The sequence below is a fragment of the Cupressus sempervirens genome, chromosome 9 (assembly GCF_028749045.1).
Source record: "Cupressus sempervirens isolate cs-2001-9-10 chromosome 9, ASM2874904v1, whole genome shotgun sequence".
In the NCBI taxonomy this organism is placed as follows: domain Eukaryota; kingdom Viridiplantae; phylum Streptophyta; class Pinopsida; order Cupressales; family Cupressaceae; genus Cupressus; species Cupressus sempervirens.
In genome coordinates this window covers 521,752,808-521,824,896 of record NC_143126.1, presented here as the reverse complement: position 1 = coordinate 521,824,896, position 72,089 = coordinate 521,752,808, and the positions used below count along the sequence as shown (strand labels likewise).

Genomic DNA, 72,089 nt, shown 5'->3' with positions numbered 1-72,089 from the left:
TGTCAAGCAACCAAAGACCATGTTGAGCTCCAAGACCATGCCGAGTCCCATAGACTATGCCGAGCTCCCAGACCATGCCAAGGTCCAAAGACCATGTCAAGTCCCATAGACCATGTTGAGATCCTAGACCATGCTAAGCCCCAAAGCATGTTGAGCTGTAGTCCTTCTCTGACTGAGTACTGGTCCAAGCACCCACCAAAGAAACTACCAAGCCTCCTCTCATGAACTCCAAAGTAGTCGCCAAGAAAACCCAAGATGCTCCTACATCACATATACATATACATATACATATTAGATATTATAGATGAACCCAAAAAAAAAACTATGAAACTACTGTCTAAAACCTTTCTAATTAGATAATGTGTTATGAGCTCTTCATCAGCGGGATAGAACCCAAATTTAGGAGGTAGGTGTGCATCACCCTTATCATGAATGTAACCATAGTTAATAGTTTGCATTATTGATTTCTCTTCCCAATGTTCTCATAGAAACATGAGAAAACAAATGAATTGTTTCAATTATCCTCCATTATATAGGTTAAGGCAGTTGTGTCCAATTTGCCAAATGCCCACTTACCCTTTTCCAAAATCTAATATGTGGGTTATGAGAAGATGTTTTATTTAATTCTTATATGGGTGTTAGGAGAGATGAAAAAATAGGATGGGATGGGATGTGTGTAGATGCAAAAATAAAAGATCAATATGAATGAATCCTATTGCTAGTCTAAAATGGATTCCCTCAGCCTAGTGTGTACATGTGTAAGAAAATAATCACCATAGATAGGATTGCTTGGTATTGGAAGAGTCTTTTTATACATCATTATCATTATAGGAGAGCGAAAGGAGGGGAGATTTTTTGTGTGTGTGTGGGAGGGTGGGGGCGGGGGGGCGGCTATTAAAAGCTCCTCCTATGATGTATCTCAAAATCCTAAGAGAGAGAATGTATGCATGCATAAATATGTGTGCTATCAGTAATGGTAGAAAGTAAGTGAATGAAAAATTAGGTCATAGGGGAATATAAAGGAGTTTGTGGGGCTATAGCTAAGATCAATAAATAATTATTTGGATTGCCTACTATATGTAAAGAGGAGATAGAAGAGCCTGTAATCAAAAACTAGATCAAATTTGTGTACAACAAGGAACTACACTATTAAGTGCCTGGTCATTTATGATAACTTATAACTATTTATATTCTTACCCACCTAGGAAAAATCCCATATATTTCTCATCAAATCCCACCTAGGTTTATAAATGAAAGCCCCACAAACTAGAATTAAAAAAAAACCACAATCAAGGCCAATGCGTGGATATACTAAATGAATATATGAATTCCATGGGAATTGGCATGTTGTATAGTTGGACCAAGGGGTTTCGTTTATGATGCATCTTAGTGTTGAAGGAGGTCATCCTAAAAATATTAGTGCCACAAATTGTGATGCTCAAACATGACAAGGGTTACAAAATTTTGAGGGCATAATAGATGGTATTTTTGCACATGTTTTTGTTGTTCCAAGAAATTTCATTTTAAAATAAAATCAGGTTTGAAGCTAAGAAATTTCATTTGCAAATTATGTAAACTTGAAGTGATACATGTCCTTACCAAGGTAGTGTTACTAGTGGGTTTGTAAAAGTAATACACATCCTTATCTGGGTAGTGTCATTAGTGGGTTTGCAACATTGCAACATGGTACTCACATTTTTGTGCTCAAATGAGAATCTTGCCTTTCACACGTGGTCTTTGGTGAAAATGGTTTGGTGTTTGTCTCTCTTTTAATGATAGCCCATTATTGTTGGAATTACAATGGTTAAAGTAATAAGTAGTCAGACTTCTAATGATGTCAGAGAAATTTTTTTTTTAAAAGGACACCAATTTCAAAAAATCTACCTCTGTGTTGGAAATTAACATCGTAAATTAGGGCCAAATGTATTAGTTATCTAAGTTCATCACACAACCACACACACCTCAAAAGAATTGAGCCAAAGCAAAGAGATTCTTTCAAACCAATCCTGAAGGTGTTTAATCTTGGTTAATGCAATCCAAGGGATAAAGAATCATCAACACAAGACAAGATCTAATGATTATGAAGATAGGTAAAAGAATACACGTTGTCCTTGAGATCTAAATTAATTTTTTCTATATCTATACAAGATATGCAATATAAAGTAAATAAATTTCTTAGATGAAATGATTAATTTTTTAGAAAGGCCAGGATTGTCAACCTATTAATGCCCGATACAACCAATAGTCTTATATAACCACAGGAGGTAGTTAAGCCATGTTGTGAACCCTGTGAAGGATGTTCTCTCACTACCAACAATCCCCCTCCTGGCATCACTCGCTGTGGCTTATGAGATTTGAAACTATGTCCAAACTCTGATACCAATTGTTAGAAAGGCCAAGGTTGCCATTGCACCAAAAGATTGACCTATTAATGCCTAATACAACCAATAGTCTTATAGAAACACAAGAGTTGGTTAAGCCATGTCACAAACCCTGCGAGGGGTGCTAGCCCACTACCAAAAATTCCCCTCTCAACATTACTTGCCATGGCTTAGGAGATTCAAAATTATGACCAAGCTCTGATACCAATTTTTAGAAAGGCCAGGGTCATCATTGCACCAAAAGATTGACCTATTAATGCCCAATACAACCAATAGTCTTATGGAACCATAGGAGGTAGTTAATCCATGTCATGAACCCCATGAGGGACGTTGACCCACTGCCAACAAAATTTTCTAGGAGATAAAAATATACTTATCTTAGAAAATGAAGCCTTGATTTTTGTGCATTGTGTTATTTCTAGAGATGAACATAGCTAGATGTGGGCTTGAATTGTGAGGCAAAAAAAATTAGAAATTATTTGGTGATCTATTAGGGGTGAACTGGTTGATCAAGGCTGACCTAGTCATTGTTGATGCAGCCAGGGGTAGCCAATCAACCTTGATGAAATGTGTGCAATGTTGATTTTGATTTCACAATTATGATAAATGAAGAAAAGGGTACTTTGATTCGTGATTGGTTTTTTCCTTCTGAGATCTTCTAATATCTAAATTTTGGGGTGTTGGGTGTCTATGTAGGGGTTTTTCTTATTTAACCCCTAATTTTGGTGATTTACACATCCATAGATAGTGAATATGTCAAATGCAACGTGTCTAATGCTTATGTAGGAGCTTTAAATGTAAAATTCAAGGATCCAAATCCTTAGATGAAAATCTCTAGCATGAAATATTATACTTGGATATCGATGAAATAAAAATTCATAGATGCAAGGATAACCTAGAAAGCATACTAAGCCCCCAAGGCTAAAGATATCTAAGCCATACTCATGATCCATGTTTTCTACTCCATGATTGTATCTTGAATGCTTGGATGATAGAATGTGACAATGAAGATGAAGAAATCTCTTTCTTCAAAGGATGTTTCCAATCCTCTTTGCTTTCACCTTGCACATGTGCTAAGACAAATTGTGATGTCCACAATGGTTTGTCCACATGAGAAATATTTGCTTGATCTTACTTGAGTGTGTGTATGATTGCTTGGTTTTCATATATTCCAAATGAAGCAACTGAGGGAATCTATAAAGGATTTAGATTAAATTTATCTAGTAGGCTAACCGAGCTCAAAAACCTAACTCCAGACCAAATGTTGAAAAGGAACTAGTAACCAAGACCTAAACTATGACCTGCTCAGGGGTTTACTACAACCCTAAATAGTCCATTAGGGGTGTATTGCACCCCTGATTGGTCAAGGTCACAATTCTCCCCTAATAATTAGGCCCAAAAACCCCTAGGACTATCTCAGGACTCTAAAATAGGTCCCAAAATCCAGAAATTAGGTCAGATTATGAGAAAATCCTATTTTGGTGTAGAAAAAGAGTTATGTTGATTTGAATGGAAGGAAAGGGGAGGAACTAGATAAATATATGCTACCTTGAGTTTTGCATTGTAGAATAGGATTCCCCAAGAGGACTTATTAGGTCCTACCTAGATCCCTTTTAAGAAGAGGATAGGAAAGAGTTATGAATACATCTTAAATGCAAGTTTATAATTAAATTATATTGAATAGGTGCTAAAAGGTCATAAATTGAAGTGCTTCCAATTTAAGACAATAAATTTTGGCCCCCACTTTAGTTGGATATGACACTACGTGGATATACAAGCTAAAGTGAAGGAAACTTTTTAAAGGAAAAAAGGATAGCAAAGTCCAAAAGCCATGATCCTACAAGAAAGTGTTAGTACTTGCATCTTGAAAAACACATGTTTGTAAAATTTCAAAATCTCCTAGAGCTTATTAAGAATGATATTGTGAGGTTCATAGGTGCCTATAGATGACCCTAGGAACAAAAATGAAGATTGATGAAAAAGGTCTTAAAACTTAGTGAGGAAGTTATCAAAAACATATCTCAACCAAATTCAAAGGTAAGATAACTGAATCATGATTCAAATGCCTCTGATAGTGAGAAGATTGAAGTTATCTAGCTCAAGTTATGATAAAAAGAGGGAATGCCTATTGTAAATGCATAGAAATGAAACCTTAAATATGTTGAAAAACACTATAAATAAAGGTTCTTACCATTCATTTGTTACCTTCATAGATTTAATAATTTTAAGGAGTTTCGAAGATGAAGAAGGAGCTAGCGTCAATGTAGATAGAGGTTCTGAGAGTAGTCATTGCAACCAGTGACCCACTACTTGAGGTGAGTGTTGATAGGCCAACACTAGGGAAAATGAATATGAAATATTTTACACTTCAAATGAATTTCATCTTGGTCTATTTGTGTCAATCTAGGGGCATAAGCTTGTGAAAGGTTTTTGCGTAATATTCCATCAAGGGGTGCAAGTTGTGAGTTAAGCGATTATGGATGCAACTAGAACACACTAAAACAAACCTACAACAAACCAAAGTAATTCGAGTGATAGGAAGTGTCACTTCTTGGAAACTAAAACATTAGAAACAAAATAAAAAGAAACATCAATCCATAAAAATAATAACAACAATGATCTATGATAGAAATGATAGTAACATAAATAGTTATAGAAATATTTCATTAAACTCTAAATTAACTAATCTAAAATCACTAAATAGATAAAAACATGAATATCTAATTTAACAAATAGAAAAGAATGAAATAAAAATCTTAAACAATAGGTTAAACAAACACACCAAATGACAATATCATCATTCTTTTCCAAAGAGTGAGCCTTTGCTCCCTGATTTGCATGGTTTAATAAAGAACATACGAAGCCTTTAGATATGTTTATAGTAGTTTCCTTTGTGGAAACGTATATATCCCCAATACTATGTCTCATGCCACTTATATGTATACATCCTTAACAATTTAGTAACTACTTTGATATGTACTCCATATAAAGAGTAGACAAATTATTGGTAAATGGTTGATGTCAGACCAACTATGTTTCCACACGGCCAAGAGAATTGTAACCATTGATTTCCTTGATGTGGCATTCTTTATTCTAGTAGCTTAAGAAGTAAAGGACACCTTTGCTGACAAAAAATATGTTAGCACTTAACTTTCCAGGATGTCCTCTCCACACATAAATACGTTATGGATAGTATCGGCACCAAATATCAGTAAAACAAATGTATATCTATGCTAACAAGAAATGATATCCGATCAACATGTTTTCTAAAATGAGTGCCACCGTGGATACTTGAATGTTTTATAAATTAAAATAGTTTTAGAAGAACATATGAAAATGGTTGTCACTTATTTTCTTTGTCTAGAAATTGTGCCTTTTACCAAAAACTAAAACTTCAATTTGTCTCCTTCCATAATATTATAATATTCACCAATTAATATAGGAAGATGCATAGTAAGTGATAAGAAGAACTACAACTCATAATAAATATGTTAGATAAATACAATCATATCTATTTATTCACATACATTATCTAATAACTAGATTAAATATTACTCATATATATTAGATTATATGCTTCATAAAAGGGGAAAATGGAATATTAAAATGGACATGGAAATGAGTATATCTTTTATGAAGGCTAAAATGTGGTATAATATAAGACATAAATATCTCCCATCAAGTACTACTGTAGGGTGATTTTGGCTTGATATGCACATTTTTTACTATTTTGATGCATATTTTTATCTTTTTATGATGTAATTTTTATCTTTAGAGGAGAGTCTAATTGTTGGGATGGGAAAATGTTGACTCTGATTAGCTAGGTCAACCTTAATGATCAAAGTCAACCCTAATTAGGGGGAGGTCAACCTTGATTAGGGGAGGTTTACCCTAATAAGGAGGAAATTGGCCTTGATCAGGAAGATGTAAACCCTATCCAAAATGATCAGTTTGGCTCAGTATGTGGTACTAATGTCTAATATGATGTGATTTTGTAGGTTCCAGTGTCTCTATGGGTGCATTGGATGTCACAACTGATGTACTTCATTTAGGATAATATGAAAAATGTGATTGGAGAGGACAATCAACTGCTTAAAGATGTGGGCCTATTTTGGGTAGGCCAAATTCTATAATTGAGACTCCGTTGAGGCATGATTCTAGCACTAATAGAGTGGTAGAATGAGCACACATACATACATTCCATCTTCCCACCTAAGAGATCACTATTACCTTAGAGGATGTATATTGGGTACTATGCCTTCCTATTAGAGGGCTTCTAGTGAGGTGTCATGCTGGAGGTGTCATGCTGGTAGAGATGCAAATCAAATATTTTCCAATGAGGAGTATTGTAGATGACATATAGCATTGATGAGATCTAGAGTAGACTAGATGGATCTACATGATATCATTATAGGTGATAGATCCTTGTTGAGATTGTGGATATGTTGCATATTGAGATGCATCATGACCCCAAATGGTAAGAGGACAATATTTCTATCACCTTTTGTACATTTTGTAGGAGCTGTGGAGAGATATCAATAATTGTTTGCATGGGATATAAGTATGCTAGATAATATATATTTGGAGTTGAGAAGACTCACTATATACCAAAGAGATAGCTTGAGAGTATGTACACTCTTACAGGTATGGTTGTTTGAGCATTTTACATTCACCAGGCCAATAAGAGTTCTTATAACAGTAGACCAAAGCATTCTAAGAGTGTATGCATATCCTCTTGCTAAGATGTGGTAGTTTGGAGACATACTATTTTGGAAGATTAGATTTGATCGTATGTGAGGAGATGAGATAGTACAAAGACCATAACTCAAGATGACAGAGTGACAAAATACTACATATTGGATGAGATAATCATAAAGGAGGATATTTCTAGAGGGACACCAGATTCATGTGATCATGTCTTATTAGTATGAATGTATACTAAGACAATTTTTCTTACAACAAGGTGTGCTAGGAGTAGTTCCATGGTATCCCCATCCTTAGAGATATATTAAGAGAGTTAGAGCCATATGCCAACCTATAGTAACTGATATTATCTCTAGTGACATAGAGGAGCAAGAGGATTTTCTTGTATAGAGGAGTACATCTACTATTACAAAAGATTTGAAGTAAGGCCCATATTTCCACTAGACCACCCCATAGGAGATCTAGGTCAATTCTATAGAGCTCAAAGAGGAGCTGGCAAAGAGGAGGATGAGGTTATGAGAGAGAGTGAGGAGATGGAAGACAAGGATCAACCAACTCATGAGATGAGGAGATCCTTGAGCTAGAGGAGAAAGGAGATGAGAGACAATAACCCCCAATAGAGGAGGTAGCTACAGAGGAGATGCCTCCACCAAATCATGTAATGGATGAGAAGTCATAGTTTTGTGTGCATTCCATATAAATACAACCACAATGATTATGATCCTAGAGTTATATGCCACTCCTACGACCAAAATAATGAGAACATGGAGAAAATAGTCAGTTCATGCCCCCACCTTCAATATCAGAGAGATGCATATAGCATTCCAAAGGAGATCTAGGTCCTAGGGTTTAGAAATAAATTAAAGATTAAAAATAGATTTAAATGAAGAAAATAACATATTGATGACATCATATATGTTATAATTGTAGTGATAGAGAGAGAGAGAGTGGAGGAGATTTATGAGGTACTAAAGGACCTAACTATAGCTTTAAGGATACCATTCACCCTTTTCCATGAGGTTAGAGGATAGAGAAATCTAGGTAGACATGTTGATATCTTTAAATCCATTACTCTAAAGATGAGGTTGAGACATGAGAACAAGGAGAGACTTGAGCATTTCATAGAAGAGTTGGAGACCAAGCTATGAGTGATGTGAGAGTGCATGACTAAGCATAGCTCATTTATGAGCTTTACACATAAGCCTTCATCCTGAAGGCCATCGTCCTCTCACCAGAGATAAGAGAGACTAAGGAGTCATCACTCGATGGAACACTAAGATAGATAGATAGATAGATATAGATAGGCATATGGAATATTTTGTATGATGCCTCCATGTACACCAACTTTTGATGATATATATGCGAGACTTCTATTTCTATATTAATGTTTAATTAATCTCATAAAAAATAACAAGAATAGAGAAAAAATTAATATTTCTTAAGTAATATCTCGATAATCTAAATATTATACACCAATAAAAATATAATTAATGTTATGTTAGGAGAAACATAAGTATAAGAAGATGGATAAGCTAAACATTGAAGATGCATAATATTAATGGGTTCTTTGAGAGGAACACCATCCATATTAGTAATCCTATATGCACCAGAGCCATTAAATTCAATAACCACAAAAAAACCTAACCAATTAGGGTTCAATTTTCTCTTTTTATTTGGTTGAGCATTAACATTCGGTTGATTTTCATAAAGAATGAGATCACCCATAAAAAGGACCATTCAAGAAAACTATTACTACAATACTTTTGAAGGGACTTATGATAAGCTCTTAAATGTTCCAATGCATTGATTCATTTCTCATCTAATATTTCTAATTCTTGTAAATTTTGTTCTCTAAAGGTGTCATTATCAATAATTCCATGGAAAGAGACTCAAAGAGAAGGAATTTCTAATTTGAAAGGCATAATAGCATCTACACCATATACTAAGTTATAGGGATAAGTACCTGTAGCAATACGAAATCTAGTCCTATAAACCCATAAAGAATATATTTATTGAGTGTTCCAATCTTTCTCATAATTGTTCATAATTTTTCATAATACTTTCTCAATGAATTTGTTAGATGCTTCAACTTGACCATTAGATTAAGGATAATATGGAGTTGAAAATAATTGATGAATATGATATTTGTCCATGAATTCCCTGACTTCCTTATTTTTCAAAGAGGTTCCATTACTAGAAATAATAGTAGAGGGAATACCAAATTGATAAATGATATTATAAAGAATGAAATCACAAATAACTTCTGCCATAGTAGATTGAAGAGGAACAAGTTGAACCTATTTTGTGAAATAATTTATAGCTATTAAGATATAGGTATCAATGTGTATGATTAAAACTCACTTTACAAGTTCAAATCTCTATTCCCTTTAGGTGCTGACTCACTGATAAGCTCTCCATTTTCATTTTTGTTCTTGATTCACTTAGCAACCCTTCAAGTAATCAGTCTTCCCCCTTGAATAACACTTAAGAATTCTTGCTCAGATTTTACTTATCATTATCAGCAACATCAACACAAGCAATCACTTTGACCTTCACATTTACTCTCACACTTGTGTGTCTCTAAGAAACCTTATTCTATATGCGTCTCTTACATACACTCACACCCACACTCTTCAATTTGTTTGGCTATGTACCTCTTTAAGTAGGCAATTCTTGCTTTACCATTTTTTATGATCACAGTAGATCTTAGGGTTTATGATCATGTTCAACACGATTCATTGTATCTATCCATCTTCTTGATTTTCCTCTATAAACTTCTCTAGAATCCATTTTTTAGGTCTTTATCTAATCCTTGCCTTGAATTTAATGATCCAACTCATCAATCTTATCTTCAACATGGTTTACATATCCCAAGAAATGAACCGAGTCAACTCAAAATCATGATTTCCTCAAATTCATCTTCAACAATGTTACTTGACAATCTCTGTATTTTGACACTCAGTCATCACTAAATTACTCAGTCACTGTAAATCTTTTGGCATGGTATCGACAATCTTGCTTGGTCAATATTAGATTTTCCCGCCACTAACTATGGCTCGGTTGACACTAGCATCACTCTGCATTCCTTAGCCTTATACTCTATTGCTTGGATTGGCTTGGCTTCCTTGACATAAGAAATCACTTTGTCTCATCAAAGTCTAACTGATCAAATGTCCATTGTAGCTTCCTTTTCATAACTCAACCTCTATACTCATGAGAAATTTCTCAAATCCTCTTCATTAATCAAATAGACATTACATTTAGATTAGGTAGCAACATGTCTTATCAATAGATTTGACATCAATGAGAAAACAACAATTGTTCCAATTGTAAGTTTCCAACAATTCTCTCTTTGGCATTGACAAAAAACATCTCTACATCTCAATATTATCAATAGCTTAGTAAAATTTGTTACCATACAATCCAAAAGATTTCACTCACATGAGTGATCAATATCCTTAGTTTCATTCTAATTTTCTTTTTTGATTTTCTCCTTCTGAAACAATAGATCTCCTCTGATTTTTGTATATCTCCCTCATTTGTTATGTGTTGATCTCTAGTGTATCTCCCTCTTTGTACATATTGCTTCTTCTGTATATTCTTTGGCTATCTCTCCCTCTTTTACTATATATCTCCCTCTTTGACAACAATTACAAGGACACTTAGCTTTTATAGATTCAATCTCTTCACACATATGAGTTATGTAGATTTTGCATGTGTGGTTGATTTCTGTCATCTGTCTCTGACTAATTTTTTATGATGTACTAAACTATCTACCTTAGGTATTTCCCAAAGTAGAGTTGTATTGCATCAATGTGTAAGATAGTCTAATTAGCACATTTGATGCAATACACCTTACCTCCTTAAGTAGCTTTTCTTAGGGGAATTGCCCCTAATTTACCTCTAAGATATTCATGAGCATCTTTAGGTAATACTTTTATGAATATGTCAGCAATCTGCTCCTTGGTGTTCACATATTCAAGCTTCACTTTCTTATCATGTACCAGTCCCCTCAAGTAGTGATAATTGACATCAATGTTCTTTTTCTTAGTGTCTATCACTGGATTCTTTTAAATGTTAATAGAAATTGTGTTATCACAATAAAAAACTACTAGATCTATAATTTTTTCTTTCACACCTTTTAGTAATTACTTGATCCACATAATGTTTTAATAGTTCATTTCAGCTACCACATACTCAGCTTTAGCTGTTGATAGGGAAATACAATTCTATTTCTTACTTTTCCATGACACCAATCTCTTTCCTAGAAAGAATGAACCTCCACTAGTGCTTTTTCTATCATCAATATTTCCTACCCAATCTAAGTTAGTGAATACATTTAGCTCAAATTTATCACTTCTTTTGTAATACAATCCATAGTCTTTTGTACCTTTCAGATACCTCATTAGCCTTTTCACAACCATCATGTGATTTTCTTTAGGATTTACTAAAAATATAGAAATTATCACAACTACTAAGGAAATATTTGTTTGTTGTGAACAACATACTATAATTTTCCAATCATGGATTTGTATAAGGTCTAGTTTACATCAGCAGAATCATCATTATTAGATAGCTTATTTCAGTTGACATAGGTGTACTCATTGGCCTTTAATATTTCATACCAAAAGTCTTTAGTATCTCCTTGATGTATTTGTATTGTGTAATGAAAATACCAAACTTTAGTTGACATACTTGTAATCCAACAAATAATTTGATTTCACCAAACATAGACATTTTAAATTCCTTCTTCATTTCATCAATAAATGATTTGCATAACACTTCTCGCCCTCCAAATATAATATCATCAACAACTATTTTAGATAATAGTACTTCATTGTTCTTACTATTCTTCAAATATAAATTATTGTTATCATTTTTCCTTTCAAAACCAATTTTCACCAAATAGTTATGCAATCATTCATACCATGCTCTTGGGGCTTGTTTCAATCCATAAAGAGCTTTTTTCAGTTTACACACCATGTTATTATTGTCTAGATCTACAAATTCTTTAGGTTGTTCAATGTATACTTCTTCCTCCAGGTATACCATTTAAAAATGAAGACTTGATATCCATCTGATATACATTGAAATTCTTGTAGGCTGAATATGCAAGCATAGTTCTGACTCCTTCAATTCTTTCCATGGGAGAAGAAGTTTCTCCATAATCAACTCCTTTTTGAGCATATCCTTTGCATACCAATCTTACTTTAATTCTTGTTAGTTCACCATTCTCATTGAGTTTGTTTTTGAAAACCCACTTTGTCCCAATGATATTTTTGTCTTTAGGTCTTGGCACCAAAGTCCAAGTATTTTTTTCTCAATTTGTTCAATTTCCTTACTCATTTCCTGAATCCAATCATCATTCTCTAGAGCATCTTTCACTATTTTGGGCTCAAATTCACAAAGTAAGCATGTTTCATCTTTGATTCTTTTTCTTGTCATAACACTTGATTCAAATCACCAATGATTTGTTCAAGTTTGTGATGTCTTCTCACATATTTTGCTAGCATAGGTAGTTTCATTCTTTGTTATTTTATAGGTTCATCTTGAAAAATAACCTTAGGCTCATTTTCTCTTCCTTGTTTAGGTTCTGGTCCAACTTCTGTATGCTCAACATTTTCTATCTGATGGTTGACATTTCTTGTCTGTGACTTGACATCCTTAGCCTGTTGTTTGACATCCACTCTCTACTTCTAGACAATTTGTTAAGCTACAACATTTCCTATCCACTGAGAGACTGTAGCTTGATTAGTTTGTTTATTAAGAGTTCTTGGATCATCATCATCATCCATGTAGATGAATGTACTATATTCTTTAGGTTCTTATTTACATGTAGTGTCTCTTCTTTCTTTCTTGACTTGTACTCTATTCAAGGTGTAGACATCAGTACTAACAACTTCTCTCCAATAATTATTTGATACACTCTTCTCCATCATTAATGTTCTTGCATAGTCCATTATTGATCTGTTATCCCTTTCATGTATCCCATTCTGAGGAGAGGTCATTGGTACTAACATCTATCTTTTAATTCCTCTATCATTGCAAAATGTATTGAACTCATTTGAAATGAGTTCACCACCTCTATTAGATCTCAAGCACTTCAGACTCTTCCCTATTTCTTTTTCAACTTTGGCTAAATACCACTTAAATAATTGAAAAATATTAGATTTAGCTTTAATAAACATCACAATCATCATCCTAGAGTAATCATCTACAAATAGAATGAAATACTTATCTCCTCAGTAACTTTGAACATCAATGGGTCCACATAGGTAAGTATGAACTAACTACAAAAAATAATTATAAGTGTATGTCTTTCTCTCAAAACTAGACTTGGTCATTTTTCCCAATTGACATTGTTTACACATAACATTTTTAGGATTCTTTAGTTTAGGCAATCATCTTACTTTCATCATTTTACTTATATCTACCAAGTTGTCAAAGTTTACATCACATAATCTCTTGTGCCATAACCAAACATCTTTTTGTTGTGCAAAAAAACATGTCTCATTAGATAAATCTGGATAGAAAAAAATACGTCTTTTCTGATCACCACTTCCAACTAGCTTACCATCAACATCATGTATCTTGGCCTTCCTATTGCAAAATTCAACTCTATAACCTAATTTTTTTCAGATGTGAAATGATCAACAGATTATAGTTAAGTCCTTCAACCTAGTAAGCATTGTCATATTTTATCTTTATAGTAAGTTGAATAGTTCCTTTACCTTTTACAACACATGGATTATCATTACCAAATTTAACACATCCACCTTTGTATGGACCAATATCCTCAATTTTTTCTTTATCACTAGTCATATTATTTGAATATCCACTATAAAATATCCATTTGTCACTTTTGTTTACATATGAAATCAGTGTAGTTTTCTCATCTTCATTAGAATCTTCTTTCATAGAAACATAGACAACTTCATCATCATTACTTTTAGATTCATTATCAGTTTCTTCTTCAGAAATATAATAGGATTTCTTACCTTTTTCATCCTTGTTTCTCTTGAAGACTCGGTCACCTCTTCTTCCTTTGTACTTTATTTCCTTCCTTTCACCCTTTTCCTCTCTGTCAGGACACCTAGCAGCAATATGACCTACTTTTTTGCATGAAAAATAGATAATAGGTAATGTGCCTTTATATTTTCCATTTCCACTTCCAAATCATTTTGCAATAAGGGCTTCAAGTTCATGAATCTCATCGTCGAAATTGTCACTATCACTCTTCACATGTTTTCCTTTCCTTTTGCTAAAAACAAATTATAACTTGAAGATAGATTCAATAGTAGTAGGCATGTAATTATCAAAGTTAGACATCTCAAAAGTAGTAAGTCTACCAATTACACCTTCTAAGGTTAAAGTTTTACCTAGTGTGCATCTCAATTCTTGGACTACAGAAACTCTAATGATATATATAGGGAGTAGAGTCCTCAATATCTTGCTTATCAAAATTTCATCTTTGATTTCTCCATTTGCACCATGAATAGAATTAACAACCTCTATGACTCTTGTGCATTATTATACTATATTCTCACCTTCCATGATTCTCATGTCATTGAATTTACCTCTTAGGCTCTCTGATTTGGCTCTTAGGACATTGTCATCACCTTCATATATGGTCTTCAATTTGTTCCGCATTTGATTTGCACTGCCACAATCTTTTAAGTCATCAAACTCAACATAGCTTAGGACTGAGGCAATCTCCAACATTTCTTGATTGTGTTCTTTCTTCTACTTCAATTTTTTAGCTATCAAATGAGTAGTCATGACCTTCACATATTCATTTTCCACAAAGTTGATAGCAACATCATTGATACTAGATATGTGCAACCTCATCAAGGATTTCCATGTAGGAAAGTTATCCTTGTTCAACTTAGGTACATCTCTTTTGTGAATCATGATCTTTGGCTTTAAGTACCTTCAAAATTTTCTCTGTAAGAAGTGTGCTCCAATACCAATTGTTAGAAATGTTTAGAATAACTAAGAGTGTGTGTGTGTGTGTGTGTGGGGGGGGGGGGGGGGGGGGGGCGGGGGGGGGTGAATCAATTACTCAAGGTACTTAAGTACCATTTGAACTTTTAAACATAAACACTTACTATTTTTCTTATCTTGCTATTTCTCAATCTCTAGTACAAAAATGTTGTCTTAAATATAACATGCTTTTCTTAGTGAAAACATTATTAAATGTAAACAATGTAAAGCATTCAACATAGATTTGACACAAGGATTTTATGTGGAAACCCAATTTGGGAAAAACCACTAGCAACATGTCGCCACTTTTTCACTCTTTCAAAGTGAGCTCTATTAGGAGCCAACCCTATTTAAGGTTACAATACACATAGTTAAATGTAACCTAGTTAGAGGATTTATCACCCTGTTAGGAGTGGCCTTGTCATAGGACTTTGATCATTCTATTTAGAATGTCACCTTGTGAAAGATTTACACATAATATTAAGTATTTCAAATGATTGTTAGGTCAACCTCTGTCAAAAGGATTTCAATAAAAAATGTTAACAATGATTAGAAAGAAAATAGTCGGGTTTTGATCTGTATGATTACAACTCACATTGCAAGTTAAGATCTCTATCCAGTTCAAGTGTCGACTCATTGATAAGCTCTCCATTGTCATCTCTATTCTTGATTCACTCAGCAACCCTTCAAGCAATCAGTCTTCCCCCATCAACCACACTTAAGCCTTCTTACTCAGATTCCACTTATCACTATAAACAACATTTGCATAAGAAATCTCCTTTAGCTTCACATTAAATATCACACTTGTGCATCTATGATCAACCTTCTTCTATATGCATCTCTTACATACACTCGCAACCACACTCTTCAATTTGTTCAACTTTTTATCTCTTTAAGTAGGCAATTCTTACTTTACCATTTTTAATGATCATCGTAAATATTAGGGTTTACAATCAGATTCAACATGATTGATTATATCTACCCATCTTCTTGATCTTCCTCTAGAAACTTCTCTAGAATCTATTTGTTAGGTCTTTACCTAATCCTTGCCTTAAATTTAATGATCCAACGCATCAATCTTATCTTGAACACAATTTACATCTCCCAAGAAATCAACTGAGTCAACTTGGAATCACAATTTCCTCAGATTCATCTTCAATAGTGTTACTTAGAAATCTCTAAATTTTGACACTCGATCATCACTGAATTACTCAGTTGCTATAAATCTTCTAGCTTGGTATCAACAATCTTGCTTAGTCAATACTAATGCTCGATCAACACTAGATTTTCTCAGTACTAACTATTGGTTGGTTAACACTAGAATTACTCAACATTCCTTAGCATTTTAATCTATTTCTTAGCTTGGCTTGAATTCCTTAACATTCATTTTGTCTCATCAAGTCTAACTAATCAAATGTCCAATGTAGCTTCCTTTTCATAACTCAACCTTTCCTCTAGGTGTTATTGTTACGAGAAATTTCTCAAATCCTCTTCATCAATAAAATAGATATGACATTTAGATTAGCTAGAAATATTTCTTATCAATAGATTTGACATCAATGACAAAACAACAATTGTTCCAATTGTAAGTTTCCAACAAAAATTATCGTGGGGATGAAACCCACAACTATTTCGCTAGAGTAAAAAATATTTACCGATTAGGCATACATTAGTATTTCCTTATGAGAAACTCACCCTACGAGGAGTGATTGATACAATATTAATTGTATCAATATCCTGTTAAGACCACTCATCTAAGAAATTTAATCTTGCCAGTCTAGGCATTCACCTTGTTAAAGGATTTGATTAAAGTTCATAACAAATCTAACTGTCCTGTGAAATACTTTACAAATCTTGTATAGATTAACTATTTATACAAGATAACTTAATGTATTCAATGCTTCTCCCTTAAGCTTTTTAAATCCACTTATTCCTTTTTCCTTTCATTGTGATGCTCTTTGTCAATGTTCTCTTTATTCACTAGCCTTCCTTTTCTCTCTCTTTCCTTCTTTATATCTGAGTCCCTTTTTATTATCTCTTACATGATAACACTAAACATAATCATAGCCATAGATCTTAGGGTTAATTCAATTTCAAAATTTCTCACACAAGTTTATGATAATATCAATTATACACTTCTTAGATAATATCTTATACATTATGATAGTAACTTTTCTTCAATGGTATCGATAATAAGTATGCTTATTACGATAATATCTTTACCTTTGTCATTTTGGCATCAATGAAAAATCTTTAGCTAACAATATCCATGCACTTCCATGTAGATGCCAACTAACTCCAACAATCTCCCCCTTTGGCATTGATGACAAAAACTAAATCTTATAAATTGTACCCCCACATTCATGTTGTTCACTAAAGTTGTACTCTTGTTTCTCGTGGCTTTATCCTATTATTATATCTTCACCATTCCTTATCCTCATGATTTCATCTCAATCTTCTCTCATTATTTCTCATCTGCTCCCCCTTTTTATTTGTGGTAGTCAATGCTAGTAAACATGACAAAATAAAATAAAAGTATACAATGAAAATTTCATAATTATCTACAATTTACTTATAGTAGTTTCATATTTAGAATTAAGAAGATGCAATAATGTTTCCCATGTTTTCTTCAAGGTTTGAAGAGTGATAATGTGCTTGTGAATTTTACAATCATATTCTCCATTCCACTCAATATTGTACTATCTTCTGGTACTTGTGCAACATTTTGTGCTTCAAATAGACTTTGCTTCATTACATCAATATGTAAGCTTAGTATTCATTGCAGCTCGAAAACTCTTGTAATCACTTTATCTCATTCTAGTGTTAGATCTCTCTCTTTGGCAACTAACTCCTTGAGTTTCAATGAATGTTGTACAAGATTCAGTGATGAGTCCAGTCTTCTGATATGACCCAGTCTCTCATTTTAAAATTTGATAAGATAGTTTTCTAACTCTGCGATAAATGTGCCATGACTACACAAAGAAATATATTTCCTTATTGCTGTGTTTATAATCTCCTGTATTGCAACAATATCTTTTCACAATTTCTTTTTTAAATCTATAAGCTTGGTCAAAAAAATTTACTCTTTTTTCTCTTCTAGTTTGCATGTAGATTCCTTCACTAACTATCCTTCTAGATTAGTTCTTTCTACCTCCATGGTGTCTAGATAAAATTTTATTTGTCTTTGAACTAGTTTCTATTTATCCACATTAACAACTATCATAACTCTTTCTAACATTCATAGAGTCTTGTTCAATACTTGTCTTTTTATTCTCTTTGATCTCGTTTGATCTATCTCAATCTTTAGATCAAAGGATTTCTTAAATTCTACTCCTTCCTTCTTCTTCAAAGTTAACACATTTTCCTTTAGTATGTAAGATTGGGGGTCATTTCTAGGTAGGTCTTTATCTTCCTCCTCCTCCTCCTCTTCTTCTTGTTCCCTCTTATCTTTAGTATCAAAATTTTCAATTTCTTTTCCGTGATCCTAGTTTCCATATTTTTCTTTATCCTTATCATCATCATTATCATGTTTTATTTTTTCATTTGTCTATTCTAGTTTGATAACTATTGGATTGGATATATGCACTGGGACCTTGAGTTTGAGTTCTTTCACTCTTCCTCTATGCTTGTTGAGTTCTAGAGTCCTTTGATTGATTCCCTGCATCTCCACAATCAATCTATTCATTTGTATTTCCTTCACTAACTATTTATGATTCTAGTGTCAGTATTGAGTGCTTATTCTTAGGGTTATTAGAATCTTCTCTTCTTGCTTGCTCATGGTGCTTAGTACTTCTTCTATGGATATTAGTGACTGAGTGGTTAGGTTTAGAGATGATAGAACTACATTATTAATTGGTGCAATTGCATACTAGCTTGTTGTAGCCTTGTCAAATGTATCTACTCCACTTTTTGAAATACTAATAGTAATCACTATGCTTGTTCCATGTGTGCTCATCTGTGCTTGTGTCAAGTTTGTGTGATTATTACCCTTTGAATTAGATCCTCCTTGATTGCCAATAATATCTTCATTAGTGACCTTTTTTTCCTCATATTTCTTCTTGGTTTTCATGGTAGAAGTTCCAATTAACTCACTTATAGTGAATACATCATTAACATTTAAAAGTTTTGCCTCTTCATAGGCTTGATTTTGCTCATTCTATAGCTCTTCAATCCATAATTCTCTAATACTTTGAATCAAAATAGGTTCTTCTTCCACTATAACCATAGAAGTCAATATATTTTTTCTAAATTCCTTGAGATATATACCCATCCAAAATTTTGTATCATTTACTAATTTATCATGATGTAGTTACTAAAGTATTTTCTTCCTTAGCTCTTCTACTCTCTCATTCATAGAATTTCATCTTGCAAGTAAATTAGTGTATAGTTCATGTAGCACTTTATCCTTCACATCTCCAAGATATTTTCAAGCTTCTCTAAAATTATTTATTATCAAATCTTCAATGATTTCCTTATCTTCTTCAATTAAATTAGCAAAAGTGGCAGGATCCATCTTCCAAACTAAACCTATTTCAATGATGTACTTTGTTAAGTCCTTGGGGTCTAAAGGTAATTTATACATTCTCCTATAAAATTTCCTACCCCATTAAATCACTTCTCTAATTCAACTTCTCATTTCTTCAACGTTGGTCAAGTTTTAACTTAACTCTGAGTAACCCTTTCATCTCTAGCAATAGGTTGAGTCTTCCTTCTCTTGAACAATTTACCTTTGTCATTTTTGATAATCCTTTCTTCAGTTTCTCCACCAGGTGTGCTCACCTCAATTTCTTCTCCACTACCATCTTCCTCATGTTCCAAAATGGTAACAATAGCCTCCTTAGTAGGTTGTGTATTTGTGTCTTTTTCCTTCCTTACCAGTGTAGATAGTTGAAGTATTGATATCTCTTGTGTGACCTCTTGCATTGATAGGTTGTTGGAGGCCTCATGTGTTATATCAAATGTTTTTCTATTACCTTTTTTTTCTTGACTACTAAGGCCTCTAAAGAATTTCTAATGAAAACTTCTTCATAAGTCCCAAACCATATGACTAAGGTATTCTTTGACAAGCTCAATATATAGTTAGCATAGCTGACCAACTCCTCTTTGGATACCTCATATTCAAGATAAGGAAGCAAAGAATTTCTTGGCTCTACTACTTGAATCCTTAAATTATCAATGTCAACAACAAAACATAAAGTATCTTTATGCCTTTGCACTATGGCGCCTATAATCCAATATCACTCTTGCATTCTTAGTTCAAATTCTTTGAAGAATCCCCACATAATTTCCTTGAATTCCTCTCCTAATTTCTCAACATACTCATTAATTTGATAGATAATGGGTCTATTTTCATTCCATTCTACCACTCCTATACCGAGGAGAAACTTCTTAACATAGAAATAAATACATACAAGTAAAATTTTGTATTTTAAATCTTGCTGACAATCTTTTTTCAATAGTTCCATATTTGCATTTAATTTTTTAATATCCATACTTGATAAATCATATGTTTTACCCTATGTAGAAATCTTGTATGATATCCAAATAGCTTTTCCCAACACACTGCTAGGGTGGCTCGATTGATATACCTTATACCTAATTATCATCATAAAAAAATCTTGTTCCTTCATGTTTCACTTTGTCTACCTTCATGGCTCTTCTATCTGCTATAGTCTTTGTCATTTTCCTCAATTGGTTCACATTAATTACTCTAAAAAAATCCTTTCCTTGTTCCCATAGGCCTATGACTTTGTTGACGATTTCCTTCATAATCTTTACTAGTTCTTCGATATCCAACCAAAGTGCTCCATCATGTACTTGACTCAGTACATATCTAATCCATCCATCAACAATTATTTTTACATGTGCACCATACGTGTAAGGCCTTAAACTTTCAGGTAATTTTATTCATCTTTTAGTGCTCCATCTACCCAAAATACCTTGTTATACATTTCTTCAATTCCTACATTACCCAACACCACAATCTTGTTATGGATGAAAGTAGTGATATCGTCAGTATTACTCTCATTGACAAAGATGATAGAGTTCCAACATTATTTGGTATGCTCAAATACACTGAATAAACTTTACATTCTAGCTCTGGTCTCTCATTGATACTCACTACAAAAGGTGCCTTGACAACAACTGCCAATTCTTTAGAAATTTTCTTGCTTAACATTTTCCAAATAATGTTAGGGCACAAATCACTCTATGTAGTCTTTTTGTCTTTTAATGCTTAAATAGATAATCACTTTAGAGATCTTTTACACATAATAAATTTTAGAAAGAAAGGTGTCAAATGAATTACCCCCTATATGTACTTATAATCCAAAAAGTAAGCAAACAATTAATTATGTAATTAATGAATTTAAATACAATAGTATCTTTTCTCTGATAGTCTTCAAACTGATAGAGTTTTCCTTTTCTTTACTGATAGCATTGTACTTCTTACTCATCATGCTTCTTTATCTTGTTGGGGATGAAATATAATTTAGTTGTCCTTGAGTAGTACTACTACTATCTTAGTTTGAGGATGATCCTTCTTGACTTTATTTTGGTAGATTTTTTTGGATATGCTCCTGTTTTCCTTTTTTATCCACACTTCTAAAACATTTTTCTTCAATGTTCTAGTACCCATATAGTTTCTATCCATAATTTGTTGGTATCTACAAACTTATGTTGTATGATCATATTTATGAAAAACATAACATGGTATATTAGTCAATTATGTACTTGTGTTTGCATCTATATACCTACATTCTTTTTCCACGTGTCCACATTTTCCACAATTTTTACATTGTATGTTTCTTGGTTTTCTTGTCAGTGACATTTTATTTCTATAATTTTCAACTTGGTGTTCTAATATATTTAAAGTGTAGTAGTGATTTGTAAATGTTCTTTTAGTTGAAGTTCTTGATGCTCTCATTTTGTAGTCTCTAGTTCTGTGTCCAAATTTTTAGGAGAAACCACTAAAAGATGCTTTTGATGAAACATTTGATGATTTGCTTGTACACATTTTTTTTTTTGTATGTCCTAGCTTTCCATATTTGTAGCATGTGGGTTTCTTGTATTGGTTATTGATTGGTTGAAATGTCTTTTCTACGACTAATTTGGATGATTCACCAATTTCAAATTTAAAGTTGTCAGTATAGCCAAGTCCAGTTGTATCTCCTGATTTTCTTTTCCATTTCAATTATTATCTTCTTCATGCTTAGATCAAACTTGTTAAGTTTTTCATTGACCTCTTATTCTTTCTTTAGTTTATTTGTCAAATCTTCTACTTCCTTTCTCAACTTCTCATTCTCAACAAGGATTTGTCAGTTTTCCTCATTTGTGTCATTCATGTAACCATTAGTGTATTATTTTCATGTTGTAGCTGTAGGATGGTATTGTCTTTCTCTTTAATTAATTTTTCCATATTTTTTTTATTGGCTTCCAGTTTTCCCTTTTCATCTTCAATAGTCTTCATTCTCTCTAACAATTTAGTCTTTCTTAAAGCTCAATTTTCAAGTTTCTTTTTTCATGTTGTAGTTGTAGGATGGTATTGTCTTTCTCTTTAATTCATTTTTCCATATTTTTCTTATTGGCTTCTAGTTTTCCCTTTTCATCTTCAATAGTCTTCATTCTCTCTAACAATTTAATCTCTCTTAACGGTCAATTTTCAAGTTCCCTTTTTCCTTGTTGTAGGTTTTCCTCCAGGATAGAGTTTCTATCTAATAGATAAGCTAGTTTACAACATCATTTTCTTCAGAACTTGTGCTATTTTTGGAAAGTTCTTCAAAATCCTCAAGAATTTTTTTCAATCTTTCCAATAGTTCCTTCCTCTTTGCGAATGAAACTTTCAATTTTCTCTTTATTTCATCATTTTTGGCTATGGCTTCATTTAGAGATTCTTCAAGTTATTTTTCCTTCTTTTACCTTTCCATTTTCTAGATCTACTCTCAAGTTTTTAAACTTTTTTCAAGAGAACTAAGCTCTCATACCAATTGTTAATTATAGGTTGAAAAGGTTAAGTATTCAGGGTGGGGGGGGCGGGGGGGCGGTGGGAATAAGTACTTAATTTTTTGTTTTGTTTTCTCAATATTTTAATTGATAGTCAATTCCAACATTAATCTAATAACTCATAGATATAATTGATAGCATAGTCATTAACCATTAAAATTTCATATGCATGAAAGTACATAAAAATTCATGAAAGAAATCAACACACACATAACACATAGATTTGGTATCACAAAAAACCCTTGGTCAGAGGGAAAAATTGTGGTGGGGACAAAACCCACAACTTTTTCCCTATAGAAAAAGATATGCCAATCACGCATACAATATTATTTCCTTACGAGAAAATCAGTCTATCAAGAGTGATTGATATTGTGTTAATTGTATCAATAGCCTGCTAAAACTATGCGACTAAGAGATCTAATCCTTCTAGTCTAGGAATTTACCTTGTTAAAGGATTTGATAAAATTTCATACACATACCTAACTATGATGTGAAAGACTTTATAAATCTTGTATAAAACTAATTAAGTAGGTGTACAAGATAACTTGATTTGTTCAATGCTTCTCCCTTATGTTTAGTAGATCTACTTATTCCTCTATCTTTTCAAAGTGATGCTCTCTATCGATGTTCTCTTTATTCATTTTCCTTCCTTGTCTCTCTCTCTATTCTTCTTTGTATCTAAGTCCATTTTTATTATCTCTTGCATGCTAACCCTAAACAAAATCCCAACCATAGATCTTAGGGATAATTCAATTTCAAAAGTTCTCATGTAAGCTTATGATAATATCAATCATACACTTCTCCAATAATATCTTGTATACTTTGGTAGTAACTTTTCTTCAATGATATTGATAATAAGTATGCTTATTGGGATAATAAATTTACCTAAGTCATTTTGGCACCAATGCCAAATCTTTAGCTAACAATCTCCATGCAATTCCATGCAAATTCTAACTAACTCCAATGGTATGTCCTTGTGAAGGAGGAGGAGATATCATACATATAATATCTAAATCTCAAACACTAAAAGGCTAGGAAGCTAACCAAGTGTAAAGTGTAGTAGAAGGATCATGAATTATATTCCTGTGTTGTTGACATTTCTTGACAAAGGCAAAATAATTCTATTCCATTGTATTCCAATAATATCCCATTCTCAACAATTTTTTTAGAATAACTTTCCACCAAAATGTCCACCACAACATCAAACATGAGTGTCTTGTAAAACAATTGGGATTGTGTTGTTTCCTAGACATCTTAGTAAACTGACCATCATAAGATATTTTATAGAAAGTGTCATCCAAGATAATGTATCAAATGACTAATTATCTAATATGATTACGAGCATTTCAAAAAGCATATTTAGGAAAAGTTATATCTTTCAAGTACCTAAAGATGTTAGAAACCATTCATCAAAACTCAGATTGCAACACTGGTCTACTATAGAATCAATATCCAAAATAGAAAATTCCAAGAGAGTTTGGATAATGAATTTAAAATATCTACTATCATCCAGAAATAATGGAGATGCCATGCTAGTTGTAGCATCTGCATGCTTATTATCCTTGTGAGCGACTAGCTAAATATCACGAGATGATAATTTAGTTAATAAATCAAGAGCTAATTCAAGATATTTTTCCATGTTGTCATTCTTAGCTTGATACAAACCCTTTATTTTTTGCACAATGAATTATGAGTCACCAAAGATATTCAATTTTTTTAATTTGAAGAGATATCTAGGAGTTCAAAATCCAACAATAAGAGCTTCATATTTTGTAATATCATTTATGCATGAGAACATTAGTTTATATGAAAGAGGGATCAATTTCTTAGAATAGGAATGAGTATCACACCCTCCCCATTACTAGTTTTACACCTAGATCCATCAAAATACATTTCCCAAGCTTCATCCTTATCCATAGATAATATTCCTACATCAAGAAAATCAATATGGGTGATAGCTATATGTGAAGAAGGATCCTCAACTAAATGATTAGTCAAGGCTTTCCCTTTAACGGATTTTTAGATAAAAAATTTAAATCAAATTCTATCAAAAGCATAACCCATTTTGTCAATTGTCTAGATAAATCTATTTTAGCAAAAAAATGCTTCAAAGGGTCAAATATCACATCCACGTTGACTTGTGCATTAAGGAGGCAATGCCAAAGTCTTTGAAATACAAAAGCTAAGACCATACACTATTTCTCTATTTTTGTATACCATGTTTCATAATTGATCAAAGTACAACTAATATAATAGACAAGATTCTCTTTACCATGATTATCAAGTTGAATAAGAACCACACATACATTTGAAGAAGATGATGTATAAAGATAAAAAGGATTATCAGATTGTACATGCTTTAAGATAGGGGATTAGTAAGACAATCCTTAAATTGTTGAGATTCTTGTTGACATTTATCATTCCAAGAGAAGGTAGAATCCTTCTTAAGAAAGGATGTGATTAGAATAGATTTATCAACTAGATTTGAAATAAACCTTCGAATAACTTTTATCTTCCCTTGTAAACTTTGAAGTTGTGATATATTCCTTGGTGGAGGCATATTAATAATAGCCTCTATCTTTTCATTATCAACTTAAATACCATGACTATAAATAATAAATCCAAGAAATTTTCTAGTATCAACCCCAAAGGAACACTTATGAGGATTCAATCACATGCTATAACTTCTTATCCATTCAAAGGTCTTCTCAAAATAACCACATCGTGCTTAACTAATTTAGCAAGAATGTCCTCAACATAATACTCAAGAATATTATGTATGTAATCATGAAATATAAGTCATAGCATGTTGATAAGTTACACCAGCATTTTTTATTTATCCAAAAGGCATCATAACCCAAAAAAAGGTTCCCCAAGGTGTTATAAATACAGTCTTGTATTAATCTTCAAGGGGAATAAATATCTAATTATAACCATAAAATCCATCCATGAAAGATTAAAAAGCATGGCCAACAATAGAATTCACTATCATGTCAATATTAGGTAAGGAGAAATCATCCTTTAAAGAATATTTGTTCAAATCTAAAAAAGCAATGGACATGCGAATTTCATTTTCTCTCTTAGAAATAACAAAAATATTTTCTATCCAAGGAGAATAATCAATAGAATTAATGAAACCAACATCTTATAATTTTTCAATCTTTTCTTTAACAACAAGAGCAATACTTAGATTCATCTTTTGAAAGTTTTGCTCAACTGGTTTAGTATTTGGTTCAAGAATAATGTTATGTGTTACAATCTTAGGATCAATTCTAGGAATACAAACATAAGACCATGCAAAAATATATTTAAATTCCTTCAATAGATCACTCAATTATTTCTATTCATCATGAGTCAAGCATTTTCCAATTTTAATCACTTTTAAAAATCCACATAATCCATCTCAACATGGATAATCTCTATTATGAGAAAATTACTTTTCATAGAATATTCAAGAGGGAATTGTTCATCATATGTATTCTCATAGTTCATATTTCTTCAAAATAACCATCAGTGTTTAAATAATATGGCCTTCACTTCTTATGATGAAATGAAGGAAGATTGTCATAAACTCCTAGGAAATCCATTATAGCTTCATCATAAGGAAAAAGATCCGTTTCAATTTTCTTTTCAAAGTCAAAAAGATCAAGGTTAATTAGTTTAATAATTTACTACAAATGTGATTAAAATCTAGAGGGAGTAATCAAGGTTTCTTGTAAGGGTTGAATCCCAATCCAAATGTATGTTCATGAAAACCACTATCCAAAGGAACTTGTTTTCCTTTTTCAAATTTCCTATACCTTTTTCCATTAAATCCATTTTTTTTTAATAGAGTGTATTCCAGACCATAACAATCAACCATGTTTCCAAGAGTTAATGGTTATTTATAAGTTTGAATTTCATAAAAGTCACACTTAATAGTTTCTACAGTTTCTTTTGTAGAAACATGCACAAATGTGTATTTCAACTCATCTATAAGTGGAGTAGATGTCTTATTTTTAGGTTCATTCTAATTTTTCATTAAGCATAAATTTGATACCTTATATTATCCAATAAATGTAGGATTAGAATCCAGAGTCACCAATCATCCTCAAAAAGAGAAGAAGAAAGGTTTTCAATCTTAGTTAGTTCTTCCCTAGTTCTATTTTTGTAGAATCTTGTGTAGAAGAAGTTTGAGCATATTCAACATTTAAACAAGGATTGGGTGTATCATCCATGTGAAGAGAATAAATTATCTTGTTGTGAACAAAATTTACCTTCCCATGAAGTGTAGAAAGAACAAAATCCATAGAATGTAACCAAGGTCTTCCTAAAAGTAGGTTATAATTCAACGGGCTAGGCATGACATGCATAGAAGTCTCTAAGATGATAGGACTCACCTTAACAAGCAATGTTATAATCTCCAAAGTATGTTTAACAATGTTTTCAAATCCACAAATAGGCATATATTTAGGTTGAATAGATGAAAGATCGACTTGTATAGCTTTTAACATGCCTATGCTACAAATGTTCAAGCATGAACCATTATCAATAAGAGCATCACACCTATTTTGAATCTCTAGAGGAGGAAGATAATATTCAATGAAGAATAATCTAAAAAGGAATTAATAGTATCTACATTAGGTGATGGAACAGGAAGAGTAGATAAAGACTTTTGCAAAGATTCATGGTAGGTAGGTGAAGTTTGAAGTAATTCCTAGATTGAAATCTTAGCAGGAGTAGCTCCCAATTTCTCCACCAAATCATACTCTTTGAAAGAGGTAGTTGGAAATCAAGGTTCTTGAGGAAGCACAAGATGAGAAGGTGGTAAAGAGATAAGAACAATAGGATAAGAATTATACTAAGCGCGATAAGAATGAGAAACAAAATCTTGACCAATAAAATAGTTCAAGGGGTCTATAGGTTTACACTTAATAGTAAGCTTAGGAAAACCCTTAATAGTCATCAATGTTTTTTCATACCATACAAGACTAAGAGCATCAATAGAGAAAACCATTGCAGAAAGAGGAAAGCATGCACACAACTTATCATAAAAAAGAATTTGATGAAGATGTGGAAGAGTGAGAAAACAGACCATGCAATATCAAAACCAACACATCCTTGTTACACGGAAGATCCTTATCTATAATATCATTCCTAAAACTATCATCAATGTATTCATAAAAGAAATCAAACATATTGAATGAAGAATACATGCAATGCAGCAATTTTTTCGAGTACTTTTTGAAATAAGGAAGTGCAAAAACATATGCAATATCTGAAGACATGTTTGCAAAAGGAGATCTAACACCAATGTCAAAAGTGGACATGTCATAGTTTAGGTTCACCAACAATGTGTAGGGGGAAATGTGAATCAAGAAAACTAGACCTAAGTTTATCACACAACTACACACACCTCAAAAGGATTGAATCCAAGGAAAGATATTCTTTCAAAGAAATCCTCGAAGGTGTTAAATCTTAGTAGGTTAATGCAATAGAAGGGATAAAGGAGCATCAACATAGGACAAGCTCTAATGATCATGAAGATAGGTAAAATAATACACCTTGGCCTTGAGATCTAAATTAATTGCTTCTATATCTATACAAGATATACAATGTAAAGTAAAGAAAGTGCCTAGATAAAATGCTGAATTAAATAGGAGAGATAAAGATACTTATCTTAGAAATAGAAGCCATGATTTATGTGTGTTGTGCTACTTCCAAAGATAAAAAGAGATGGATCTGGGCCAGAAATTATAAGGTGGAGAAAACCCAGAAATCATTTGACAGTTTGTTAGGGGTAAACTACATGATCAAGGGTGGCCTAATCACCAATGATACAATTAGGGGCAGCCTGGTCGACCCTGATAAAATGTGTGAAACATTGATTTTGATTTGATAGTTCTAATAAATGATGAAAAGGATATTCCAATCCATGAATATTTTTTTTTTCCTTCCAAGATATGCTGATATCTAAATTTTGGGGTGTTGGGTGGCTCTGTAGGGGTTTTCCTTAGTCAACCCCTTGTTTTGGTGATTTCCACCTTCACGAATAGCCAATATGTCAAATTTAATGTGTGTGATTATCGTGTATGATGTTTGAACGTGTAATGTAAGGATCCAAATCCTTAGATTAAAAACACTAGCATAAAATATTATACTTGGATGTGGATGAAATAACAATGCATAGATTTGAGGATAACCTAGAAAGCATACTAAGCCCCCAAGGATAAAATATTGCATAGATTTGAATGATAAAATATGAAGAGGAAGATAAAATATTGCATAGATTTGAATGATAAAATGTGAAGAGGAAGATAAAGAACTCTCTTGCTTAAAAGGATGTTTACAAGCCTCCTTACTTCCACCTTGCAAATGTCTTAAGACAAATTGGGATGTCCACAATGACTTGTTCACATGAGAAATTCTTTCCTGATATTGCTTGAACATGCGTATTCTTACTTGTTTGATTTTCATATATGCCAAATGAAGAAATTAAGGTTTTTATATAGGATTTAGATTAAATTTCTCTCGCAAGTTGATCAAGCTAAACAACCTAACTCCAAACCATACCCCAAAAAGGAACCAATGACCAAGACCCAAAATAGGACCTATTCAAGGGTACACTATGGCCTTGATTAGTCCATAAGGGGTGTATTGTGTGCCTAATTTTTTAGGGGTGCACCACACCCTTGATAATCAATAGCAGAAACCCCCAAGATTGTCTCAGGACTCTATAATAGGTCCTAGAATCTAGAAACCAGGTCTAAATTTTGAGGAAATTCAATTTCGATAAAAAAAAAAGAGTTATTGATTGTAATAGAAGGAAAAGGGAGGGTCTAGATAAAATATCCCACCTTGAGCTTTTCATTGTAGAAAAGGAATGCCCAAGAGGATGGATTAGGTCCTACCTAGATCCCTTTTAAGAAGAGGATAGGAGAGAGGTATGAACACATTTTTTTTTGGAAAAAGTGGGAAAACCACTAAATATATATTATTAAATAAACCTGATTCAAGTGCTCAACTAAGACAGAACTAGTAAGAAAACCCTAGTAAGAAAACCCATCATCATCACAATATGTACAAGTTTAAATCATCAATATATACAACATATGATATCGATGGTCGGAATCTAATTACATGAAATATTCCCTCCAAAGTTCAAAATTACTCAAATTTTTACAATTTCATAACTGTTCAACCTTCAAGCTTGATAGTCCTAAACCCATCAAAAATTTCAAAACATTTATAATCATGATGATTGTCAAAAAAAATTATCAAAAAAAGAAAACATTATTCTATCATTCCTCTGTGTCCTTGCACATGGTGCCATTAGCAGAAGTCAAGGCCTTTCCAACTTGTAGAAAATATCCCCACCCAAAATCCATACATAGCAGTGGAGTAGCCTCCTAGCCTGAACCCAAGCCATCAACAACATCACCTTTGGGCCTAGTGGCAAGAAGCACATCCGAAGCAGGTTCCCTGGCTTTTTTTGAATAGGGATACCAACCTTAGTCATGTGCAGTAGAAGAAAGAAGACCCAAGATGTGTATAATGGAAGCTAGGAGTTTAGAGCATACACCTAATTGACTACCAGTCCTAGTTTGGGAGTCCAATGTCAATAGCCTTTGACCACACATAACCTGGACATCACTAATAGGCAGTACTAGAATGTCAAGTAAAGCATAGCCCTTTCTCTTCACACCCTCCTCCAACTAGTGTCCCAATACTCTTGCTGTGACTTATAGGGTCAACATCATAAATCATGGAGTGTTCTTTTCAAAAGACTTTTGGAGCACCTCAAAGGTAGCCATGGCCTCATGTTTCTGTAGGAGTTGTGACTGTGTAAACAAGCCGACCACCAAAGCATTTCTAGTCCACAAATCATATCTCTACATAGCCACTTTCAAATTGTTTTCTAACCAAAATTTTAGATTAACCACTTTTATTGCAATGATTTCCAATCATGAAACTAACTGAAGTAAGTCCATTGCATTGGATAGGAAAATTGACACCAAGTTTGACATGAACATAACTTGCCTTGAGGAAGAAGAGAGAATCTCCTCCCCAATTACATTTCAAATCGCCTGTCAAGTTGAAGAAGAATGAGCAGAAAACATAGTATCCAAGGCAGCATCATCCAAAGGATGAGGGAGAGCATCTTCATCCAAAGTTGACTGGAGCCAAATTCTATAATTTTTTGGGAGGATTGATTTGTGATACTAGAAGCAAGAGTCACATTTGATGCAAACATCAGATGGGAGCAACATCCTAAGAACAAATGTAATGGCGATCACAACAAATAGAGGAAAACAAGACCATAAATAAGGATCCTTGTCATGAATATGAATTTTGATGAGAATAAAGAAAGATCTCCCATAACGTGCTTGAGAGATATGAAGTTATGGCTGCCATGTGAATAGTAATGAAGGAATTGCCTCCATAGCCAGATCACATTTATAAACATGATGTGCAAAGTATAGAGATGACAACCCCAAGATGAAAAATATTAATAAATCATACTTATAAACTCATAATGTTGTTGAAATGACTACTTTGATGTCATGTGTGCTGAAGTGCAATTTATTTTAGCATTAACATTTGTCAATGTCAGCTTTGATTAATGTTTGTAGTTCCTTATATTTCTCAACGAAAGGACTCAGTTGTAATGTCAAAATGATAATTCCATCACATCCTAAATTTGAAAGACAATTGATAAATTTATTCCCCTCTCTTAAAGGATGAGATATGTAGACCTCCTGACATTGATCTAGGAGATTCTAAATCTGTTGTATAATATAATTGAGCTACCAATTGAAAATTTCTCTCTTAATACAAGAGTTTATGATTAACTATGAATCACCTTCAATATGAACTCTATAAAATCTACCCCTTTTTGACAAGGGATAGACCTGCAAGTAGAGCTTGAGCTTCTACAATGTTATTTGCTCCATCCGAAATTGGGGACACCATGATTGCTAAGATAGATCCATTTCAATCTCTAATACAAGCTCCTAACCTTGATTTTTTGGTATTGCCTCTAGATGCCCCATCGAAGTTGAGCTTCACATGCCCTGTGATAGGTGAATGCCAATGAACAAAATCTTGATCTACTTTAGGTTGTGTTATATTTGTTCGTCCCCAGCCTGTTGGAATGACTAATGTTTTCTATTCCCTAAGCATCTTACTATCCCATGGAGTGATAACAAGATTTACCTTACAATGGTTAAGACTCACATTCATAACCTCTACAATTGATCTTTCAATGCCTTCCAACATGTTTTCTAAAGAGACTAATTCTTTCCTATAAAATCTCTTATTTCTTTCCCACCATATAGTCCATAGGACTCTTTTTGGGGCACATTTCCATAATCTTGAGAATAAGGCCCTATGATGCAAACTTGGCCAAGCTTGAAAAATGTCCCATATGTTATTTGGAAGTGGGATTTAAAAGCTTAACTTTTTTAGCACAAACATCTAACATTGATATGCCATTGGACATCTTACAAAGAGATGATCACCTATCTCCAGTTCCTCATTGCAAAGAGCATAGTTGAAGATTGGGGCAATGTTGAGTCACTCTAACCTATCACTAGTTAGAATCCTTTTCTTAATTGAAAGCCAATCAAAACATCCAGCTTTTGGTATTACTACATTATTCTAGTAGAATGAATATGCACGTGAAGGAATCTTGTTTGAAGTAATTTGTTGAATGAGCTTATAACCCTCTTTGATTGAGTAATTGCCATCCTTTTCTGGAGCCCACCTTGGCTTGTCTTCATAATTGGAAAGGAAGGCCTGCCTGTCAAGAAGAATAGCCCAAAAGAGAGATTTTTCCTAATAAAATAATGGTAAGGGGTCTGGATCCTTCCATATAATTCTTCTTGTAAATAAGAAAACCATAGATATGTAATGAATGACCTAGTTACTCCACATAGCCTCTAGAACTGACATAATATTATGAACATCAGGCAATATTGTTAATGGAGGTTGGCCATTCCATGAGTCTCTCCAAAAACTAATCTTGTCTCCTTTATTGATTTCCCATGACACATATTTCAGTACAATGTCCCTAGAAGAGACCATAAAGTCCCAAACAATAGACCCCTTTGGAGGATCAAGAATGGTGAATATCCTAGAAGGCTCACTATTATCTGATATTTTTGTTGCATAATTTGGCACAAAGTAGTGTGAGATTTACTATACATTTGCCAAACTATCTTGCCTCCAAATGCCTCATTCCATTTTCACAAGTCATGAACTCTCACACCACCTATAGCAAGGGCATAAGCCATATCTTGCAAAGAGATAAGTGGAATCTTCTTATCATCTATCATATTACCTGTCCATAGGAATCCTTTGATGAGTTTTTGAATTTGAAGTAAGATTGAAGGTAGAGCTTTAAGGACAACTAAATAATAATTTGGTATAGCTGAAAGTACTGATTTGATAAGCATAATTCTACCTAATAAAGAAAGCCATCGAGCTTTCCATGCAACCGCTCTACTTTTGATTCTTTCAATGAATGAAGACCAGTAGCTTGTCTTATTAGAACCCATAAAAAAAGGAATACCCAAGTATTTCAAAGGATGAAAGTCCTCTTGAAAACCTAGAACTCTCATAATTTTGTCTGAAATAACTTTGTTTGTATCAAAAAAAAAAATTTGATTTTTGTGGATTGATTTTTTTCCCTGAAGCCTTCGAATATAGCTACAATGTGCACTTAATATGTCTTGCCTCTAAGACCTGTGACTTTCCTAAAAGTAATGTATCATCTACAAACAAGGAATGCATAACTGATAAAGTGGTACCCTGAATCTCGACACCTTGCCATTTCCCTGTCATGTTATGGTGCTTAATAGTCCTATTGAAAGCTTCAGCCATAATGATGAAAAGGATTGGGGATAATGGATCACCTTGGCATACAACTTGTGTAGAGGAAATGAAGCATGATGCTTTCTCATTAATGATAACTAAGAACCAAGCTCCAAAATGCATGCTTTAATCCATTTGCACCAGATTTTTGCAAATCCCATTTTTTGAAGTACATGAAAAACAAAAGACCAGCATACCTGGTCATATGCTTTCATCATATCAAGTTTTACATCGAAAGAGGGAAAGTTTTTCATCATGTCATATGAATACATCTTAAATGAAAATTTATCATTAAATTACATTAAATAAGTGCTAAATGATTGTAAATTGAAGTGCTTCCACTTTAAGATGATGCATCTATACTTTCCTATTTGATGACATTTATAAGTACATAAATCTTGTATGCAAATAATTTTCATACATTTTGATTTTATTTCCTTGATATCAAAATTTTTTCTAGCTACTATGTTTTAAAATTTCTTCAAGCCATCATATTTTGAGTTCATACATCAAATTATAATTAAATAATTAATTCTCTTAATTGATTGTGGATATCTACTTGTGAAACTTTTGAGATGAAAAAGTAGTGGGTTCTTCAGGAAGGCTTACCTGAAAATGTTGGTTGAAACACTCAAAAAATCTAAGAACATGCTTATTTATTAATCACTTATTTATGTCTTCTCATAGGTGAAAACTCATCAGGAGCTACTATTCTTGCAACTATCCTACCAACAAAAATACTAGAAAACTGGGAGAAACTCATCATAGTAAGTATTTTTGATTTCGTGATCTATGTAAGTCCATTAAAATATTGTTAAATTATAAATAGTTTTCAAACTAAATTTTTTATGGTTCAATGAATCCTCTTGTTTCGAACACTAATTTTCTCATCTAGTCAAATTTGTCTACTAAATTCTAAGGACCTTGAGGATGAAAGGGATAGCATGAAGGGAATTTTGGAGACCATAAAAGTCAGATATAAGTACTTCTTTTGAATTGATGAATTGGTTGTGAAATAAATCAAATACTTGAATGAGAGGGTCTAGGTGTTTTCCAACTCTGTGGAGGAGCTATATAAGAACAATGATGATCTACTTAGAGAAAATTTCATATCACTACTAATAGGAAGGGGGACTATAAAGACTCCTTGGAAGATGAGATAAAAAATGCAATAAATAGAAGGACCTAGGGTATTCAAAATAGATTAGTGAAATAGGGTGAATTGATCAAATACCTTCTTAGGACCAACAAAGAGGGATTACAAATTTCCTTAAATAATTTAAAGAATATTCATGTAATGTTATGTAACAAAAGTGTTATAATGTAATGTTGGGCCACTAATTAGAGTTAGATTGGAACATTATTACCTTCAAAAATAGATGTTAGGTTTGAATATCAACAAATTTAAATATATTATTCTAGCCATAGTTCTAGTCATTGCCTCATTCTTATCTAGCCATTTATATAGGGTTACTCATCTCTCACACTAGCACGATAGCCATTTATACGAGGATCTCACTACCTACACTAGTACCATAAGATTCATTATTCATTTGGCCATTTATACAAGGGATATAGTTACTTCTCACACTAGCACCATAAGCCCTTTATACGAGATGACACATCTCATGCACTAGCACTATGAGTTAACATTATCCTCTAGCCATTTATACGGTGTTGTGATAATCCCTCACACAAACACAATAGCCATTTATACGAAAATTACATCAGCCTTCTGCACTGGCACTATAAGGATCCATTAATTCAATTTAACCATTTAGATAGAAATGCTCAATTCCTCTACTAGCACTTAGCCATCATACATCATTTAATGTAATATCTATAATGATACTACAAGTCTATAAGAACTTCATCTTTATTTCTATATATTTGATTAGAACATGACCATAAGTTAATTTAAATCAATGTCTATTTTCATGAATAATATAATTACATATTCATTATGTGTTTAATAACACATTATATTATTTATACCTTAAATGTCTAAGAAACATTTAAATATGAATTTAGTGTGTTTATTTACTATATACCTCGTGGGTCATATGCTCCTTAGCTCAAATCTTTCCCTTTATTAATGTTTGATATGCTTTTCATACCTTACCCGGATATGGGTGAGGTGTTACCTTTTTAGGATTATTCACTCCTTACTAGTACCACGACTCCCTATGTTGGATGTATTAATGTCACCTTGCTATGTGTCAACACGTTTCTTATTCAAGATACCCAATAACAAGGACCTTACGTAGTTGGTGTGTACCTCCATTCTCCTTGCCAACTGTGTCTTCCCGATGATGTGGGTGGAGTATGTGGATCTCCATGCGCTATATGATTCTAATATGTTTTGTTCTTATCCCCGTCCATGCCTCTTTACATGCCTATTATGGTTATTATATATGTGTTGGTTATTTAATGCATCCTTTGGAAGGGTTGCACTCTTATTACATAGATTGGGTTTAACTTTGTTTAGTGATTATTATTTCACTAATATTTGGGTATTTATTTTATATTTACATAATTAAATATTAATAGTATATTTTAGTGCTAGTGATTAGTCATAAATTGATATCATATTGATATTACTAATTATTTTGATTATAGAATCAATATTAAATTAATACTAATGATTAATTAGTAATATTGATTATGATTATATTCAACTTACTTGTTATGATAAAATAATGTATTTATTGTTAAAGTAATACTTAGGTGAATTTTTAGAGATATTCTTGTACAAGTCAAGGATGTTAATTATGATTGATATTAAATTTCATGATTAAGGGGGGATGTTATAGTCCTATGCTCTCGAAATTGCTTGTCCTCAAGCAATACAAACTTTCCTAATATTACATTCTATCAAGTGATTCGAAAGGGGATTATGCCCATCATCTTGAGTGATGACTACTAACATTGCATTTTCATGTTCATCAATTCTTGCCTTTTTTCTTGGAGTTTCATCATCATGTGTTATTTTATTTATTTATCCTCGTTTACATCGATGACCATGCTTCCAAGGTTCGTTACATCTAAGACATAAGATTTTTGCTTTCAATTCTTCCATTCTATGACATCTATGATCTTTTCTCCGTGGTTCCTTATAGTAGTAGCATGACTTACCTTCATTATTGTCTTTCACCTCTTTATTTTGATACGATGTTATGGATGTAGAATTCTTTGGCTTTTCCTTGTATGTATTACACTCAAATTTCTTGGCTTTTTTTACGGATTCTTCAAGTTTTGGGGCTCAAAAGGTTTCACTTGAGCTTTAATGGATTCTTTAAGTCCTTCCATGAATAAATGAATGAGTTGACCCAGAGATAGATTTGGAACCATTATAGAAATATCTTGGAATTGATTTGTATATTCTTCTACTAACCTTGATTGTTTTAGGTGAGTCAGTTGTTGAAAGTACCATTTAGGATCTCTTAGATCAAACCTACTCATCAATTTTTGAGTGAATTCACTATAGGAGGTGATTTTTTTGAGCCCCAGGGAAATTTTTCCATAGTGCCACCATTTTTGGGCTAATCCTCTTAAATGAAGTATGACAAACTTGATAGCACCTTTTTCTATCATAGGACTATAGGATATATATGTGTCTAACTTTTGGACCTATGATTGAGCAGTTTCTTCACCTGACCCATTAAAACATGGTAATTTTACCTTACTTACCCTCTTATGAAGGTTTTCATCTACATGATGTTTCTTTATATTTTCCATGAGTTTAGATTCATAGTATTCCTTAAAGGGAATAAGTTGTTGAAGATTAGGATCCAACCTGGCATACATTTGTGCAATTTCTTCTATGCTATTGGATGTCATTCCATTATCTACAACATGTTCTTCTCTCAAAATGAATGAAGGTAATGTTTCTCGTGGGACTGAAATTTGTGACAAGGGTCCATATTCCTCGTGAGTGGAATGGTGGTCCTTTTGTGAGTTAAGTCTCTCATTTTTGTTATTATTACTGTTTAATTTTTGTATAGCTTCTAGTAGTACCTTATTGGAGTTTTTAGTCCTTTCAAATCTCTCATTAGTTTGTTCTATAAAGTTCCTTACTTCTTGTGCTAGCTCCCTTTCCATTGTTCTTTAAGGTGTGATAAAGTGTAGACTAACCAATTCCATAAGATGATAGGATTATGCTCTAATACCACTATAATGTCCCCACTAATTAGAGTTAGATTGGAACATTATTACCTTCAAAAATAGATGTTAGGTTTGAATATCAACAAGTTTAAATATATTATTCTAGCCATAGTTCTGGTCATCGCCTCATTCTTATCTAGCCATTTATACAGGGTTACTCATCTCTCACATTGGCATGATAGCCATTTGTACGAGAATCTCACTACCTGCATTGGCACCATAAGATTCATTACTCATTTAGCCATTTATACAAGGGATATAGTTACCTCTCGCACTAGCATCGTAAGACCTTTATATGAGAGGACACATCTCATGCACTGGCACTATGAGTTAACATTATCTTCTAGGCATTTATATGGTTTATACGATGTTGTGATAATCCCTCGCATTAGCACGATATACATTTATATGAAGATTACATCAACCTTTCACATTGGCACTATAAGGATCTATTAATCCAATTTAACTATTTAGATAGAAATGCTCAATTCCTCTACTAGCACTTAGTTGTTATATATCTTTTAATGTAATATCTATAATGATACTACAAGACTATAAGAACTTCATATTTATTTATATATATTTGATTAGAACATGATCATATATTAATTTAAATCAATGTCTATTTTCATGACTAATATGGTTACACATTCATTATGTGTTTAATAACACATTATATTATACATACCTTAAATGTCTAAGAAACATTTAATAGGAATTTAGTGTGTTCATTTACTATATAGCTCGTGGGTCGAGATGCTCCTAAGCTCGAAGCTTTCCCTTTATTAATGTCAGATATGCTTTTCGTACCTTACCTAGATATGGTTAGGTGTTGCCTTTTTAGGAATATTTGCTCCTTGCCGGTACCATGAATCCCTATGTTAGATGTATTAATGTCTCCTTGCTATGTGTCAACACGTTGCTCATTCAAGATGCCCGATAACAAGGACCCTGCGTAGTTGGTGTGTACCTCTGTTCTCCTTGCCAACTGTGTCTTCCTGATGACGTGGGTGGAGTATGTGGATCTCCGTGCACTATAGGATTCTGATATGTTTTGTTCTTATCCCCGTCCATGCCTATTATGGTTATTATATATGTGTTGGTTATTTAATGCATCCTTTGGAAGGGCTGCACTCTTATTACATAGATTGGGTTTAATTTTGTTTAGTGATTATTATTTCACTAATATTTGGTTATTATTTTATATTTACATGATTGAATATTAATAGTATATTTTAGTGCTAATGATTAGTCATAAATTGATATCATATTGATATTACTAATTACTTTGATTATAGAATCAATATTACATCAATACCAATGATTAATTAGTAATATTAATTATGCTTATATTCAACTTACTTGTTATGATAAATAATGTATTTATTGTTAAAGTAATACTAAGGTGAATTTTTAGAGATATTCTTGTACGAGTCAAGGATGTCAATTATGATTGATAATTAGATTTCATAATTAAGGGGGAATGTTACATATAATTCTAGATTATTATTGTAAACCTAATGAGTAGGTTGTGGCTGGCCTGAGGAAGAGAATAAGATCAAGCTACAAAAAGTTTTCTTTCGTTTTCTTTCGTCAATGTTGATGAGAAGAATAATATCAGTGAGTTGTTCCACAAGATGGAGGATATTGAGATGGATGTTGATCTCCTTAAGCAAATGAATTCATGCCCTTGTTGATTTTTTGGTCTACTATCATGTATTTTTCTAACCTTGTTGGGTGATAATTTGTAATATCTATTTGAAGTTGTAATGGGTAAATGCAAGAACTTGAGTACCAAAACAACATAAGTCCTTGAGGAAAAAATTTGTCCCTAGAAATGGTACCATTTTTAAAAAAAAGGTACATATTTAAGGCTCAGGTGCTCAATCCTAAATTCAAAAAATGGGTACACATTTCAAAATTGGCACCCATTTCTGACAAATTTTAAATTTTAATTTTTGGCAACTAAACACTCACTTTTACCCACTTTTTGAAATGAGTGCCCATTTTGAAATGTCTATCCATTTATTTAAACTCAAATTTCACAAGCCACATATTGCATTGGGTTTTGGCTTGCAACAAGCTTGGTAGGACCAAGCTTGTGCTTGTGCCATAATAAAAATTGGCTAAGGCACATGGACATGAAATTTCTACATTGCCATAATTTTTCGGAGGACTTTCCTAATGAATTTTTTGAGGAAACAAATATAAATTATAGTACTCTTTGTCTAGAGTCTAAAAATGTAAACTTTATAGTGATATGTGACAGAGGAAAAAAGGTTAATTTAATTTAATTTATTAAATTACCTTTTCTCCCTTCTTAAGATTTCGTTTTATGCATTTTTTAGCTTTCTCTATTTAATAATTAATTAGTAATTATTAAATAGCTTTCACCTTTAGGTTACCCTTTGTAACTTATTAGGTTATCCTTTTCGGGTTTCAATCTCCTTTTATAAGAATTGATCTCTTTGTAATTCTTAATCTCTAATTCATCTAAATATACAATTTGCATGTTTTTAGATCAAACCCTTGCCTCTTCTTATCTTTTTCTTCCCTATGATAGGTTTTCTACATGTAGATATTCTAGAGCTTCATAGATTTGATTTGCATATTTGCTCAAATCCTACATGGTATCAGAGCCAGATCTGCTATAGCTTGTTTAGTATTTGGAGAAAAAGAGAGAATAAGGGTTTGATGGATCAGATTTGAATTTTTTCGGATATTTCCTGAGAAAATAGGGGGTCGCTAATTTTTAGAGTAGTTTGAGGCTAAATGGACATTATGGATGGATCCAGAAGGCATGAAAACCCCTGTTTCCATATAAAGTTCATCCATTTTGGACAACATTGATCCAGGAGGCAATTTTTTTTTGCTTGGCAGAGCCGTGTGATCTTTGGCGTGCATTACAAGGCAGATTTTTACTATTAAAAAAAATTTTTAAAAATGGCTATAGGCCATTTTGTAGCCTACAGACCCATTTTTGAGCACCATTGCAAGATTTTGCATCATTGGCACATTTTTCTAGGTAGGGACTGCCATTTTCCAGCAGTGGGACCATTTTCTAGCCGGTGGAAGCTATTTGTCGATAGCGGCCATTGTTTCTTGGTGGCAACCACCAATTTTTGGGTGTAGTCACTACACCACCATAGCATGATCGTCACCACTATCGTGTTGCCTCCTGCACCGCCGCACCACTGACTGCAGCCACCGCTCCAGCACTCGGCCACTGCCTTCGTCGATTGAGGCCACTTTAATCTGCCATCTCTAGCTCATCTGCCTCTCGTCTACCACCTCAATGGCCCCACTGCTACTCCTACCCACACGGCAGTCTTTTTTTGTTGCAACAACCTTCAAGCTATCAATTTTTTTAGTGAAAAAATGATGTCCGCAAGATGTCAACATTGCATCAACACCCCCTATAAGCCCTTCAAATCCTTTTTTGACCTACTGTTGATTTTTTGGTCGTAACTTGAGCATATAGAGGTCTTTTTTTGATCCAAAATAAGCACCAGAAAGCTAGTTCTAAGACAGAGATATCAGTGTAGGTGTTTTTGGTTTTGATACAGTTTGGTTTCATGTTTTTGCAATAAAAGCCAGATGTTCAGTTTTTCACTTCGAAGGGCATATCTTGAGTGTTCCATCTCTATTTTTCAAAAAACATTATATTTTTGAAAATTTGGTTCTGTCTATTTTTCAAAAGTTCTATAATTACGTCTAGATTCTACTCCATGCTCTTTATATCATTTTTTTTCTTTTTTGCACTATGGTGGATATCTTGAATGTTTTAGGTCCTGGGATCATTTTCATGGCATGGGATCGCTTCTTTTGGGTTGTACTATCTATTGTATCAACTCTTTGTCTTTTCTGATCATTGTTGATATCATTTGTAAGCATTTTTATGCAAATGCACTAAGATAAAGTGCCATATTGCATCTATTTTTTTTAGTTTAGTTGTTTGCCTTGTTTTGCCTTCTGATTCAAGCAATGTCATCTGAGGACACTCATGTAGATTATTGTATTCTTGGGATTCATTATATCTTGTGCCCTATTGGACATGCACTACTCTGATAAAGTGCCAAGGGGGGTTGATGTTTTCCTTTGTTTGTCATCTTCCTTTTTCTAGCGAGTGTCCCTTCCATGACATTAGCCTCATGACATGTCTGAGATTGATCACCTCAGTACACACTTATGTACTATTTTGAGCATTTTAATCGTGGTTCCTTGACATGCAATTCTTTTTGGCCCACTTTTTCAGTTTCCTATCACCTCACCCTTGTCTATATTGGGGGTGGATTCTTCTGTTCTTTCTAATGCTTCCTTGGTTCGTTGGAGTGATCTATGTATTTAGTATTTGATCCTATGTACTAGGCGATTGTAGTGGCTGGATACCTATGCATTTTGGTGAGATGGATCATCTACCATATAGAAACTCTTCTTTTCATTCCTACTTTTCTTGCAGCCTTCCTTGGTTTGATTGATCAGCTCTTCAGGCTTTGGTTTTTTATGCCATTTATATTTTTGAGTTCAGTTGTTTTCCTTTGTTGCCTCCTGATTCGATACAGATTACAGTCTTCTCTAACTGGTTAGGTTCTATTTCAAAGGAGGTTCTATAGATCAATAGTTTATTTTTTATAATGTTTGTAGCTTCTTCATGCTTTAGTGGTTTTCTTCATGATCTCTCTTTCTTCCTATTTTCTGGAACATTCCTCTAGTTGGAGGGTTTTGTAGTCCTTCACTAGGTTTTCTACTATCTCTTTTTAGAGTAGAGTTTTTCCCACTAGGTTTTCTCTATTTCTCCATTTCACAGAGATTTTGTTGTGATTGGGTACCTCATCAAGCCTTGTTGCTGGGACCCAAGTTTGCCTTCAGCATTGTAGTTTTCTTACTCTTTATGCATTGTTTGTAATTGCATTGTTGCTCATCTTAAGGAGGGTTGTTAGAGAAAAAGGTTAATTTAATTTAATTTATTAAATTACCTTTTCTCCCTTCTTAGGATTTTTCTTTATGCATTTTTTAGCTTTCTCTATTTAATAATTAATTAGTAATTATTAAATAGCTTTCACCTTTAGGTTACCATTTGTAACTTCTTAGGTTACCCTTTTTAGGTTTCAATCTTCTTTTACAAGGATTGATCTCTTTGTAATTCATAATCTCTTCTTCATCTAAATATACAATTTGCATGTTTTTAGATCAAACCCTTGCCTCTTCTTTTCTTTTTCTTCCCTGTGACTGGTTTTCTACATGCAGATATTCTAGTGCTTCATGGATTTGATTCACATATTTGATCAAATCCTACAATATGATTTATTTTATTATTTTTCCAATATTTATTAAGCCAAAGTGGTACCTAAACTTCAAATAGTATGGGTATCTAAAATTTTAATAAATTTTTTAATTTTTAATTTTTTAAAAATGAATAAAATTTCATCAATGTACATAGAATGTACTTCAATATATAAAAGCATTTTTTTTTAAAAGGGTGAATTTTTTATCAAATTATGGTGATCGTACACTAGAGGTTTTCAAAATCCACTTTATGGTCAAATAGAAATTAATATTAAAAATTCAATGAAAAAATAAGGAAAATTATTCTCATCAATATTTTGTGTGTTAGGTACCTTTCCTCATAAAGAAGCACAAAAATTTATTATTCTTCTCCAAAATAGGGTGGTCGTATAGGTGTGTGGTATGACTGTTAAACATGCATTTTGAAAAGTTAATATTGAACATGCCTACCACAATGTAATTTATAACTTGTGGGTATTCCAAAAAATTACATATTTGACAATTGGACTTTGAGCACTACATTATCTATTAGTGAAGTTTTTTGAGATCCAATCTTTAAGTGGCTCAAATTTGGACATCAAGTGACATAAAATTTTAAAAACACAAAAAACACTTCCACATTTTGCCCAAAAGTGAGACTCGACTTCTTTCACCCACCCTAATTCTTTAGTTGGAATTCTCTATTTTGTTTGAGGGATGTAGTTGCTTGTTTTGCAATTGTTTTTCTTGATGGGCCCAATTTCTTATCTAATTATTTTGAGTTTGTCAAGGGTTTCAAGGTCCCTTCAAAACCTGATTTTTCCTCAATCCAAAACATTATTTTAATATTTATAAATATAGATGATATCTTGGTATTAATCATAAATAGAAAACAAAACCAAAAAAGGCTGACTTATATACATGGCATAGATATTTGTGCATTTAAGGACAATGTCTCATTTTCTCAATTAGGGGAGGACTCTTTTCATTACAAAACATTCTATGCATAATTATTAATATATTGGTTTAACCATTTTCCTAAACTATTTTGAAAGGGTGGCTTCTCCATTCAATATCCATTGACAATGTTGGCCCATTTAGTTGATAACATCATGATCAGTTTTTATGATTTGAATTCCACCATTTGTATGTACAAAATTCCTATAGTTTAAGGATGGAAATTAACATTGAACAATAGAATTATCCTTATGGCTATTTTCAAGTCACACTTCCCCTTTAAAATTTATGTATCCAATAGCTGTAGATGGAAAACAACCTAAGATATAATACACATGATGATTTTTCCAATTAAACCTTATAATTCCCGAGGCAAAGGAGCCAAGTAAATTGGGTTCTTTTCTTAAATATTTAAAATGTTAGATATCATACTAATACAATCAAAGGATTTACTTTGATTATACTCTTAGATATCCCCAATAAGGCATTGAAATAAATAGTGCACCAAACTTTGAAGTACCTCAGGGGATATCCTACTTGTGGTACACACATTTGTATTAAGATAGATTGATTTAGTAACATCTTTGTGAATTATCAACAAGGAATCCTCAATGACTACCACATAGAAGAATTTCTTACCAAATTACTAAATTTTACTTTGTGGTCCTCAAAATAAAGTCTTTTATTTAGGTGATTGTCACATAAAACTAATAGAAGACTTGGGCTATCTTACTTTAATGCTACTTAGGTTAAACCACATGTAAATATATTAATTAAAAAAAAAGGGGGTTATTTTCTATTTTGGGGTCTTTCATAGCTAGCTATATAAAATAGAGTACTAATGAGTTTATGTAGTGTAATATTTAGGAGATCTCTCTAACCAAGTGAGCTGCATTACATTTATTCATTCTCTATGTCGTAACTAGTCTTTTCCCAATTAGGTGATCTCTAAACATATTTTTAAAAGTTAAATAATCTTAACTTGGAGTATGGCACTATGCCAAACATCTTTCCTTCTTATACTTCTCTTCCTTCATTTTTCTCTTTCAAACGACACATGTAAATCCTATATCTTTTTCTTTCTTACATTTGAAAAATGTCAATGCCCTTTGTTAAGGACATCTAGTACACAATGAAAGTTCTTGTGGAGCTTGAAGTGTCTATCGCTAGAGTTGTACACATAGAATTCTTGGGCTTCCTTGTTTTCAGACAATACATCTACTATGTATCAATAGGTCATCCTTTGAGGTACTTCAAGGTTTGGTGTGCATTTTATTTCATGCAATACATCTACCAGGATTCTCCTTGAATAATGCATGCAAAACATGTCACATAGATCTAAGATTCCTATTTTTATTCTTAGTATATGGCAAATGAATATTACAAAAAGATAAATCTTATTTGGATTTTTATCATTTCTGTGGCTGAATCGATTCTAATTTGATAGTAGGCCAACTAGTTCTTATGGTTACACATTCATAATATTTGAAATATTTGTGTGATAATTTATATGCACAAAATGTATTTAAGAAGGTATAAAGTCAACCCACACAACATTTAACAACACACTCTCAGCTTTTTCCAAAACAAGGCAATTGGAATTGGGTATGGAAAAAATATTATTTTCATCTCTAGCTTACCTATTTTTTGGTAAACTTACTAATAAATTGTGTTGCATTAATTATTGTTTTCCTCCATGTTTAAACATTCATTAATTAACATTTGATCGCCTTTATTGATTTTCTTTATATTGCAATAAGAAGATATAAGTCAATCCACATAACATTTATCATGATTCTCTTAGCTTGTACCAAAAGGAGATTGAACAAAGTAATATAGCTCATGGTGAATGAGTGAAGACTAGGGAGAGTTTTATGAGGAGAGTTTTCTTGGCTTGTCAAATCTTGATGAACAACCATGATACTAAAATGATTATATCATAGTATATTATACTTAAAACTAACTTGACAAACCATTTATCATTTGATTTAAGTCCAATTTGATGTTATCTTCATCCAAACTATCTCTTTTTTGTACATTGCAAGTCTCTTAAATGAAAAGGATTCCATGAATATTGTCTTGCACAACTATTGAATAGTCTTGATACTATCGAAATTAAGCAATAAAATCTTGAAATCAAACATTTTCCTAAATAAATAATCTTTACATGTTTGCAAACTGCATCTTCTCAACCCATCCAAATCATTAATCTTATACAAGTACCATATTACATATGGATACTTTTCTTGATTTACATATGGATGCTCTCCTAAATTTTCATATTTTATTTTATTTTATTTTTATGTCGATGCTCTTAGTTACATATGGATGCTCTTCATGTGTAATAATTTTTATTATTGTTGAAGCCTTTCATGGAAGTATCTTCATCACTCTAGGATGGAAGTTGCATCCCTATGAATGTTGGTTAAATTCAGTAGTAATAATGGTAGCAATGGTATAGATGATAATTTTCAAATTCACTCTTCTTGGTTAAGCCTTTAATAGCATCAAGATAAGCTAGCTAATTCATAACATGTAAAATGACATTGAGTGCTCTCACATCAATTCTAAATGAGTAATTCATAAAATATATTCTTTCTAGAAGGCAGTCTTGAAAGAAAATAAGTTTATGCAGAGACTGACTACACACTTTTTCTTTCTATCCCATCATAAATTGGGACTCCAGCTGCATGCAACTCTTGTTATAATTATTTCTAAGATTACCTACTCCTTCCTATCCGTGTCTATTAAACAAAAACATATTTAAACTCTTTTACTTACTTTTAGTAATCTAATTTTCATAGTATTCTTTTGGAAAAAAAAATACTTGGCTGTCTTAAGAATTGAATGCAATTAATGTTAAGCATAAAATATATTTAATAAGACCAACTTAATTCTTCATACTCACCAAAAAGAAAAGGAGAAAAAATAATATTGCTTGTTTATCTTTATTGGACCAATAGTTTCATCCTTAGTTCGCTTCAGAAGTAACCACGGTTGCTATGCTTTGGTCGTATATCTGCATGGATTTAAATATTACGCATCCACTCATTTATTGGGTTTATCTACTAGAATTTAATCGGGGAAAAACTTTCCAAAATCGAAAAGATTTCTGTCAGAATAGAAATGATATATGATAAAACTGAATTAAGGTTAAAATCACAAATTACCTCATATTTCGAACATGCATTGCCTTTTCTCCAAATTGGGAGTACATATTCCTTCTCATAGTACATAAATAATCTTAGAACTAGTGTAACCTCAACGGTTAGTGCCCGGTTAAGCTTCTTTGATAATTTAAAATCATCAAACATACGTTGGAGTAGCTCGGCAAAAATGGAGCAGCAGACACTTTAGATTGATGGCTCTCTTTCTTCATGCTGCTGGAATACCATATCTCATCTCGCACATGTTGCAATGTAAGAAGTGGTAATACTGCTTGCCCTCTGCAGGTGATCTCAATCTGCAAAACCATGAAAAAATTAGCAATACATCTCCACAAGATAAATAATATATGAGTATGTGAATTATTCAAGAACCCCAAAGAAAAAGAATTATTGAAAATTTTGCTAATATATCTTCAGTTCCTAAGGTTAGGATGTTGGATAATATATCTTCAGTTCCTAAGGTTAGGATGTTGGATAATATATCTTCAGTTCCTAAGGTTTAGGATGTTAGATAAACAGCTCTTAATTGTATTCTAAACAGGATGTTCCTATTCCATTTTAATTCAATTATTTTTCTAAACAGCTCTGATTCTAAACAGGATGTTCCTATTCCATTTAAATTCAATTATTTTTCTTTAATTGTATTCTTTTTCTTTTTCTCTTTTCTAATGAAAGTAGTTGAAATCATTAAAAAATTATTTAACTAATATTCATATAATAATTGATGACTTAAATGTGTTAAATAATTGAAATTAATTTACTTTTTAATTCTTAATTTTTCAAAAGTATTATATTTAAGGATGAACATGAAATAAGAATTGTAATAAAATGCCTGTTGAAATTAATTTACTTTTTTATTCTTAATTTTTCAAAAGTATTATATTTAAGGATGAACATAAAATAAGAATTATAATAAAATGCCTCTACAAATTCTATCTTGCAAAGTAATAAAATAGACCTCTATAAACACAAACTAACGATAGTATAAACTAGAAATGACTGTACAAGTCAAGATTGATCAAAATATCTATGAAAAAACTAAGGTAAATATATTTTTCAAGGATTTGTTATTGAATTTCTTTTTAAAGCAGCTTGCATGACCACATAGAGTTGTTCATCAACTCTCTTTTAATTGTTTATATTATTATCTCCTTAAAAAAATAACAAATGAAATGTAGTTTCTAATGGCATGGTCATAGACAAAATCACCAAAGCTTTGCTCATGTAATGTCATGATGTTTTATAACATTGTGAAGTCAAATTGTCCGTGAATTTTTCTATTTTTAAAAATTTAAGACATGAACGAACTACAAACTAGAGATCTCAACTTCTAACTCTTTCACAATCCCTACATGGGGCCTATAACAGTATAGTGACTTGAAAAATACACGCTAACTAAATTATAGTCATGGTCTAGTGTGATTTCATTAGAGTAATTCAAAGAGGAAAGACATGATTATAATATTCACTATCGTGGCTTTCTTCAATTCATCCATTGATCAAGACCAATTTTAAATAAAAATAACTACAGGTTGGATGTTTACCCATTTCATGTAAGGTGGCAATACTAAAAATATAAAGTTGATTGGTTCCATAAAAGTTATTTGAGATTTCCTCATTTTATTACACCTAAATGAAACACTTCAACAAAAAATTCCTAATATGTTTGCATTAGAGTTTATTTTTTATTTTTATTCTAAACATAACAATCTATTGGATTTTATTAAAAGTGAACAAGAATATAGTGAATAAATCTAAGATGACAAACTCAAACTTGCACTAAAATTCTAATTATGTATTATTATTTTATCACAAATGACTTTTTACTTTTTTAATGAGTGAACTTATTTTTGATATCAATTTGAGATTTTTTTTATTTAATAAAATTTTAAAACTATCATATTAATAGATTTTTCAATCATTTATTATTAACTATTTTTCTAAAGTTTATTTGTACAAAGAGCTTGATGGAGCCTTACTCTACTTATGCAAAGATGTAATCTCATATATTATCATATGACTCTTCAATTCATTTATAATGAAGTTTCCATTGAGGCTAACAATAATGAGTAATCCAATTTTTTACATGATGCACCTACTAATAAGATTCTTTTCTAATTGCAAAATTTTTTTTCCAAGAACTTTTTCCTACTATTTCTCTTTCAAAATTAGCTACAAATATCTTCAAAGTTGATTGATTGATTTTTCCTTTGGTACAAATAGTATTAACATCATTGATACTCTAATAGATCCATCTAATTATTGTCATTCTCAATATCCCTCATACCAAAACATTCTTCTCATCTTGAAGTAGATGCATGATATTGCGTACCTATTTTCTTCTCAATTAAATATATTTTTTACCTCTTACATCTCTCTATCTATTTTTCTATCACCACACCTTCCACTAATGCTACATTTACTTCACCCACTATCCTATTTCCCTGTTATCTTGCTACTAGTACACACCTTACCTATGTATTCTATCACTCATGATATTTCATTGTCACATATAATTAGTTTGCACCTTTTTATTCATTTTATTGCATGACCTATAATTCTACATCTTTGTATAATTTCCTTTGATTCTCATGTTACTTCAACAACCATGTTATTTCCACCTCCGACCTTAGTGTATAACTAAATATTGAATAAAGATGATCTAGAACACATATAACATGCCAACAACTCTTGAATTAAAATTTTAGCATCTATATTACTTATTAGTTTGTAGAACCTTTCTCATTTATAGTATGAAAAAAGGTGATCTAAAATCATCAATAATCTTTCAATGTGGCATGTCTTCTTTACACTTATATGGATTTTTTTGGTAAATTATCCACTTTCCTTCTTTACAGTTATAATATAAAATGGTTATTCCCATAACCTCCTAGTTCTATTTATTATTTTGATCAACAAAATATTAATTAACATATCATTTAACATAAACATAGGCCTCAAAGATAATATTTCAAACTAATTAGAGTCTGTCTAAACATATAATGAGAATATTAGTACCTGTATTTTATGATATAAATCACTTTGTATCAGAATATAAAAAAAAAAACAAAAAACATTCTCCTTATTGTGAACTATATATAGAAAATTTTCCATGAATTTTATAAATGTCTACATTGATTGATCTTCCTCTTACATTTATGTTAGATCTATATATATGACTCTATAATATGATGAACACCCTCTTTCATAATTAGCATAGAGTAAATGTGTATTATATAGATAGTATTAATGATGGAAACAAGTATTTGGTTTGTAATTTTTCAATATTGTCAAAATCTATAATAGTAAATGAATATTTATACTTAACATTTTCAATTTTACATTATCGATTTCAACAATTTCCTAAACACCTTGTGGTTCTATGATTTCTATAGATATAGATATGCAAAATGACATATTTAATGATCATATAGATGCATTTATGAGAATGAATTATATTAATACTATATCCACTATCATCAATTGAAAAAGTACTATATCCACTATCTTAGAGATCTCATTATTTCTTATAATAAATATTATGGTGTGGTAGTTTATTTCCAAAGTGTCTTCCATTGATTTTCATGATAAGGGACATCCCCATTGATCACTCAAATTATTTATTGTTCTTATTTATTTCATTCTTTCCTTGTTTGTAATCTATAACTCTATTTCAAAATAGATAGGTGTTATTCTATGATCTTTAAACAATATCAAATTTTTTTAATTCAAATTTTTTAAATTAGCATTGTATCTTAGGTGGTCATTCTCAAGAAACCATTCCTATCAATATAAATAGGGTTTTTATATTAGTGAAAATCAAAAAATATATTTTAGGGGTTCTACTTTTACAACCAAATTACCTATATTGAGGTTACTAAGGCATTTAGATGTTCTAATCTACTAGTATTGTTTAGGGAATAATTTAACAAGTTAACATTTTAGTCATTGATATTTTATTATCTCTTTTTTTTATGTGATATTAGTACCTATTAAGTTATACTCTTATAAATACCGGAGCCTAAATATTTTTGGCATAACTAGTGATATGATGATGTTAAGAAGAGTGATGATTTGGCTACATCATGATCAATTACAATTTTTCTATTGATTTCCACTATTGATCTACTATTCCTATTATATTTCCAAGCATACTTATAGATAATTGAGTGTTGTAGTAAGAATTTGGTGTAAATACGACTGTAAAGAGATCATTAGGCATATATTTTGGGATGCATATGTTGATCTATGCTAGTGAATATAAGAGAAATATGATTGGTGAAGTGTGCAACTACTAGAATAGTTAGTGAAGCATTATAGGTGATTTGATTAGTTTATCAAATCCATGGTGAATGAAGTAAATTGGTCACATGATGATGAGAAGGATAATGTTCACTAAAAAAGGAAGTTTATATAGTTATGATAGGAAATCATTTGTATGATAGGTAAACTATTTTTAGCATAAAAAGGTGATAGTGGAGAAAGTTTCAAGTTGGAGGTGATAAGTGGGGATATGAACAGACGTGGTAACAAAGAATATGTTCTTAAGTGATGGTTAATGATCTAGTCATTAGTGATAGATGTTGAAGTTGTGATGAATCTAGATTAGTTGGTCATAATCTAGTGACATGGATGTATATGTGGATGTGATGATCTAGCATCAAAATGACTGGGATTGATTTTATTGAGAAGATTCTAAAGCAATCGCATTATATGTCAAAACATGCTGACCTCTAACATAGATCACTATGAACTAGTTGGAGAAGTCATATAAAGTGGTTAATAACATAAGATATCACCCTTTTGAGGTTGGATCTAGGTGAGATATTTGAATTCCCAACAATAATATGTTTAGGGTTTTATTAAGTTGGTAGAAGAGGAAAAAATGGTATAAACAAGAGAATAAAGGATAGATTTGATATTTTTGATTGTGGTCTAGTTTGTGTAAGTGAAGAAGTGGAAGGTGTGATCTAGATAGGAAGAAGTGGGGAGAGAGAGAGAGAGAGAGAGAGAGAGAGAGAGAGAGAGAGAGAGAGAGAGAGAGATATTTCTTTTGTTCCCTAATAGTTGTAATGGGTGAAATCCCTTAACTTGGTGGATCCTAATAGGTCCTTATTGTAAATTCTTTAATAGAGTGACACTTTAACTAGTGTCCAAAGTCCTTTGGGAAGGGTACTCCTCATATGGCTAGAGGTAAATCATCTAGCAAGGTGGCACTTAATAGTGTCTTTGAAAACTCTTAATAGGGAATACTTCAAAAGAGTAGAAATTATTTGTGGGTACTAAACTCCACCATTGTTTGGATCCAAGTTGGGTTTATGAAGAACCAAATATCTATGTCAAATATATGAATAATTTCATGCATTGGATGCTTTCATTTGATGGTTTAAGTTAATTATAAATTAGAGGTTTAAAATGTGAAAAAAATAGATTATTTGGCTAATTACTAATTTACTAGCCCCCTCCCCCCTCCCTGTGAGACAATGATGCTCTCCAAAGGCTAACCAATAAAAATCCTTTAGCTTTGATATCATGTAAGAATTTTCCTAAGCAAAATAATGAAAATACCTAGATCTAGAAGATCGATTAATAGCACAAAAGAGAAAAAATGATATGAATCTCAAATGACTTAATTCATTGACGATCAAAATAATAATGGGTCATGGGATGCCCAAATCAAATTCATATATTCAAATATTCAAACACAATACATACAGTCGTGCTTGAATATGTAGGTGATGCAATATAACTAGGAGTCATGCAAGTGATAAGCATAAAAATGAAGCACACGTCTTCCAAAGGTGGATTATCCTGAAAGGATAAGAACACAAAGACCTGTATCACACAAAGAGAGGCATGAGACAACATGTCCCCCTCTTTGTAATCTAATTTCTTAGGACAAAAAATATAGCCTAAATCAAATCATATGATCTAAGCCATTGTCATAGAGTTACCCATTAGCTATCGATAATCTATGTATGTGTTGGTTTCACTTTCATGACAAACTTACAAGTAATATTTTGTTCTACTAGTTGGGTCTACATCTTTGAATGCCAATAATACACTATAAATAGGGAGAAAAGGTAATTCTGGAAAGTAGATAATTTTAATAAGGCTTTGAAAGGGAGAAATGAAGTCCATAAAATATTAAATTAATAGATGATGCATATCTCATATCTATAGTTCACCATCTAAAAAAAAAAAAATCATCAAAATAACTAAAAATGAATAAAATTATTATATTATAAAAGTTAATTTTCCATACTATTAGATATATAAATCTAATTATATAAAATATCCACCTATAAATAATCAAGGAGAGAAGTAATAAGGTAAAAAATGTGTAAGTAAATATCTTCCTCATGAACTCTCCCTTCTAACAAGATTAGAAAAATTTTCAAGCCCTAATAGATTTTTTCAAACTCACTTAAAATTACAAATATTTGTCTTAGCAACTCAAAAAAAGAAATGGATAAAAAGTAATAAATTGTAGAGGCTAAATAATTATTAGAACTTAAAATCACAAAATTCACATAGATCTTTCAGAAGAAGAAACTCTACTAGGACAACTAAAAATAACCAAATTAGGTAGAAGATAATCTTCAAAGGAAGGTGTGTTTGATATGTCCAACAAAAAATATACAATAAAAATCATGACTAAGGGCATGAAATCTTGATTAAAGTATGAGGGATACAATTGGATGGAATAGCTCAAAAAGTATACCATAAAATTCATGATTGAGGGTGTGAACTCTTGATTAAAGTATAAGGGATAAAATTGGATGGAATAGCTTATTTAAAAATATAAAAAATACATGAGCACGAAAAACTATCTGAGGGGGAAATATTTATTGCATCATCCTAAAAAATTCTATTCAAATTCATGAAGAAAAATCAAACGTATTTGACCAAACAAATCCTTCTTCTAGAATCTTCATGACATAATTCTGTTAATCACGTAAATGCTTGATCATGATCATTGATCATTGAGACATGGTACCACATCATGACCAACTCATTTTTACTTTCTACGTCACCCATATTGGCCATTGATCTAAGTTCTACCACTGATAACTCAAGAACACAAATACTTTATGTAGATACTTCTTTTGTAATTGAATTACTTGCTAACGGATCATCCAAATAAGTTTTAGTCACTACCATAGCATCTAAAGACTATTTTTCACCTTCTTTTCTAATTGATCAACACAACTAATCATAGATTTAACATAAACAATAAAATTACCTATAATTTATCATTAAGTGCTCTTGCAGTTATACTATCAATCTTCATCGAGTAATAAATTTCTTGAATCAATGCTTTAAGAATAGTGGTCATACATTTGACATTCAAATTTATCCCCAAGTCTCTCATAACGATACCAACCACTAAAACTCACTTCATTGACACCTTAGTTACCATAATTATACTAAAGAAAATACTAGGAAAACTAGGTCAATACATTACATCAATGAAAACACAATAATTGATATCATGCAATAAAATTTTCATTGTGACAACTCTAGACATCAACAACCATTGATGCATTAGTTATGCCAACAATCTACCCCCTTTGGCATTGATAGAAACACAAAACATCATCTTCTTACCTATTTAAAATACTTAACTTCTCCTAATCTACATTGCTAGTAACTCAAAAGATGTATCCCCCTTTTATTGATCTTCTATATATTTATTATCTTCTTCACTTTATCTAATTCGCATTCATTCCCCTTATCATATATAATATTCTCTCTTTCTCTCTCATCTTCAGTGTATCTCCCTTTTGGTTTCTCTCTCCATCTCCCCCTTTAACAATAATTATAAATGTGTCAAATAATTTGACTAGTCATGTACCTATAAAACTCTAACTATTTACTACCCTAAATTACTTCACTATATTGAATCACTAACTAACTAACTAACTACTTCCTCTACTTGGAGTAGTCTTATAGTATCAATTCAAACATAAGATATTCAATGAGTGCAATGGATTGATATAACAATATCTCTTCTAGTATAATTTATGTAGAGGAATGAATCATAACCTACCTCTTTGATACTCAAATGTATCTTTAGGCAATGACTTTATGAGTATATTTTCCACATGCTCCTCAGTAGGAACATACTCCAATACTTCTTTCTCATGTACCTATACTCTAAGAAAATGATAATTGATCATAGAAATATGCTTTGTCTTAGAGTACATCACTAGGCTCTTAGATATGTTGCCACCACTCTTGTTATCATAGTAGATACCCACAAATTCAATTACCTTTTCTTTAATTCATTCCAATATATGCTTGATCTACACCACTTGTATAGAATTGATAAAAATAACAACATATTCAACTTTAGTTGTGGATTGAGATATATGTTTCTTGTTATCCACATTTCTTGCCCAATCTACATTAGTAAAAATACTTAAAGAAAACCCCCCTTGGAAGACTACCAAAGACCACAATCTTTAGTCCATTTTATATACCTAAATATCCTTTTTAAGTTACCATCATGCATGACTCTTTAGGATTAGCAAACATTCCTAGTAATAAATCTAACTATCTATTCTATGCCTAGTCTATTGTGCACAACATATTGAAACTTCTCTATCATAGATCCATATAATATTTCATCCACATTCTTAGATTCATCCTACTTTGGTATTTTGCAATCAATCACCATAATTGTACCAACTAATTTTGAGTCTTCTAACCCATCATTTCTTTAATATATATTTTACATGCTTGGATTGGTTAATGTAAATTCCATCTTTAAGTTATAATATATATAGTTCAATTAAGATATTTATCTCCCCAATCATTGAAATATCTTGAATCCATTCTTCATATGATTTGAAAATGCTAATATTGGCTCATTATTTAAACAAAAAATGATGTCATCTACAAAGATTTCAGCAATTAGCTTCTTCTTATCCTTGTCTATCTTTAGATACACATTACTACTATCACTTTTTCTAATCAATTATGATCATATATGAATTTAGTATCTCATACCATGCCATTGGTTCTTATTTGAATCCATAAACATCTTTGTGTAGCTTGCATGTTATATCCTTTCCATCTAATGAAGAAAAACCTTTAGGTTGCTCAATGTACAACTCTTCTTTTAGGACACCATTAAGAAATGCTAACTTAACATCCATTTGGTAAACCTTGAATTTTTCATATGTAGAATATGAAAGTAGACTCATCACTCCTTCAAGTCTATCCATAGGTGAAAATATTACACCATAGTCCAACCCTGTCTCTTGTGCACACCCTTTACACACAAGTCTAGAGATTTTTTTCACCATGTTACCTCACTCATTTATCTTATTCCTAAAAATCTACTTGGTACCAATCACATTATTATCAAATGGTTTGGGAACTAGTGTCTGAGTATTTTAATTCTCAATTTTTTCCAACTCTTCTTTCATATCCTTTACCCATTCAACATCCTTTAATGGTTATTGAACCCCTTTATAAGGTTCAATTTGAGAGGAAAAATGTATTCTCTCTTTTCTTCCATCTAGTTAGAACACCAAAAACCCTATCACCAATAATTTTATTAGCACAATGACTTAATCTCATAGAACTTAGTAACATAGGTTCAGGTCTACTTCCTTCTCCTTCTATTTGCACTACTAGTTCCTCCTCATTGACTTATCTTTCTTGATCTTATAAATCTTACTCTATCAATTGTACATATACAATCCCTTGATATTTTTTTGGTTCCTTCTTGCTAGATTCATCATTCAACTCAAATAATTCATCAAGTCTCACATTTTCACTTTCTATTATCTTGTTATTTCTCTTGCGAAGGCACTTGTAGGCCTTGTTTTTTGTAGAATACCCTAAGAATCTATATACCTTCATCAATGTTCAGATCAAAAGGTCATATATCCTCATCTATCTTAATGTAACATCTCCTTCCAAAAACAATGAAATAAATCACATTAGGATTGTGACCATGCCATAGCTCATACAAAATTTTTTTGGGTACCTCTCTTTACTTGTACCTAATTTAATATATGCATTGTAGCACTTACAAATTCTCTCCAAAATAGTTATACCACACCTTTATAAATCATCAAAGTCCTTGCACACTCAACGATGGGTTCTTTACTAGGTTGAGCCTAATATTTGTGATAAATTTAAGGGCAATCTAAATGTTCGGGAGATAATAGAAAAATGGTATCTGACAGAGTATGTTAAAGGTATGAAGGTTTACAACCCTGAATTATCTCATAAATGATAGTTTCTTAGGATGATGGAAAGTTTTTTGTGGGGAGCATGGAATTTATCATTACTTTAGAGACTATAGTTGTAGTTTAAATAGGTTGAGTATGGAAGGAGAGAAAAAAAACCCTGTAGTACCAAAATGTCTTTAAAGGAGGCCTATAAATTATTTTTGGAAGCACAAAATCCCAAGGTTATAAATAGGTTTCAATAGAGAGTGGCTACATGATAAATGGAAAATTGTGGCCAAGATCCTCATTAATTTCATGACCTATCAAGGGAGGTACAAACATTTTCACTCTCATCTCTTTCCCATGTTGAACCTTTTTAGGAGGAATGTTAACTTCTTCCCTTTTGAATTTTTTTCTTCACTTTCTCATCCATTGAAAAATCTAAGGTTAAGGGTAGCCTCCCCCTTTATCAAGGCTTGTTATTACATCTTTTTAACTTTCACAAAGACCTTATCCCTCAAACTGCCCCTAATTTATCTTTGGAACTAAATATCCTTGAATTTCCCCTACTTCACCCACTCTAAAGAAGTTATAGACCCCCAATCAATCCCTAGAGATTCCCCTTCTTTCGGTACTCGAGTGATGTTGTACCATAAAGCTAAGCATACAAATGAATATCAACTAAATTAGGATGAAAACATAGTTGAGGTTTATGATAGTTCTACTAAGGGGTCTTTAAAGGAAATGTCCTTGGCCTAGACTTTGGAAAATAAGTGATTTTTTGAAACATTTAATCTTGAAGTGCCTCAAATTTGGACATCAAGTGATAGGAAATTTAAAAAATAGAAAAGAACACTTCCACCGTTTTCCCTAAAGCGGGACTCAACTTCTTCCAACCACTGATGGAAATCCCGTAAAAACTTTCATCTTACTTTAATTAGACTATCAAAATTAATAGGACAAAATATTCTCTGCCAAAGTGAACTATCCTCAACCTTAGCAACCATTCGAATTCTAATAGTAGTACTCAGATGAAATAAATTACCTCGAGTCTATTCACCAATAGTTTAACTCCAATAAATAATTTTTTTTATTCAACTATACAACACTCAACAAATTATACTTCAAACCTTTCACCCAATAGATGCCATCATAATTCAAGTCTTATTATTCAAATTAATAGACCCTTTATATTTTACTAAACATGGAGTATTATTACCAAACTGTACTGATAATCCATCACATTCATCCATTTTTATTCAATGGATATAAATTTAGATTTGTTAATCAAAAGAGCATGTGTAGATCACAGTCTATGTTCATGTCCTTTTTCTTTTCACAAATTTTAATTTAATTTTGATTTACTTTTAACTTTCATGAATTATGATAACTTGCATATAAATAAAATTTGGATCACAACATAAGGACAAAAAGTGTATCCTCAACACTTTTATTCCTTCATTAAATAGTCTCATTGATACTCTATCTTAAAATTTATAAACTATGGTGGTCTCATTGATACTTTGTATTTAAATTTATAAAATATGGCATCTCGAGCCTATACTTATCTAATTATGTGTCATTATTCCAAATTAATCAAGACTCAACCTTCATATTTATAATTTATCAAATCTTTGTCAAAAACTATAGGTGTAATTAAGAACTTGATGAAATTTTTATATGTGTTTCTTGATCTAGCCTTGACTATCATTAACTGTAACATCACATTTTTTATCAAAAATCTATTCTCTGTTATCTAGAGAACCATATATTGATCAATTGATTATTGCGATACCTTTTAAGATTATAAGGACATATACACTAATTTAAAATTTGGTTGAATGCATCTTCTATCTTATTGAAAACCATCAAATTATTATTGAAAGGATTAAGGAAAATATATAATTTATCACCTAGTTGTCCTAGACTAATAATCAAACTATTAGTGTGTAGATAATAAATATCCTTTCTAGATATTCTTGCATAATTTGTATAATAAAGAGTACAAATTTCAAGGCCACAAGCTAGGATCAATATTGTAGGAAAAAACAAAAAAAATAGATGGGCTAATTACACTAAAAATTGTGACATTGAACCTAGATAGATCATAAAAATTTATGAGCTCACTAGATCTTTATAAATTAAAATGAATTAAAATTATTTTTTACGTAATTGAATGGAATTTACATCAAAATATATTATTATCATGCAAATTTAGCTAATTGCTCATGAAGTATGTGTTAATTTTTTAGTATACCATGTTTGTGTAGAGTTTCAATATCTAACCAATTAATCTACATAAATTTATTTTTTAGTAGCATTTACATATATTTTAACCTAAAAAATATAGAAATATATATTTTAAGACTAAGACAATAGGATTTATTATCCAATTAAATATATACAAAATGGACATCCAACTAATTTTCATTTGTATCAACATTAGGTTCATCATTTGCATGATAAAAGGCACTTATACCCTAAATCCACAAAGTATAATGTTTCCATTTATATAAAAGAGAGGAAATGATGCACAATATCAAATATGATGTTCAATAAACTAATAATAAAATATCAAAACTAAAAAGTTAATCTAATTTCATTGGATGGAAAAGTAATGAATTTAGTTTTATAATAAAGTAAATTTTACAATAATTTTGATGGTGAAGAGCTTTTTTATTTAAATATGATGAAAAATAAGGAGAAACCCTTAATATGCTAGAGAATTCTCAAGCACTAGTTTAAAAAAAATAGGAGATACAAAGGTAGGAAGAGAAAATAAGTTCTTAATATATGCATGAATAAATAATAAGGGTCTATGACCTAGAATTCAAGGTGGGTAGTCTTGATAGAATAAAATTTGATCCATTCATATCTATCTAGTCTAATGAAGGACACAAATAAAATAAATTTGAATTACTCTAAGAGATATCTTTAAATAGTATTATTTTAGAGCATGATTAGCAAAAAAAAAAAATCCAAGGAGGATGATATGGAATTTCAAATTATCTAAATATAAAGGAAAGATATAGCACAAAAAAAGAGTTCTTCTTTTTCCACTTTAAGTACCAAAAGTGTTCTTTTATTAAGGGTTAAAATAAGTTTTTTACAGGGGACCTGAAACATGATTAGTTATTACAAAAGATTTAACAAAGAAGTCACAAAAAAGAAATAGTAATATGAAAAACTAGTACATGGAAAACACTAAAAACTAACAAAAATTACCAACAATTAACTCATCAAGAGACACATAGCAAAAGAAAGGAAACCAAAAAATAGAATGAATGAGGAAAACATACATTACACTAGATCCAAGACCAGATTCTCCTTTAACTCCTTGAATTTGTCAATGGTCACTTTAAGATTTGATTTGTTCAACTTAGTTCTCATTGACTTTAGTTTCCTCGAGCTCACTCTAGTCCTTTTCTCTTTTCTAGAGGATTTGTCTACAAACTTAGGATCCTCTAAATCAATAAACAATAACTTGTTTGCATTTTGGTCCATATAACCTACTAATTTTTTAGGGTATTCAACAATGGCCTCCATGATTCCTTGGTTTCTCTTAGTGATGTCATTGATCATATTTTCCATTTTCTCAATTATCTCCATTAGAATATGAATGAAATTATCATGATTACTGATTTCCCATATTATTTATCTTTCAATTCCATCTTGCATTTTATTGAAGATTTCATCCATCTTCACTTGCAGGACTTTGTACCTCATGTTTAGGGTTTTGATGTAATTAAAGGTCCATTTTTCCATTTAGAATGTATAAAGATAAATTGCCTTCACTTTTTCCATCACTCCAAGGGGTGGTTCAATATTCATATCCTTAAGATCATCCTCCAATTACTTAACATTAACCTCATCCAAATCCACAATATCGATAATGGAAAAATATCTTTTATGACTTTCCTTATAAAGAGAATCATCCATTTAAAAAATCTCCTTTTGGAATGAGGCATTAGGAGAAATATGCACATCATGTTTCACTAACTCGACACAATCATCAAAGTGTGGATCTTTTTTGTTTGAATCCTAAAAAATCTCCTCTTTGTCACACTCTTTATCCTCTTCACTCTTTTCATTCTACAATTGGCCTATCTCCTCCTACGAGTGATTTAAACTAGGGGATGAACATTTTTTTAAGGCATATATGTATTTTCTCCACAAAACCATATGATTGATCACTCTCCCACTCTTCAATCATTTCTATACTCTTCCCTTCATCCTCACTCGCACATTTTGACTATGTTTCCATCTCTTTATAATTCACATTATGTTTCTTCATCTTTGTTGACTCTAATGTAGAATCACCCAGTTCAACAATCATGTGTCTACCCTTCCCTTTACTACTTCCTAAGCTCAAAGTTTTTTTTTCCATTTTTGATCAACTTAGACCATAGTAGGGTCTCTTTCACATTTTGCACCATAAATTAAAAAATTAAGCGCATAAGCCCTTAATGCAGAATAAGTTTATTAAGTTTTTCCCTATAGGCCTTAATGTTGTGAGTTAGGGAATAGAGAAAATAGAAGGGAAATCAAACTCTTTTCTTGTACCTAAAGTGATTTAGAAGGAAAAAATTATAAGTGTGGGCTCTATCATAATGCTCGTCCATATTTATGTACGCCATCACCACTTTAAGAACCTTCTTCCAAAGGGTTTTAATTGAAGAAATCATCTCTATAATTTTTGACAAGCAAACCACAACTAGCCACACCAGGGTTCCCCTTGGCAGCTCTATCAAAATTCATCTTGAAATAGCCTTGAGGCGAGAAATTTCATCTTGCATTATTCCTTTGCTCTTTATTTTCCTCTTTTTTACCCACCCTAACTCCTTCAATCTCTCTGATATCAAAAGAAACTTCTCCTGAAGGCCACTTTGTATATTCTCAATGCCATTAATTTTAATTCTTTTGGCCAACAACACTAGAGAGCTTAAGGAATCCTTGGACACCCAATTATTCTATTCCTTCCATAGATTCCACAAAATATAAGGAGCAAGAAGAATCCAAAGATTCTTATCCACAACATGTTTGTGACCTTTCCACATCACCCAAAAAATTATAATCTTCCTCAACAATTTCCAACATAGATTCTATTTCTGGAGTATACACATCCAAGTTTCCCACAAAAAAGGGCACTACAAGAAAATATGGTCCACCACTTCCAAGTCCCCTTCACAAAGAAAACATTTGTTAGTTAAAAAATACCTCTCTTAGATAGATTGTCTATAGTAAGGATTTTTTTTTCTGAAGAGCCATCTATTGGAAGATGTCGATTTCAAAAATGAGAAGTTTATTCCTAATAGTAGCCCAAACAGAGGAATGTAATATAGGCCCTTGAAGAGAAGAAATAATGGGAGCCACCAAAAACTTTCCACTAGCATTTTCATCCCAATGAGTTGGTCTTCCTTTGACCTATTAATAACCAAAGAGTTAAGATCAAGCTTCACTTGGGTCAAAATTGGACCTATCATAGTTAAGTGGACCCAGTTATCATTTTGCCAATAGTGAGACACAAATGTACCAATCTCACATGTGCATCTCTTCTTAAAGGGAGCTAAGTGCACAAATGAAGAAATAGGTTGCTCAAGAAGCCACTTATCCTCCCAGAAGTTGATCCTCGGATCATTACCAACTTTCCATCTAGCTTTTAGTTTAATAGTTGACTTTTCCTAGTTGAATATCATTCCAAAAACTTGACCCATGGGCAAGATCATTCGAATTCATGGAATCCCCTATGCGAAGAACAAATGCAGTACTCATAGATAAAGATAGTATATCAATTTATATTTCTCTAGATCTCCCTCCTTAGTTGAACAAATAGATTCTTTAAAAGTGGAATCCACTATACATTTGAAGATTTTATATATATATATATATATATATATATATATATATATATATATATCCCATTATTTTAGGATATTGCATCATTACATTTTAGGCATTATTTTCTAGGTTTCAGCTACATTTCATCTAGAATTCTAAGATTACCATTTTTGTGTTAACATATTCTATCTCCTATCATTTGGTTGTCTATATACTTTAAAATTTGACATATTCTTTAAGAAATATTATTTCCTCATTTCCCCAAATTTAAAGGCATAATTTACATTTATAGTAAAGGTTCTTATTGGAACATAATTTTTCATTTATCAATTTGAAAGAATTGGGTAAAAATTATAATAGAATTTTAGAAGCGGTCAATAGACTAATGAAAAAGATATTCATTTTAATACTATATTTATTTCATATGTAAATGAAATGCTTATGAATCCAACAGGAAAGGTCTTTAGAGAACTCTACATGGATGAAGGATGTATCATCTCAATGCTTTGAATATTTACTAGACTTGGCTCCAAATATCCTAAGAGAAGATGAATTCTTTATAACCTTTGAGGAATGTCTATCTTGAAATTTAGGGATTGAAGATGAATACAATAAGAAAGATAGTAGAGAAGTTAAGATGAAAGATATTAATAATAAGTAGAGATCCTCCTATTTGAAAATGCTAAGAAGACAAGTGGATCCAAATAGAATAGAAAGTTCATCTTGAATTTGTTAGGTAGTACATATAATAATATAAAATAATTTTTAGAACAATTAGGAATGTTAGAGAAAGATCTATTTTTATTATAAGAATATTTTATCTTAAAAATCAAGACAAGTTATGAGATTGATGTAGAGGAAGAATCTATTATTTCATATTTAAAATAAATAGATGCAAGTAAGAAAAATAAATGAAACCCAACAAGAAAGAATCAATGGAAGTTGTACTAATAATGTACTTTAAAAAAATAAGCTCCTTAAAGTTGTAAGCATACTTGCTCTCTTTCAAGTATCTTGGTGTATAGTCTAAGAGATAGAGAAGAATCATCTTTTTATCAAGGAATAAAATGTTTGAATGAGACCTAAAATCTACTAGAATCATATTTTAGTTGGGATCTCAAATATGGAAACTTCTTATAGATAGAACATTGAGAAACTATAACCAACCAACAACAAAACACAAGCAATTTTTTAAGGACACTTGAAACCCTTTATAACCAACTTTTGAAAGGCAAAAATGTTTCCTTTGTTAGATGGTTACATTTCTAAGTATTTATGTTTTCACAAATTATACTTTCTCAATTTAACTTTTCTAAACTACATTATTTTTCCTAAAAAATATTTAAAACTCAAAAAGAAAAAGTTTTAAGTATATAAATAAATAAGCAAATCTTAATAAGTGTATTTGACTATATATATTTATAAATATATTGTTGCCATAAATGATATATTGAAATATTTTATATATATTTAAAAACAATGGACTAAACTCTTATCACGATTAATTATTAATTTTATATCGTCCTTACTGAATATGATAATTTCTCAAAACCTTCGTACCTCTGTTTAATAATGGCAGTTTCCGACGTTGTTTACCCTAGAAAGAGAGTTCTATCATAGAAACATTAAATCCACATTGAAATAAAAGGATATGTTAAATATGTTGTGTGAGGTTGTGATGCAATTTTGAAAAAAGAAACTATAGTAATAGATTATCTTAAAAGCTGTATGTCAGAAACCACGAAAAACATCTAGGTAGTGGGGTGTCCGTGCAAACATAGTTTCATCCTTCCGCATATTCGTACGAATGTTCTTAATAATACGAATCCTAAAACATTTGTTAAAAGTTAGCCAATTCCCAGATAGAATTGAAACAGCAGCATGCTACTGCAGAACTTAACATTAACAGTTAAAAAAATGGCTTATTTGCTGTCTGAAAATTTGACAGTATCTGTCGGCCATGGTTTACAGAAAATACTACTAGCTGCATTCAACAGATACTGTAACAAGAGTTTGTCAAAGATCTTTCTATTGTTACATTTCATATCTATCTCATTATACAAAGATTGCAAAGTTTGTTTTTAAGCTATTGTCCGTTTGCCAGTCAAATCATGTCATGATAAAAGATTTGTTGTTATGGTATTGTTCTGGTTGTTTCAGGAGGATTTACAGTTCAAACACACGTTTATTGCAATTTCTTCTCACGTTTCGATTGTAAATTAAAGAAATTAGGTAGATGTAAAACGGGAAAACAATAGAGGTAGGTTGTAGAAAGGTACCTCTGATTCGCTCTTCAACCCTAGCTTGCTTGCCAAGTACTTTTTCACCAGAAATACAGTTGTCGATCCGTCTCTGTAACAAAAAAATTCAGCCGGTCAGAACTGATTCAGGCAGTAGATTTATGATTTACAGTTCCAACAGTGTTCTAAAAATTTGAGCTTTGCAGTTATAAAAACGTCCTAAGCATTTGTGTTTTACAGTTATAACAGTACCCTGAAAATTTGTGGTTAACAGTTATAACAGTGCTTGAAAATTTTAAGAAAAATGCGGAATAGGCCTTTTAAGACCTACTTAATTCTTAAATACGTTTTCGGAATTTGCGGCAACAAGCGATCTCCATCCCTGAGAGCAAATCAGAACTCAAATCAATTAATGCGGTAAGAATATTTAAGAAATCAAGAAAAATGACGTCACAGAATACATGATCCATTGACTTGATCGTCTTACTTTGAAGGTGTGACCTGCAGCCTGAACCATACGCCGCCTTCACGTTTCCGAAGCTTGAAAGCCTTTCCATTTCCTGTCTTAGAAATATTTGCCTTTGCATTTTCAGTCTGAGAAATATTTGCCTTTGCATTTTCAGACGGAGAAATATTTGAGTTAAAAGCCTTTCCATTTTCAGCCTGAGAAATATTTGCGGTAAATGATTGCATTCCGGTGAATTGAGCCGAAATTTGTTTGTGCTGTGCCTTGTATGTCATCAATGGCTGTAAATTTTGTGAGCTTTGGTACTGGATTGTGGCGGGCAGAGCATTTGAAGGCAAATTTCTTCCAACTGAGATATCTGAAATAGCTGGTTTAAAGTCGCCGGATCTGGTCCATGCTGACTCGCCATCGCCGCTCCAGCGCCTTTGAAATTGTATGATGTCTCTGACGTTGTGTATCACCGGGGATTGCTGTGAATTTTGGTACATGAAGGTATCGCCATTAATGAAGCCGCATCTTTCTTCAAATTTCTTGTGGAAGGGATATTCGGCTGAAATTTTCGTTTTTGGAGAGCGGAACAATTCAATCATGTCCAAATTTGTAGAAGAAGAAGGCAGAGTTGAGGACGTCATTCCTCTGCCGTAACTGAAACCGTAAGGAAACTGGCAATCTATCTGCCGACTAAGCTTAGGAATTAATGGCTGGTTCCGAGTATTTAACCTGGAAGTATGTTCTCTATTTGCAGGACACGATTCTTGTGTGAAACTCATATTTCCAAGAGGAGGATGTTTTGATCCGGTGTGACTCTGAACTGATCCAAGTCCTAACTCAAGCCACCTTCCCATTCCCTCATCTTTTTCGTCTCCACGGCGAAAAGATTTGTTATGTATTGCAATTCCTCTTTCCCTTTCCACATTTTCTTCGCTATTTGACACGAGAGGAAAAAATATTTGCCCCTGCTCATGAAAATTTCCAAATTTGAAAGCGCTTCCACAATCAAGGCTGCTGCTGACACCTTCCGCCATATGCTCCGCTGTCAGATCCGATTCTCCACAATTTTCATTGCTAATTCTCAAAGTTAAAGAACTCGACAGATCGCTTGCGTTTTCTCCTTCCGTCATGCTTTGCTCTTGCAGTCGCATAATTTCTTCACCATATCACCCTTCATGTCATACCTCGCACCTTTACAACAACAAATGAAATTGACTCAAAGTACAAACCCTCGCATCTCAAACAAGCTCAAATCATGGCGTCAACTGGAAATCCACAATGAAATGGCGGAAATAAAAGCGTTGACCTCTTTTCTCAGTAAAGTAAACACTGTCCTCTGTATTTCAGGCTTTCTACAGGATGCGTCATGGCGCAAATCCTATTCTAAATCAAGAAAGCAGATGTGCTTATGCTGTGCACAGTGCCTCCGGTTCCTTTAAAAAGAAAAAGCTTTAATCTTTAGCGAAAATGGAGATCTGCGTGGTGTGTCAGGCAAGTCTGAGGTATCCATTATCCCATACCTGTACACACCTCCTTTTTTACTCAACGTGCAGCTCCTCTTGATCTACGTCCCATTTGCATTTGCCGCTACAGAAAGCATCAATAAAATAATATATACAGATGCATGGATCTCTTTCCGTATTTTATTCCAAATCAACCGGTTCCGAGCAGCTTTTGACCTCGTCTAACGGTTTAACCTCTTCTTCCGCAGGTCTTCCACTCATTTTCCGCCATTCTTTTTACTCCATAATCACGATCAGATGATGTGCTCCCTTCCATCAACCGTAAACCTAATCTAAAGACTTCTTTCATTAATTAAACATCAGAAAAATACTTAACTTGAGAAAAAAACTTCTGTTACTTTCATCTTTCGTGGTGTTTGCTCAAACAGAAATTTCAAACCCTGATTAGCGCTTAAACTTCTGTTACTTTCACCTTTCATTTTAAACCCTAGAATTTCTGTAACTTTCAAGTTTTCATTTCAAACCCTAATTAAAGCTAAAACTTCTGTAACTTTCACCTATCGTGGCTTGTGATCAAACCAAAATAAGAAACCCTGGTAATCGACGAACGAATTTTCATATGAACCTCATCTGTAAATCCATATTTAAGTGCTAGAAAGGCTGTCCAGCGCAAATATGAATTTTAGGCGTTTGTCTGAGTGGGCCAAACCTTAAATACCAGATAAGTTTCGACTTCCACGCATTATTTTTGAGCACGTTACATGTCAACGTGTTTTGCGGTGAGTGTGAATTAATGCTAACGTGGTACTTGTTTCGTCCTTTAACTTCCCTCTTCATTGATTATAGCTCATGCATTTCTTTCAGACGGGGCTATCATCCTACAAAAATGTACATTTGACCAATTTTCGAAAGATCCAAAACATTATGGATTTTTTTATAAAATTTCAGGATTTGAACTTTACAATTTGCATAGTTTGTAGCCGAAAATAACAAAAAAAAATTGAAAAAAAATCACTATGTTATTCGAGATTTCTACAAATTTCCATTTAGCTCTTGCAAATCTTCATTTCTATTTTTTGAATTTTACAATATCAAAATCTATATTGAAAGCACTTAAATGCATCAAAGTCTATATTGGAAACACTTAGATGTTGAATTTTTTACAATAAAAAAAAAAATCATATTAGAATTCAAATTATACCATTTAACTTTATAGTTGTTCTAAATACATTATTATTCTTATATTTTTTTTTGAAATTTTTAGTGGAATATGCTAATTTAAAGTTGCATAAAATATCATATTTAGGTTATTTGCTCATATGTGCATAATATTAATCAATTGTACAAATTTTGTGGTAATCCAAGCTAATGATTAACATTGCATAAGTATTTGTAGTGCTCAAAATCAATGGTAATAGACATAAATATTAAATATATGAGCAAAATTTAAGATGGTCGAAGTGTAGAATTTAACCCCTTTTCTTTTTTGACACTTATGTAAATATAAAATTGTATATATCATAACTTGTCAAAATAAAAGTTCTACAATTTCTTAAATATGAAAAAAAGATAAAGACACTATATTTTCATTATGTATTGAAAAATTAGAATATCCATATAACAAAGAGCAATATAGAATATCCATATAATAGAGTACTAAAGTATTTAATTATAGATGTATTAGTCGTATAGCACTATGAGGCTTCCCAAAACAAGTGGTCTCCTCTTAGTGGTAACCATGAGAAGATTTTTTTTTTGATTTGTAAGACTTATTGTATTTTTTCTTTTTTGATTTTATAAAGATATATAGCTATATAAGTGTTTCTAATTATAATAAGTATGATTCATTATATTTTAATTATTAATTTCATTAAACATTAAATATTTATATTTTCTATATGTGTTTACATAAAATGGATGTATTGATCATTTTGATATATTTATTGGGAAAAATATTGATGTAAGATCAAATTTGATAAAGTGATTTTTCTTTTCAATTTAATAATGAGTATCATCAATATAAAAGATGAAAGATTCAATGATCCTAAATATTGATAGAGAAAAAGACATACTTATTCAACTTCAAAATAAATAAAGTAATAAATAAAATGTGTTACTTTCATGTCCATATACATTGTAATATTGTCTTCTATAGGAAATAAATATAATTTAGCTCTTTAATAGACAATATTATACCATTTATAAGTAGTATATATTTATTGTGTATTATCTTTTTGAGATTTAAATGTTAAATTACATGTGTTTCTTGAATAAGTAAAACATGATATTATACCATAATTTTTATACTATATTTTTTTAACCAAATTGAATGTTCAACCTAAATCCAATTAAATATTAAGATATTTAAATAATAAATCATATTGAAATATAAAATTAAACCTAATTAAATGTTAAGCAAGATTCAACTCTATTCCTAATACTAATTATATCTCATTTAGAATCTACGATTTTCAAAAATAAAATTTTAAAGTGAAAACATTCAACCCTAGCCTATATAAAGATTAAAGACGATGTGAAGCTTAATAGGAAATCACTAATCTTTTGAAGAATATTTGAGATATAAAGTTATTAAAAATATAGAAGGTTTTGAATTCTTAGTTCAATAATTAAAATCTATGTTTATCTTTAAAAAGGTGATAAATTTCCTAATCTTAAAAGGGAAAAGACCAAAAGGGTTATGATTCTCTTTTAGAAAAAAAAACAATAACATAGACCTATGGATTCTTTGAAAAAAGAAAGGTTTTGAAAGAGAAATAGAAGACCACCAAATGTACATTCATTGAATAGTAGAAGCCTTACACAATTTTACACTCTAGACCAACTTGATTTTTGTAGCTTTCTAGGCTATCCCAATGCTTTTCATCCCAAAAGAATCTTTAACTTGGACAAACTATTTCATAATTAGAAGATTATAAAGGTTAATTCTCTTATAATATTACATCCCTTGAGAAATAATAATTGAAATGAAATGATGTTTATGTTACATATGCCATTACTTTATGTCTAGTGATTGAATTAATTTTTTATTTTAAATAACTACAAGTAAACTTATTCAAATATTATTTTGTTCTAAAGTAGCAAACTTCTACTAAAAGAAAACATTGAAAATTTTGTAAAAACTTATTATAATTTTTCATAAGATAATACATAATCCATACCAAATAAGTTGGATTATATCATTATAAATTATTTAAAATAGGTTGTCTCTATATTTTAATTAATACATATTCATATAAAAAAAATTAGATGAGCTTGAAGGCAAAGAGCCTACAACACAATCATAAATTGTGGGCTTCTTAGTTGAGAGGCCTTGGGTTCAAATCTACTTGAAATTAACTAATAAAATAATAATTAACCATAGTAAATTATGATAAATTTACTATATAAGCTAATGTAGTATTACTTAATTAGAACTTTTAAGTAACTATGTTACTTTGACTATTATGCATTCATACCCTTCCCTCTTTACTTAATCGGGATCAATATAGTACTACTATGTAGATTTAATTATATAATTTTTTTGTAACCAATTATTTTTATTATTTTTTTTTTATCAATTTGAGATTTTTCATATTTAGTGAAAAATATTGCATATTACACTACAAAAAATTGATGCTTGACTAATATGTGAATTAAAATAGGATCACTTTCTTCTCCTAAACAACACTAGAGGTGTAAAGGACTTTTCTTGTTGTCCACAAGAAAGAATCATGATATATAAGACTCACACTTCTATCAACATTACTTGTAATAGACTTGTGCATTTGGTGAAATGGTGGGGCTTCTTGCTTGTAGTGCCTAAAACCAAGGTTCAAGTCTCCATAGGGTCTCTCTCTACTGAGGTTCTTAATTAAGAGTTGCTAACTTTGACCCTTGGTGAAATAGTGGTGCTTCTTGTTCGTAGTGTGAAAAGAATTCATAATCAGGACAATCCCATGATGAGGTTACTTATGGAGCTCTAGGACAAAATGCAAAATTATTGTAACCCCTCCACCCTATTGGAAGATTCTTTAGTTTGGAGACTAACCCCCTCCGGGGACTTTATGGTGAGATCTTATTATAATTGTTTTCTTGAGGGAGGTGAAGCCTTGAGAGAGTGGAAGAATGTTTGGTACCCCTAGATCCTACCAAAGATCAATTTCTTTTGATGGCTAACTCTACATGGGGAAATCCTCACCATTAATAACCTATAGAAGAAAAGTTTTTAGCTAGCCAACTGATGTGTGTTATGTTACAATGAAGTGGAATCTATTCAACACATCCTCATAGATTGTCCCTTTTCTTTAGAGGTTTGGAGGGAGATTCAAAGGTGCTTCAATGTGAACCTCCATCAATTTATTAACTGGGATGGTCCCGCTAATCACCCATACCTCAAAACCTTCAAGAGAGTCATTCGCTCCCATG

General features: G+C 31.8%; 1 protein-coding gene across 1 annotated transcript; it reads right to left on the bottom strand.

The window, feature by feature from the left end:
* Positions 1-47,157: 47,157 nt before the first annotated feature.
* On the bottom strand, positions 47,158-68,102 carry LOC149539642 (uncharacterized). Its single transcript, XM_089799280.1, has 5 exons — positions 66,232-68,102; positions 66,076-66,126; positions 65,784-65,856; positions 47,480-47,772; positions 47,158-47,328 (listed from the first exon to the last, which is right to left on the bottom strand). Exons 1-4 carry the CDS (start codon positions 67,350-67,352, stop codon positions 47,578-47,580), a joined length of 1,440 nt encoding a protein of 479 aa, XP_089655406.1. The 5' UTR covers positions 67,353-68,102; the 3' UTR covers positions 47,158-47,328; positions 47,480-47,577.
* Between the last annotated feature and the right edge of the window lie 3,987 nt (positions 68,103-72,089).

What these genes read in the sequence shown, in the direction of transcription:
- LOC149539642 (XM_089799280.1), bottom strand. Translation starts at nt 67,352, where the DNA reads ATGCGACTGCAAGAGCAAAGCATGACGGAAGGAGAAAACGCAAGCGAT. An exon ending in CTGCAGGTCACACCTTCAAA is followed by an intron (nt 66,127 to 66,231) that starts GTAAGACGATCA and finishes ATTTGCTCTCAG; the next exon opens with GGATGGAGATCGCTTGTTGC. An exon ending in GGTTGAAGAGCGAATCAGAG is followed by an intron (nt 47,773 to 65,783) that starts GTACCTTTCTAC and finishes ATGGTTTTGCAG; the next exon opens with ATTGAGATCACCTGCAGAGG.